Source organism: Cavia porcellus, unplaced genomic scaffold (assembly GCF_034190915.1).
Source record: "Cavia porcellus strain 051 isolate PalLab524CR breed Dunkin Hartley unplaced genomic scaffold, mCavPor4.1 scaffold_301, whole genome shotgun sequence".
In the NCBI taxonomy this organism is placed as follows: Eukaryota; Metazoa; Chordata; class Mammalia; order Rodentia; family Caviidae; genus Cavia; species Cavia porcellus.
Window position 1 is genome coordinate 33,223 of NW_026947784.1, and position 72,089 is coordinate 105,311.

At 40.6% G+C, this 72,089-nt stretch overlaps 1 long non-coding RNA gene across 4 annotated transcripts; it reads left to right on the plus strand.

The window, feature by feature from the left end:
- The first annotated feature begins 10,833 nt into the window (after positions 1-10,833).
- On the plus strand, positions 10,834-45,893 carry LOC134475163 (uncharacterized). Of its 4 annotated transcripts, none has more exons than XR_010046159.1 (3): positions 10,834-13,646; positions 14,420-16,070; positions 45,002-45,893. It is a non-coding gene; the product is annotated as an uncharacterized LOC134475163 (long non-coding RNA). The 4 variants fall into 4 exon arrangements; XR_010046158.1 differs by lacking the exon at positions 45,002-45,893 and having other exon boundaries at positions 10,834-12,073; positions 13,499-13,646; positions 14,420-18,349; XR_010046157.1 differs by lacking the exon at positions 45,002-45,893 and having other exon boundaries at positions 14,375-18,349.
- Positions 45,894-72,089: the final 26,196 nt, after the last annotated feature.

The following is a 72,089-nucleotide window of genomic DNA, read 5'->3' on the forward strand; positions in this document are numbered from 1 at the left end:
TGAGTGTGAATTACCTTAAGTATCTCCAATAAGTTTTGCATTCTTTTTCAGCTTCCTGGATATCCCCAAGTCCTCCTGAATTGTAGACATAGAAATATCAGGATTCATTAGAGTAATAAATACAAATTAATAGATTTTTTTAGATTTATGATATAAGGTGACTAGGTCTGAGCTATTTTTCAAAATATTTTTACATTCCTTTTAATGGAACAACAGTGATGAGCAACAAACATTCTAACAGCATGAGTGACAAAAAGATGTCATGCTTACCTATCACAGTCAAGTTCCTAAAGATTTCGCCCATCAAATCTCTGTAGAGGTTCTTTTGGGATGTACTCAGCAAAGTCCACTCCTCATTGCTGAAGTTCACAGCCACATCCTCAAGGGTCACCACCTCCTAAAGGATCATACATATATTCCTCAAAGAAGGTTGAGACCCCATGTTTGGGATATCTTAAATTCTCTCCTACAAATCTGAATCAAAAGCAAAATGTGGTGGTGTATATCTATAATCCCAGCACTCACAAGGCTGAGATAGGAGGTCTTTGGTGAGGTCAGGAGAATTCTAGGCTCCATACAGGGTACAAATCCAGCTGATATACATACAGAATGCTTGTCTCTATAAAACAAAACTAACCTAAACAAATAACACCAAACAGAACAGCTGAATGGAGACTCATTCATTCAAATCTTAATTCCATGTTTGGGTCATTTATTGTGTGTATATACACACTTTTGGAGACAGCAATTTTGATGTTTGATTGCAACTCACTGCTACTTTAAGAGCCAAACAGGAGCACTGATTCTTGTGCTTAGTCACTGAAAGATTCCCTGTTTACTGTCTATAAAGCAGAGCTGACAGTGAGAAGCCTGAAGGACCAGCATCCACAAAGTACAGAGGCAGATAAATATCTCATCAATCAACTGGGAAACCAAGCAAGCACATCCCCTCCCTGGTAAGTGGTGGCAGTCTGGCAGACTGCAGCCCTTCCAGGGGGAGAACCATCAGCAGCTCCTGAGATCCATATTGGAACTTAGGACACTGGGAAGCCAAGCAAGCACCTGCCATCCCTTGTAAGCAGTGGTGGTTTGGCAGACTGTGGCCCTTCAGGGGGAGAACCAACAGCAGCTCCTGAGATCCACGCCATTTTGCAACTTAGGATGCTGTGAAACCAAACAACCAGCCTGCCTCCCTGCTAAGCAATAGTGAACCTACTGATTCACAGCCTAGAATCAAATATCCCACTTCCCCTACCCCTCTTCTCCTATCATCCTCCTGTTAGCAAATGGGAACCAGAAAAATGAGCGTCTCTTGGGAAGCTGACCAAAGCAAATAAGGAGGACTTCCTTCTATTATCACTTGGAATGCAAATATGTTTATTACTGTTTTGATTTATTCTGATTAATGGTACTGCTCTATTCAATATTTTCTTTTGATAAGTTCTATAACGCTCTGTATTTCATCTCATTTGGATATATGTGATTGAAAGAACAACCATTATAAAGATAATGAAATATACTGTGATATCTATTGTTATTATCACACTAACCTGCTGTGAAGTTCTGTACCAGTTTCACTGTACAATCTTAGGTGGCCTTATTCTGTCTTGTTCTGTTGTATTTTACCACTTTCAAAATTAAAAAAAATTATCTCATCAATCCTTTTGATAGACTACAAATCATGTCTCTTCAAATCTCATTTGGGTACTTTGTTCTTAATATAATTAAGCATTATTTTGAAATATAAATTTTGTTTCAAGACAAATGATAAGCAAATTCATGCCTATCCTAAGGACTGATACTCTAAATAGTTCCATAGCCCTCTGAGGAATTCAGGAGTCACCATTCAAAGAAATGTATCCTTATCTTAAAAGCTGACATTCTAAATAGTTCCTATCATCCTGAGAAACTCAGGAGTCACCCTCCCAAACTCCTAAGGGAAGAGTCACAGCTGCCTAAGAATGCCTGCTTTCTTTGTGACTCCCTTCCCCCTTTGTTCCCAAGTTAATCAACTTTATCTGAACTTATAATCTTATTGGGTACCATAGCTCTGTCCCATCTTATGCCCATCTGCATTGTGAGTTCCTAGTTTTCCCCACCTTAAACTCATCTCCCCACATGATTTTACTCTATAAAGTCCATAGAAAGAACAGTGTTTGGCAACCTGCTCAGAAACTCTTCTCTCTCTCAAGCAGCTTTATTTCTCTCAATAAGTGTATTTTCCCCTTAATCTCTTTTGTTGCTAAAATTCATTCTTTCACCTTGGAGAACATGAACTCATATCAGACATAGTAGACTGGGAGATTCATTCCGCTATAGCAATATCAGAATAAACTTTTCTCTTTCTTGAAGTCAGAGAAATCAGTAGTAGTTTGTATCACACAATGTTGATTTCACCTTGTCAGGGATACCTGCATTGAAGGCCTTTATCCCTGCCTTTAAGTGCTGCTTCTTTTTCTGAAAGTTAACTGCTCTGTAATTTTGGTTATGGTATCGACAATGCATTAAGGAAATGACTCAAAATATTTCTTATGAATGGTTTACCACCAGCCATGGAGGAAGACAGATAGCAAAAATTCTTTGCTTTGATTTCTTCATTCAAATTGAAGGACGTACTTCAAAGAGTTTTACCCTAGAAACAATTACAGGACCTCATGGTGGTAGTTCAAAGTGCAAGATGTTGAAATCAGGGATGCTTACTCATATGGCCACTTCCTCTTTTCTCCTTGATTACAGCTTCCACTTTCTTTCCCAGGGGCCTAAAGAAAATTTCCCTCAGCTCCTTGCATAACATCAATGTCCCCTCCAAGCACCACATCCAGTCAAAAGTCACATATACCCCATAACCCCATAGTCAGTCAGAAAAAAAAAGCCAAACCCTTGGTGGCTGTGGGAACCTCTCCACATTCTTTAAATAAAAGGTCACTTTTCTATTTCTTATATTCTGCTTCTCTAATGTGCTAATTTGCCTCCTCACTAACCTCAGTAATCTAACCCACTTTATACCTATCTCACCACATGATTTTATTCTATAAAGTCCCTAGAAAAGACAGAACCCCTCCTCTTTCTCTAAAACAGAATCTTTCCAATAGGATTTTTGGTGTAGTAAAGAAGAGAAGATAAAGTCAAAAAGGCCTTTATTCTAAAATCAGGGAGAGAATCCCATGACCACTGGGGTTCTGGCTTTTTCTTCTGGAAATGTGTGGGGCACACATATAGTTTTGATTTGGGTGGTGCTTAAAGGTGGCATTGCTGTATGCAGGTGCCTGATTGAGACTCTTTTCTGGACACAGGTAAGTTGCATAGAGGAGAGGAAAGTGATCTCAAGATAAAAGTTTCCTGGCTCCTCATTTCACTGCCAAAATATCCTATTTAGTGCAAAATAATTTTACGTTCTTTCTCTAAATATATATATTCTGCTCTTCACCTCTGTTGTTCCTAAAATTCATTCTTCCATTTTAGAGAACACAAACTCATACCAGACATAGAAGGTCAGGAATTTCATTCTACTATAACACGGTATGGCTGCCTGTATTTCTACCTCAGCTGCCTGTAAATTTAAGAATTGTTTATCAATTTCACTTGGAATAATTGTGGCAAATAAAATGTTCTTAATGAATATAGGGAAATATATCATTAAATTGAAAAAATGATTATCACAGTTTTTCTACCTAGCACCAGCCCACATTTTCAACTTTCAAGTACGTGGAAAAACAAAAAATAAAACGACTCAGAAAATAGCAATCCTACAGGGGACAGTATATCATTCACTGCAATTGCCATGTAATCTGCAGATATTTCGTAGACCACAAAAGAAACATTGAGCCTATTAATTAACAAGTATCAGTCTCAATAAATGTGCTCACAGTACTGCATCGTTGACAACTATGAATTATTTTTTTTTCTATGAGGGATTGAACTCATCACCTTGTGCTCTCCAGGCAGCTCATTATATCACTGAGCTCAATACCCTGCCCCAAGTACTTTAGATACTAAATATGGCTATTAACAATGCTTAATTTGCCATTTACATATTAAGTTATAAATTTTTTAAACCTACCTTTTCATAAATGAAATTATTTTCTTTCCTTGCAGTTTAAATTACTTTTTTTTTTTTTAGGTACCAGGGATCAAAGTTACAACCTAGCTCTTTCCAGTCAGGTGTTTCTGCCTGCTGAGCTAAATCCCTGGCTTGTATTGTAAGATCACCATCGCGAAGAAGGCCCCAAGGATCCAGCTCTCATGAAAAATCAAGGGGTTTTTTATTATCCGCGCATGCAAGTGACACTCTGACCACACTCCGGTGGGAGACGGGAATGAGAGAGCGGTAAGTAGGGAAGTGCAAGGTATATAAAGCCAAAAGCCACAAAGCAAGCATCGGTTAAAGAAGCAGATGGCATTGGTTAATAGCGGTCGTTTCGTTTGCTTACTGGTGTGTTCTGACCTAGTGACAAGGCAAGAGGGGTTTCCTGAATGTTTTAACTCTTCAGTATTAATGAATATTTTTAAATGCATAAACATCAATTTATTGACTCAAATAGTATTGTGATTTTAGCAAAGGATGTCAATGTAGACAGAAATTGATATGCAATCAAAGAGGAGATTCAACCTCAAAGAGTCAATGCAAAAAACTAAATACAACAATCACTGCTACAGGTACAGCTGAAGAAAGCCAGACCTGAAGAAGAAGATGTAGTGACCATGTCTACATGTTCCTGAAGACAAAAACAACAGCTTGAAATGTACTATAGTTACCACCACCTCCTCCAGGAAGTCCTGATACTCATAAATTACCATACTCAATGACCTGAACAACTGGACTATTGTTCCCACAAAATGCCTTGGCTCTTTCCACATACATTTTCTTGCTGACTTGTTCCCCTGCTGAATAATATTAGTTAAGCAGCTTTAAGCTAATATTTTGATTGTAGTTTGAGACCCACACTGTACCCACATTGTGACTATCCTGTATAAATGACCCCTGACAATAGGTCTGTGGCCAAACACTGAAGACCACTCCTGAAAATTCAGGGCTATACTTCTCTCTTTTTTTCTAAGAAAATTTTTGAACTTCTTTTGGTTTGTGACTTCCTTTCTCAATGTTGTGAGCAATTAAACTTGGTGCATTTGACATCAAACAGGGCAGGATTGTATTTATCTTACTTCAGTTTGAATATTAAATGTCTGCTAAATGCCATGTTCCAAAGCCTGGATTTCAAGCTGCTTGTTTGCCATGGTTTTAACATTTCCATGAGCTTTTAGAAGTCCTCAGTCTAGTGAATTGCAGATGTATTGCAGGAAGGAATCACTGTTGTACTGTTTCACAATAAGTGCCATTCCTAAGTCTGTGTTTGTTACAACCTCCTGGATGCCACTACATGGATTTCTTTCCTCTGCAGCATCATTCAATAATTTCCATTTTAGAGAAGTCAACTTTCACACAGCTCTATTATTGTTTTTTTTTTTTTGAATAGTCTTTCTCTCTCCTTGGTTGTTTATTTTTTCATTTTAGTTTTTTGATTTAAAGACATAGTCTCACTTTGGAGTTCTGGCCAGCCTTGCACTCACTTGTAGGTTAGGCTGTCCTTAAGTATATGGCCATTCTCTTGCTTCAGCCTCTTCATTGCTGTGGAAAAGAGGTGGGAATTATAACACATGGCATTTGTCTTTTTTCTCCTCTCCTTTTCACTATTATTCTTTCATTTCAGTGGCACTGCCTTTTAATTGTGTTGGTTGCTTGTGTCAGTAAAGGTTTCTGCAGCTTGAGTTGAGTTTGTGAACAAGAATATAGGAAGCCAAGCAATCCAATTGATAAATGTGGAATTTCATTAGCTGCTCTCAGGATCACTTGGATACAGAACCCCTAACCCCATTTCAGGATCTAAACAAGAGGCTCTGAACTGGAAATTTACAGATGTTTTAAAAGATAGAATCACAAAATATCCTGTTGGAAATCATTTAGCTAGAATCTTATAATAATTTTTGGATGCCAACTGTATTCTGCTTCTTTGGTGAGCAACTTAATTTTTTTCATTGGGTACAGCTCATTTTGCTTTTCTCCTGGGACTTCTGCACTGAGTGATTTTCCATTTTGCTGGGTGAAATACAGGGCACCATTTAAATGCGAAGCTCAAAATGGCATCTATTATGCCAAGCTACAACATGGCTAAGTTACAAGCCTCAATATTTTCTGGGGTAAAAATAACATATCTATAATCCCTACAGTTAAGAGGCTGAAACAGGAGTGCTGCTTTGAGGTTAGGGCAATTCTGAGCTGTGTTAGGGGTTCAAATCTAGCTGATATACATACAGAAAACTTGTTTCAATAAAACAACACTAAACTAAACAAATAAATCCAAACAAAACAGCTGAATGGAGACTGATTCCATCAAATCTTAATTTCATGTCTCAGGCATTAATTTTTTGTATATACACATTTTTTGAGACAGCACATTTAATACTAGATTGGAACTCACTGCTAATGCTACAGCCAAATAGGAGCACTGATTCTTGTAGTGAGTCAGTGCAAGAGTCCCTATTCACTGTCTCTAAAGCAGAGCTTATAGTGGGAGCCTGCAGGATCAACATCCATAAAGCACAGAGACAGACAAATATCTCATCAATCACTTTGATGTACTACCAATGATATCTCTTCAAATCTCATTTAGGCCACTGAGTTCTTTGTTCTTAATATACTTAAGCAGCATTTTGATATTTAAATTTTGTTTCATAGAACAAAACATAAATAACATCAAATGTTATATAAATAATAACTCAAATGTTCATAGAAAACTGCTGTATGTAAAAAATGAATAAACAATGAAACCAGGTACAAGCTTCAAATTATAGCTCAGTGTCACCAAGTGATCACTTTACATTCAGATATAAGAAATATATCTTGGGAGTCTCATGCAGGAAAACTGCCTTGAGTTTGGGGCTAGCCTAAGTTACAAAGCGGTCTGAAATAGATAAACCCTGACTGAGACACCCCACAGACAATGTGAAACTTGAAAAGTGACTGCATAAGTCACTTTTGGTTTGCTTTAAAAAAATTAGCCATACAATATAGAAAAATTCCACAATGTTCAACATTTTCTGAGGAACAAGGTTGATATCATCCATAATATACAGAAAACACTTTCAGAGCTGGGTGTTTAGCTCAGCAGCATGAAAACCTAAATGGCAAGCTTGAGATCATGAGTTCGAATCTTGGTACAAAAAAAATTCAACTTTCATTTTCATGACACTGGGTCATAATTAGAGATAATCAAAATTGGATGTCAAGTGAAGAACACAGAATTCATGGGTTTACAGAGGTGTGGAATAATGATTGTTACCAGAGCTGGTGTTATTCACCTGAAGGAAGAAACAATAAGCCACCCTTAACTTCATGCTTGCCCTAAGAATACCTGACTTTCAGTGAAGACCCTCTCTGTTGTATGTCCTCCTATTGGCATACTGTGTCCTGCCAGTCACTTCCACATCCTTTCCATGCTCTTCTGATCCACCGTAAGCAGGAAACCCTTCATGCCTAAACTATTGATATTCCTGCACAATTTCAATTTAGGACATCTTCTTCACATTACTTAGTAAAGGCCATTGCAGAGCATTTCCATATTTAAACATTGTCTATGATCAACCAAGCTATTAAATCAGCTGTTAAATCAGAAATGATACCCATATTCCTTTCCATTCCGAACAATATCACCTGTATATGTTCATGCAAATGACTACATATAGGAATTTTTCAATGAGGATTTAACAGGCAGCCCTTTCTGGAATTTTTCCTTAGCAAGCACACTTTACTCTGCCCTTGATAACACTTTTAAATCGGTTTCATTTTTGTCAGAATTCAAACTTCTATCGCTGTTCTCACAAACATAGTCTATGAGCAAGTGGGTAACAAAAAGTATGTTCAGAAATTCTTTGCATTGTTCTATGTAATTCACAGGAGTTCACCAAGTGTTTGGGAAGCCTTCCTCCACTGAGCCACATCACTACACATCTCTGAATTATTAGGAATTTTGCCAACACCTGTCATGAGGATGGAAATGTGAGAATATAAAATAAATTTAGGCGATCCCTATGAATACAAAAAAGCACAAGTTTAAGGAGAGCCATTGTGGATTTGAGGCCCTGTATTACAGATATTTATGAACTTTAGAACCTAAAGATTGCTGCAAACTGCAATGAGAACAGAGACCAAGCTCAGTACTGCTGCTCCAGATACAAAATGCATCAGTCAGGGTCTGCCCAAGCTCCTTGCTCTGCCCCCTATAATGGAGGTGTCAGGGTAATAGAGAATTTTAAAGATGATACTCCAATTCTGTTGCTCTCCTAGTTAGCTCAGGGTTCTGGGGACACAAAATCATACTTACTCCCAGCGGGAGTAAAAAGGGACAGTGGATTACCCAAAGCCAATGCTAGAATACATCAGGAGCTGAAGCTATCTAAATACCTGTGTCTGCAGACACCAGAACTGCTTCTAAACACTTGTAACTGGATTCTCCCAATTCCACCCTATTTCTGGCCTTCCATCCAAAGCCTCACCATTCTGTGGCTAGAGGGTCTCCCAGGTTCTTTTCTCATCAGGCCCCAGGACTTTGAAACCAGGAAATGAGATGCAGCAAGTATTCTGCTCCCAGTTTTGTGCTCCAAACAGGTAAATAATGCCTAGACAATGGAAGAGACCCAAGAGACGGCCTGTCATGGCTCACCTAATTGAACATTTCATATAGCCCACCTCTTCATCACTGATTCACTGCTGCTCTCCTGCCCTCCTTCTGAGTCAAAAATAAACCCAGAAAGGAACTCCTTCCTGCAAGAGAGGATCCCAAATGATAGACTGTAATCAGAGAGTTCTGCAGCTGGCTGTCTTCTACAATGTTGATCTCAGCTACACAGAGGAATATGTGTACCAAAGCGCTTTACTTCAGGCTTTTCATTTCCACATCCATTTTATTTCAAGGATAAAAAGAAAAAAATAAACTAAAACTAAATTTCAGAACATGTGAATCAGGGGGCAGAACTGCTATATACATTGCACACAGTCATCCCGAGATTATTCACCCAGAGCACAAGACATCTGTATTCAATTTTCAGAAAAATACTGTTATAGTAAGCTGAGTTAGTTAAATATTATTGGCTGTGAGACAGGGCTAGGTCCTCCAAGGAGCCCATGCAGAAACCCAGATACCTTGCATCTATGAATAAGATGGATGTGATAGTTTGGACTCGGGAATAAAACCCAAGGAAGCAAGAAATTAAAATTTGGGAGCAAAGGCTTTATTTTAAGCCTGGCCTGGCAATGCAATCTCCAGGAGCCAATTTGGAGACTGCCAGCCTTACAGCTAAAAAGGTTGGGTTTTAAAGCCAAAAACCACAGGAATGTTGCAAACTTTTACCCAGTTTGGTAACTTCCTTGTTGTTAAACTTTTCTAAAAGACAGCACATTGTATTGCAGATAGGCTGAAGAGGGTTGGGGGGATTTCAAGAAACTGAAACTTAAAGTTTACTTAGTCTAAAAAGAATAGGGAGGGGAGGGGGATTTACAAGGAGCTGAAACGTAAGTCTTTACTGGAGATGGAATTTTAATCTCTATTGAAATGGCACATACAGAAGAGAAAGGAGGTCCATTGGTTAGAACTAGGTTACAACAATGGACAGCTCCTGCTATGGGCCAAGCCTCAAGACAAAAAAATCAACAAATTCATCCATACTCTAAGGACTGATATTCTAAATAGTTCCCTAGCACTCTGAGGAAGTCAGGAGTCACCATTCAAATAAATGTCTCCATATCCTAAGGACTGATATTGTAATTAATTCCTATCAAGAGTCACCCTCCCAACCTCCTAAGGGAAAATTCACTGCTGCCTAAGAATGCCTGCTTTCTAAGTGACTCCCTTCCCCATTTGTTTCCAATTTAATTAACTTTACCTGGACTATTTATCTTATTGACAACCATAGATCTGTCCCATCTTATGCTCATCTGCATTTTGAGTTCCTAGTTTTCTCCAAATTAAACCCATCTCACCATAAGATTTTACTCTATAAAATCCTTGGAAAAGACAGTCTTTGCCAACCCACTCAGGATGAATTCACTCTCTCCCTCAGCTGTCTTTCTCCAAATAAGTATATTATCTTTACTTTTGTTGTTCCTAAAATTCTTATTTTGACTTTAGAGAACACAAACTCATACCAGCATAGTAGACCAGGAGTTTCATTCCCCTATAGCAATACCACTATAAATTTTTCTTTTTCTTGAAGTCAAAGAAATCAGTAGATGATTGTATTCTTAAATGTTGATCTAACCTCTTAAGGGACACTTGCACTGAAGGGCTTTATCCTTGCCTGTAAGTGCTGCTTCTGTTTTCTGAAAATGAACTGATCTGTAGGTTTGTTTACTTGTACAATGCATTAAGGAAATGACTAAAAACTTTTCTTGTGAATTGTTTACCACTAACTGTGGAAGAAAACACATAGCAAAAATTCTTTTTTTCATTTTGTAATTCAAACTGCAGGATGTACTTGAAAGTGTTTTGCCCTAGAATAAATTACAGGACATCATGGTGGTAGTTCATCAGAGTTAAAGTTCAAATTGAAGAGTTAAACCATTCAGGAAACCCCTCTTGCCTTGTCACATGGTCAGAACAACCAGATATCCTGGCCTGATAGGGAAGTTGTGGTCCAACGTCCCCAAAAATAAGAGCACCGTGAACTATCGACCCTGCCAGACAGGATGAGTTTTCAAAAACATCAAGCCATCTGCTTCTGTAACCGACACTTGCTTTGTGATTTTCGCCTTTATATACTCTGCACTTCCCTACCCGGGCACTCTCTCTCTCCCCTCTCCCCACCGGAGTGTGGTTGGAGAGTCCCTTGCATGCATAGACAATAAAACCTCTTGATTTTTCATGAGAGCTGGCTCCTTGGGGTCTTCATCACAATGGTGATCTTACATTTGGAGGCCCCAGTGAGATCTGCCCCCCCCCTCGCTGAGGGCAGCCCCAACGGCCACAAAGTGTCTCTTGGGGTAAGTACAGCCATTCCTTTTAGTTTCATTTTTGTGATCGATCGTTCATCTTAACTGCCCCAAATCACTTCTGACCCGTACCTTGCGATCCTAATATAGGGCAGTTTCTTTGGGGGATGCCCCAAAAGGATTCTCTTGGGAGTCCATTTGTCCCTCAGACTCCCAGTTTTTTAGGAGGGGTCTCTTTGCCCTCTCATTGGTGGTGGATTCACCGATCTCATGTGAGTGTGACCGGCCAGAACGTGTGGTGTATTTTGTCTTGTTGGTGTTCTCTGTTGTCTCAGTCTTTGTTCTCGTCTCTTTTGTCATGGGACAAAGTGTCTCAACCCCTCTTTGTGTTACTCTAGACCGTTGGTCAAAATAAGGGAACTATAATAACCTAAGGCCCCCTAACTATCATGCCATGAAGCCTGTTCTGTATAAGCCTGCCTGCTGCTTTCCCTCCTTTTCCGCCTTCAAATCTAACTAGGTTAAGTTTTAACTTCCTAAAAGGCCATATAACAAAGGTCTGAGGTAATAGCTCCTGACAACCCCCTTCTCTACTGGGTAGTCAGTCACAAATTGTATTAATTGCATTAGATTGTAATAGCTTCATTTGTATCATAACAATACCTGTAAGGATTGATATGTTAATCAATGCTCTCCTGTGTAAAGAATTGTAAAATCTTACCTAATTGATATGTTAACCATTGTTGCCCTCTACAAATAACAGTTGTAAAAGGTGCTAAAGTAAGGTAACCAAGGTTGTTAATTGCCGTTTCAGCTTTGTAGTGCATCACACCCCCATCCCCTTCCTTACATTGTGTGACCAGCAGCTGTTTGTGGATTTACAAGATAAAAGCCCTGACTTTTAGCTGTCAGGTGTGCAGTCTCCAAATTGGCTCCTGGAGGCTGTGTCACCAGGCCTGGAAATAAAGGCTTTGCTTCCCTAATTTTAATTTCTTGCTTCCTTGAATTTCATACCGGGATCTGAGTTATCACATTTGGGGGCTCGGTCTGGGATGAGAGCAAGACCACAGACTCATTTCTGAACATCTGAAAGTAAGTACTCTGGAGGGTTTGTTTGGGCCATGGTAAATTTGTAATTTGGACGGGATGCCCTCAATTTGCCAGTGGGAACCCCCCGAGGACAGAGTCATTTGGTTCTTTTTTGGACAAATTCCATCCATCTGAGACTCTACCCCGGGTGGGGAACCGCTCCATTAGGAAGGGGACACCTTTAATTTGGGGAGTGAAACCTCCCGATGACGGAGTCAATTGTTTTTGCCATTTGTGACTCTGCCCTGGGTGGGGAACCGCTCCATTGGTTAATTTGTTAATTCCTCCAGATCCCAAAATTTGACTAATTTTTGAGCAAAGGCCATTTTGCTGCAGCTTGTCTTGTCTTATACGTCTGTTTGTATGTCCATTTGTTCTAATTTTTCTCCTTTTGGTTACTCCAAATCTAACTGAACATTCTCTCCTAGGAACCCCTTCTACGAGCCCAAAATGGACTACAGGATTTAGATAATTATGTTCAGAGTTTTTGTAATTTAGAATTGTTTGCCTGTTTAAATTTGTTGCTAACTTACGGGCGTGTTGCCCATTTCTGTTGCAGGATCCATATGGCTTATTAGATTCAAGGTTCATAGTAAGAATTATTTCCTTTAGCTCACCAAACTATGCATGAAGCAACCTTTTGTTTGTGTGTTTAATATGTAAGTCTTCACCTTGTTTAATATGTAAGTCTTCAATTGATTGCTTGCAAGCTCAGCATGCCTTTTAAAAAGAGTATTTTTCTTTCTGGTTAAAATGTAAACATATGTGCACATATACATGTATATTTATGGTTTTTAAGAATCATATCAACTTTACCAAGTAAAAACCAGGTAGTACTATGTTTGAGCCAGTTAAAAGGCTACAGTTTTAATTTTAAAAATACAGCATTATTTAAAAAATTATGTGGTAAAAACACATAAAATAATTAAGTATGTTTTAGACTACTAAAAGGTGACTTCAAGGGTTTTGTTAAGAGTTTTGATGTTGTCTGAGAAGCGAGAGGAAAGGTAATTGACTAGTAATAGTAAAAAGAGGAGACAAAATAAAAGTGTTTTGTCTTCAAGTAAAAATGTCTGGCTGTGCCAGAATGTGAAAAAAAAAAAAAAAAAGATAAAAGCTTAGCTTGGGTGGTATATTGTAAATTGTAGAAGGCTCAAAAAGATGTGAATTTTATTTGTCTTGGTTTATAGTACTACAAATAACAGGTTTGACCAGAAGAAAATGTGTTCAGAATTTGACAGTATTAGATCAGTTTTGGTAGAAGTATTCATAAGATTGTACTTTGCTGCAAAATGTTTCCATTGAAATGAGATTATAGGTAATACTAGAGATAAGATACATGTGCTATAAGTATCTGCATTGGTGTAAATATCTGGGAGATTATGCAGCACAACTTTGTTACCTATAAAAAAGTCCTTTTTTGTTAAGAATATAATTTCAGTAAAATGATGGCCTGCTTCGTGACATCCTGGGAGAAAAAGAATAAGCAATGTGCCATCCAAATGAAGCCGGCTCTCTGATCCAGAGTGCCAAAACCATGTTCTCCTTTTGTCCGACCCCGATTGGACATCCAGAGGTAAGGAGATTTCCCAGTATCACCAGTTGTTCTCTTTGCAACTCAGTGGGCCCCACATGTTAGACAAAAATTGCAAAGGTTTGAGAGGTTTCAGGGAATGCCCCTCAGCCAATTAATAGAGATAGCATAAAAGGTCTTTTAGAACTGGAAAATTTACAAAAAGCTATGAACAAAAAAATAACCAAGGTGTTAGAATTCCTCTATGAGAAAAAATTCTTAAAAAACAGATGAGAGTTTCTGGGGGCATTTGGATGCTGTATGCTAAATGTTACTGAAAAGCTCACCTCTATATGATTCCTATAAGGGAGAAACTCAAAACACTGAACTGCACTGATAAATGTGAACAGGCATTCCAGCAGCTCAAGCGGGCCTTGACAGAGGCCCCAGCCCTGGGGCTCCCTGATGTTACCAAGGCGTTCACCTTGTTCATAGACAAACTCAAGGGCATTGCCAAAGAAGTCCAAACACAAGACAAGGGCCCTTGGAAGACGCCTATAGCCTACCTCTCCAAAAGACTTGATCCAGTGATAGGAGTATGGCCCCCTTGCCTAAGAATACTAGCTACTGTGACAATGTTACTTAAGGAGACGAAGAAACTCACTTTGGGAAAGTGATTTTTGTGGTAACCTCTCACAGTTTAGAGACTCTTATCAAAACCCCTCCTGGAAAAAAAAGGGGGGGGGGGCTTTTGAATGCTAGAATTCTACACTGTCAAGCCCTGTTTCTAGACCCAGAGTCAATGATATTCAAGACTTCTTCAGCTTTAAACCCAGGCACCCTTATGCCTGATGATGACCTGGAGGAAAAAAAGACACCTCTCCATGAGTGTGCTGACATCCTTAAACTGAGCAGAACCTACGGGCTGATCTTACCAACCAGCTTTTGGGACAACTATTTTATCGATGAAAGCAGCTTCATCCCGAATGGCAAATGAATGGCCAGGGCTGCAGTGACCACCAAAAAGGAGGTACTCTGGGTTAAGCAGGTAGAACCTGGCACCTCTGCCACAAAGGCGGAGCTTGTTGCTTTGACTGAGAGGCTAAAACTAGCCATGGGAAGGAGGGTAAACCTTTTTAACTGACAGTAGATATGCTTTTGCTACTGTACATGTACATGGAGCTGTCTATCAGAGCAAGGTCTCTTAACCTCAGCTGGGACTAAGATTAAAAATGCTCCACAGATTCTAGACTTGCTGACAGATGTCTGGTTGCCTCAAGGAGATGCTATTACTCATTAGAAGACTCCCAGACAGGAGATGACACTGTCACCTTAGGTAACAGTTTGGCAGATCAAGGCGCTCAAAAAATAGCAACCACATCAGAGGGGCCAATTAAGAAAGTAACTGCTCTGATGCTAATCCCTCCAACCTTGTCAGAACCAGTCTACACAAAAAAAGGACCTACAGTTAGCAACTCAACTAGGAGTAAAGTCCCCCATCCCTGGGGGCTGATACCAGTTACCTGATAAACAAGTACTGTTACTGGAGGCACTAGGGTGGGAGCTGTTACACTGGGCTCGCCAGACTACTCGTTTAGAGAAAACTAAACTTGTGGAATTGTTCAGAACTTGGTTTTTTATTCCAAAATTCTGCAAACTGACCACCTCCTTGAGCTCCAGATGCCCACAGTGATTGTTAGTCAACTTAGCCAAGAGCTCTATGCTGGAGACCACCCGACATTAAAAAATAGTTCCAGGAGAACATTAAAAAGTAGACTTCATGGCATGGTAAAGCCTGATTTACAGGGGTACTGCTATCTCTTGGTATTAATAAACACTTTTACTGGCTGGGTGGAGGAATTCCCTACTAAGTCTGAGTCAGCCTTAGTGGTAGTTAAAAGGCTATTGTATGAGATCATACCTTGATTTGGCCTCCCACTATCAATGGGGACTGATAATGGCCTGGCTTTCATAGCCTGGGTCACCCAAAAGTTAGCCCAGGCATTAAAAATTAATTAAAACTCCAGTATGCCTATCAGCCACAAAGCTCAGGACAAGTAAAATGTATTTACCAAAGTCTCAAGGACATTTTAGCTAAGCTATCTTCAAAAACTGGTGATAATTGGGTGAGCCTTCTTCCCTTTGCACTAAGAGCTAGATGTACCCCATATGTTTCTGGAATTTCCCCCATTGAAGCCATGTTGGGAGGCCCTTGCCATTGGTTCCAAGATTGCCAGAAAATAAACTAGCTAAAATAACTAATCAAGATCTCATTAAGTCCTGACAGACTCTCCAACCCATGTTGACTTCAATCCACCAGCTGTTTAGACTAGACAAAAAAACCTGGATCTGCCTTCAGAGACACCTCTCAAGGTGCCAATCAAGCCAGGGACTCCAGTCTTGGGGCAATGTCACCACCGTGACTCTCTCAAACCCCGCTGGGAAGGACCTTTCACCATGGTGCTCAGTACCCCCACTGCCATCAAGGTAGCAGAAAAAACTGCATAGATTCACTACACTCACGTAAAGCCACTGGAAACAGTGGACAACGAAGGACTTACTCAGTAGACTACATAGCAGACTGGTAACCCCTTAAAGTTAAAATTGACTAAGATTATGCTGGTCATGAACTTTTTTAGCTTGCTTGCTTTGATTTTAATAACATTAATGCCGATGGCATCAATAACATTGATGCATGGCGGTTTTGGTCCCCCTGTAAGCAAAGAACAATTGTTAAGATCTTTATGTGGGAGCTTCTGTTATTGTGGAGGGGGCTATATTACTAAAGGTAAAGACACCAACTGGGGGGAATTATACATACAATAGGAAACAAGTATCGAGATCCTTCCCACACAAATGAGAAACTGTATACATACAGTCTTTCGGACAGATTGTGAGTGCAAGTTAACATTCCTTGTAGCTATACCCTCAGGTACAGGGGGTTTGACTAAAAGGTGGATGTAAATGATAAAGCCCCTGTGTGATACCTAACAAAGGCAGTCAGTGAGGGCCATGCCATCAGAATTGTTCTTAGTATTCAAAAATGCATTCCTACTGCTATGACTCTGTACAAGAATGTATAGCATAGATAGCAAAACTTACTTCACTGCTGAGCTTATGAGGACAAAGGCTAAAAGGGTTAAAGGTGATTGGTTGACATATTTGACAGTGATAGGAAGTTCTATGTATGCCCAAGCCTCATGTCTTAACATGGTTGATAATCAGTGAGCTGGAGCATGGTGGCCCTATACATGTGTCTGATAGGGGCAGGCCACAAGATAAGATCCAAAAAAAAAAAAAAAAAACAAACTCTGGTGGTTGAGGAACGAGTAAAGCTGCTAATAAAAATAAGCTGCATAAATCGTGGGGAGTTGGTCTGGACGCTCAAACTTATGATATTCTAGAGGTCACTCATAAAGCCTTAAATGCTTCCAACCCAAATTTGGCTGAAGAATTGCTGGTTATGCATGGCACAGGGCTCCCCCATACCCCTTGCCATCCCCAACAGTGTTTCTCTGGCTACACTGGAGAAACAAGATTACTTAAATTTTAGTGCTGGTCCCCCCTTTAGAGTACAACCAGTAGACTTCAAGGACTCTCTCTGTCTCCAAGGAGGTCTTCATAACGATACCTCCAACTTTGATGTGGAGTTCATCACATTTACTAATTTTAGTTCCATAGTTAAGCAGACTACCTCCTTTATACTGCCAAAGGACAAGTATTTATTTGTGGAGGAAATATGGCCTATAATTTCCTCCCAACTAACTGGATAGGGATATGTGTAACAGCTGTCCTGTTGCCTGATATAGAGATCCTACCCGGGGATGAGCCTGTCCCCATTCCTAGTTTAGATTACATCACAGGCCACTCAAAGAGGGCAATTCAATTTATTCCTTATTGATAGGCTTAGAGATATCAGGAGCCTTAGGTCTGGGGGCAACAGTAGTAGGGGTTTTTGTCCAACATTCCAACCAGATTGTTAGTGATATACAGAAATTATCTAGTACCATTCAGGTCATTCAAGAACATATAGACTTGTCAGCTAAAGTAGTTGTCCAAAATAAGAGGGGACTAGACCTACTCCTCCTAAAGGAGGGCAGCCTATGTGCCACTCTAAAAGAAGAGTGCTGTTTTTATGTTGACCATTCAGGCATAATAAAAGATGCCATGTCCAAACTCAGAGAAAATATCAAAACTAGAGAAAAAAAATACTCTTTGGGGACATCCTTCTCTTCCCTATGGCAAGGGCTAGTTCCTTATGCTGTCCCCCTCCTAGGCCCTTTAGCTGCTTTGCTCTTATTCCTTACCATTGGCCCTTGCGTTTTAAACAAGATTACACATCTGGTGCGATCCCAGGTCTCCCAGGTAAAGATGATGGTCTTGGGATACCAATATGATCCAATACCTACAAATAATCTCTAGGATTAGAGATCCTCACAAGAAAAGGGGGAAATGAAGTGTTAAAACATCCAGAAAACCCCTCTTGCCTTGTCACATGGTCAGAACAACTAGATATTTTGGCCTGATAGGGAAGTTGTGGTCCAACATCCTCAAAAATAAGAGCATTGTGAAATATCGACCATGCAAGACAGGATATGAGTTTTCAAAACACCAATGCCATCTGCTTCTGTAACCAATGCTTGCTTTGTGGTTTTTGGCTTTATATACTCTGCACTCCCTTACCCGGGCACTCTCCCCTCTCCCCACTGGAGTGCGGTCAGAGAGTCCCTCGCATGCGCAGACAATAAAACCGCTTGATTTTTCATGAGAGCTGGTTCCTTGGGGTCTTCTTCATGATGGTGATCTTACAAAATCAGCCATGCTTACCCATATGGCTACTTCCTCTTTTTTTCCCTGAATACAACTTCCTCATTCCTTTTCCAGAGGCCCAAAGAAAATTCCTATCAGCTCCTTGCATGACATCAATGTTAGTGCCAGGAACCACATAGAGCAAAATTTCACATATTCTCCATAATCCCATAATCAGTCAGAAAAAAAGGCAAACCCTTGGTGGCTGTAGGCTCCCCTCCACATTCTTTAAATGGAAAGGACACTTTTACTTTTTCTTATATTCTGCTTCTCTATTGGGCCACAAAATCCTAACTGATAAGATTATATAGTACATCCAAAAGATGAGAAGTATAAAACAAAAGAGGCCTTTATTCTGAGAATGCGAAGAGAGAAAACAAAAACCCCCTAACCATTGGAGTCAGGTTTCTCTCTCATGGACTCATGGCATGGGGGCATATAAGCAACCTAGGTTTGGGGTGGAACCTGAGGGGGCATTAGGGATGCACACGTAGTCCATTGGTCTTTGTTTGGCACCATAGGTAAATTCCTAGGTGCAGGGAAGTTGGAGTCACAGGTAATTTCCTAGGGGTGGGGGAGATAGGAGCTCCTTGGTTCTGCCTCACTGGCTACAGTGTCCTGTCTCAGCCAAAACTCTTTCAGTAACAGTACTGATTCTTGTGTATCTATGAAGCTAATTTATCTCTTCAATAATTCTCATGTTAAATGCCACGAGGACCCAATGGAAATTAATGCAGTGGGCTGTTGCTTCACTCTATCAGTGTCAATGCAGGAAGTTTAATCCTAAGATAAAAATAAATCTTCATATAAATTTCAAAACACAAATATGCATCAAAATACAGCCAACGTCCTAGAGACCTACAGACAGCTTTCAATAATATAATAGATGCTTTCTAGAAACTGACAAAATACACAGTTTTTCTAATGAAAAATTGTGTAGAAACTTTTCTGAACAATTATAGGTGAATCTTCTCTTTAATAAGATATAACCTACTGCAATGGCAATGTCTAGTTCTTGCTAAATAATACACTCAAACCAATTATTTAACATTTATAATGACTGATGTATACAATTTTAGATATTGCCAGGACTACAATCACTGTGATTTGTATTAATCACTTAAAACTGCAGGAGAAGGAGCAAATTTCAGACATTATATAGTATAGTCATGTTAATTTGGTTCAGGTTAATGGTATAGGGTAATGAAACTCCTTACCTACTATATGTCCGGTATGCGTTTGTGTTCTCTAAATTTAAAGAATGGATTTTAGGAATGATGGAGTTTAAGAATGGAACAAATTTACTGGGAGAAGGAAAGCTTCTGAGAGACAGAAGGTGTCCTGAGTGGGTTGCCAATGACTCTGTCTTTTTGAGGAGCTTGTACAGAGTTAAACCATGAGGTCAGATGGGTCACAGTAGGGAAAAAATAGGAATTTTGAACATTAGCATAAGGCGGGATAAGACTGTGGTCAACCAATAAGGTTAATTTCACAGGTAAAATTGATTAAATTGGGAGCAAATGGGAGAGCAAGTCACATACTAATTGGGCCTGTTTAAGAGCAGGGACACTTCCTGTAGGGGGTTGAGATGGGGACTCTTGAGTTCCTCTGGGTGCTCAGAGAACTATTTGAAGTGTTGGTTCTTAGCACTTGGTTGTATTTCCTTTCCTGTTCTTTTGAGATTTGGCCCACAGCAGGAGGTTATTGTCTCTTCAAATGCTAGAAGCCATCTGAACTTATTTTCTGGCTCCATTGAGGGCCCAGCCCTGTTGTCACAGCCAGCTGAGTTAGTTAGAAATATACAGCCAGGGAGACAGGATCAGGTCCTAGAAGTGGCCAGCACAGCAGCCCAGACACCTTGCAACTATGGGGGAGCAGATACCTCTTGTTATAGGCCAGGCCTCAAGACAAAATATGTCTTTAAAAATGCAGATCAAGCAAGTAGCTTCATGCAAAGGTTTTGGAACATTTAGCAGATGTTTGATATTCAAATGGAAATAGGACAAGTATAATCTTGCCCTGTTTGATGTCAAATGCACAAAGTTTGTTGGCTCACAACATTAAGGAATGAAGTCACAAACCAAAAGAAGTTCAAAAAGCTTTCTGGGAAAAAAGAGAGAAGAATAGCCCTGGATTTTCAGGAGTGCTCTTCAGTGTTTAAGTCACAGACCTATTGTTAGGGGTCATTTATGCAACAAAGTCACAATGTGACTAGAGTGTGAGTCTCAAACTACAATCAACCTATAAGCTTGAGTGTGAGTCCCAAACTACAATCAACCTATAAGCTTGTAGTTAGTGGCTCAACTAATATTATTTAACCTGGGAAGAAGTCACCCAGAAAAAGGATGTTGAAAGAGCAAAGGCATTTTGTGGGAAAAATAGTCCAGTTGTTCTGGTCATTGAGTATGGTAATTGATGCCTATTTGGACTTCATGGAGGAAGTAGTGATAACTGTAGTACATTTCAAGCTATTGTTTTCTCTTCAAGAGGCATGTAGACATGGTCACTGCATCTTCACTTTTGTGTCTGGCTTTCTTCAGCTGAGCCTGTAGAGGGATTGTTGTGTTAGTATTTTATGTTGACACCTTTCAGGTTTCAATTCCTCTCTGACTGTATATCAATTTTTCTCTACGTTGACCTCCTGTAGTAAAATCACAATACCATTTGACTGGATAATGTGATGCTTATACATTTAATAAAATATTATTCAATAGAGGTCAGGGGTTTAGCTCAGCATGCAGAAGCACCTGCCTGGGAAGTGCTAAGTTGTTAGTTTGATCCCCCGTACTTAAAAAAAACAGTGTTTTAAACTGCAGAGAAAGAAAATAATTTCATTTGTGAAGATGTAGATTAATAAGAGTTTTAATTAAATATGTCAATGGTAAATTAAACATTGGTAATAGTCATATATAGAAGCTGAAAATGTTGGGCTGGGTTTTGAGCTTAGTGGTCAAAGAAATCTTTGAAAGCCTTTGCATGAAGCTACGTGCTTGCTCTGAGTTTAAGATTTCAATGAGTTTTTGGACCTCTTCATTCGAGCAAATTGCAGATTTATTGGAGGAAGGAGTTCACTGTTGTGCTATAGCACAATAGGTACCATTCCTAACTCTGTATTTATCACAGCTGCCAGGAAGCCACTACATGGCCAGCTGTCTGCTGCAACATCATTCCATAATTGCCAATTTAGATCAGCTTTCATTCAGCTCTATTATTTTTGTTTTCCTTTAATAGTCTTTCTCTTTCCCTTGGTTTTTTTACTTTTTTCATTTTTATTTTTTTGTTTTTAAAGATGTAGTCTCACTTTGTAGTTCTGGCTGGCCTTTCACTAACTTTGTAGGTTAGACTGTCCTTGAATACATGGCCATTCTCCTGTTTCAGCCTCTTTAATGCTGTGGAAAAGAGGTGGGCATCATAACACATGGGGTTTGTCATTTTCTTCCCTCCTTTTCAGCATTACTCTTTCATTTCAGGGGCACTGACATTTAATCCAGAGGTTTGCTTCTGTCAGTAATCTTTCTGCATGTTGAAGTGAGTTTGTGAACAACAGTACAGGAATCCAAGCATCCAGAGAATAAATTTGGAATTTAAATATTTGAGCTCAAAACCACTTTTATACAGACCCCCTTCCCCATTTCAGAATCTAAACAATTGACTCTGAACTGGAAAGTTTGGCATTTTTAAAAGAGAGAATCACAGAAGACATCCTGTTGGAAACAATTTAGCTAGAATCTTAAATTAATTTTTGGTTGACACCTGTATCCTGCTTTTTTTCTTAGCATGTTACTTTTTTTTACTTGGGTACAGCTCCTTTTGCTTTTCTCATGGAACTTATATCGTGAGTGATTTTTCATTTTCTTGGATCTAATACAGGGCACTAGATAAAAGCAGGGTGCAAGATGGCATCTGTTATGCCAGGCTACAATACAGCTGAGCTACAGTGTCAGGCCTCAATATTTTCTAGGGTCAAATGCACATAATGTTTGAATATTTCACTGTTTATGATGTTCATCCTTATAGTAAAGCATGATCTATAGTCAGGACAAGTGAAGCTCCCCAGGACTCTCATTGCTTTTCACTGGTCTTTTTCTCATCATCCTTAAATACAATACTCTCTGAATTCTTAATACTAATGCTCACATTTCATTCATATTCCTATCTGTGACATTTCCTGTTTCTGCAGTAGTGTATCCTGGCATCCAGGGCTCATAAGAGATAGAAACGCATCTTCTGATTCCCTACACTCCAAGGATGTTTTGTGTTATATTGGACACTTTTCCTTCAAGGGAATGGCAGTTAATGAATACATGTGTATCTCATGACTGTTTATTCAGGTTTCAAATAACACCAGGAATTCTTTCAAGTTTTATGTGCACACCTGTAATCCCAGAACTTGGGAGGCTGAAGTAGGATAATCAGTGTGAATTGACTGGACTAAGACGTGAGTCCGCAGTCAACCTGAACTGCATGGGGAAAACATGTCTCAAAGAAACAGAAAAAATATCCTATTATTGTGGATATCCTTGGGAAGAAGAACTCAAAAGTTTGAAACTCTTAAGATCATACCTATTATGTTTCATGTGGTGAGTATAAGAGACCAGTAAAACTACCTTCAAGGATATGGAGAAAACTCAAAAAAATCTTATTGCAAACTGTCATATAGATGTAATGCATTGCCCACCAAAATACCACTAGGATAGCTCACAAACGTAGAGAGAACATTTCTAAAATTCATCTGGAAACAGAAATGCTCTAGATCATCAAAGACATTGCTGGGCAAGAAAGGCAAGTCAGGAAGTATCACAATTCCTGACTTGCTATAATACTAGAAAGCTACTATTAGAAAATCAGCATAGTTATGGCAGAAAAACAGACCTGAGAATGAACCAAAAAGACTAGAAGATGCAAATAGAACTCCAAACACACTCTGCTACTTTGTGTTTGACAAAGGAGCCAAACATGTTCACTGGAAGAGAGATAGCCTCTTCAATAAATGGTGCTGAAGAAAATGACTTTTCTCATACTGAAGAGTTAAACTGGAGACATGTCTATCACTATGAAAAAAACAAAAGTCAAGCTAGATTAGATCTAAATATTAAAACAGAAACACTAATGAGGCTTCATGAACAAAATACAAATTTTAAAGAATCAGCCACTGGGACCCCATCTTATTAAAAATATTTCTACATGAAAAGATATAACTAACAGAGTGAAAAGACAATGCACAGAATGGGCAAGGAATATCTTTCTTTTTATGATAATCTCTTCAATATCTTTTTCCAAAGTACTATAATTTTCAATATGTAAGTCCTTTACTTTCTTCATTAGGTTCTTTCCATGTATTTTGTTTTCTGGGAGACTATTGTAAAGGCTGTGGTTTCTGTAATTTCTCTCTTGGTGAGTTTGTTGATTGTGTACAGGAATGATATTGATTTTTGATTGTCAACTACATCCCCTGCTACATTATTGAATTTGGATATTTAATTCTAGGACTGTTTTGGTGGAGTCTTTGGTATCTTCTATTTACAATATCATATCATCTGTGAATAATGATAGTTTAATTACTTTCTATTATATATTTATTCTTATTTCTCTCTTTTGTCTAATTGGACTGCCTAATGTTTACAGAGCTATATTGAATGGGAATGGTCATAGTAGTGATCCATGTCCTTTTCATAACTGTAAAATCAAATTTGTCAGTTATTCCCTATTTAGTATGATGCTGGAATTTTTTTCTCATTGTTTGATTTTTTTGTCTTTTTTTAAAATCAGTACTGATGACCAAACTCATGACCACACAATTGCAAGGCAGGTGCTTATGCTAGTGAGCTAAATCTCCAGCCATGTCATTGTTTGATTTTATCAGCTTGAGGTAAAGGTCATCTGTCATTATTTACTGTAGGCTTTTTATCACAAATCAGTGCTTGCTTTTATAAGAATCTTATTGTGCATTTATTGAGATGATCACCATGTGACTTTTGTTTTTGACTGTGTTGATATGACATTTAAATTTGTTGATTTGCATGTACTGAAACATCCCTGACTTCTTAGGATGAATCCAAGTTGATCAGGTTTTAAAATCTTCTTGATGATTTGCTACATTCACTTTGCTAGTATATTGTTAAGGATTTTTGCATCTTGTTCATTAGGAAAACTGTTCTATAGTTTATTTTTTCTGGTTGGGTCTTTCTCTGGTGTTAGTATCAGGGTAATACTTGCTTCCAGGAATGAGTTAGGGAGAACAGCTTCTCTTTCAATGTCATTAAACAGCAGTGGCCTTAAATTTTTTTCTACATTTATTGTAGAATTCAGCAGTAAATCCATCAGGACCTAGACTTTTTTATGTTGGTCATTTGCTTTTCTGTTGTCATTGTTTTTCTTTTTTTTAATTTTCTCATGAGATAGGCTCTCATTATTCAGTTCAGGTTGGCCTTGAGCTCACTTTGTAGCGTTGTTTATTCTTGAACTCACAACAATCCTTGTACCTCAGCCTACCAATTTCTGCACCACCATGCCCACCATCTGATAAATTTTTAATTAGATCTTCATTCTCATTGATAATCTGATAATATATTTTCTAGAATTTTTATATCTTATTGGATCAGATTTGGCATTTCATATGTTTCTAGGAATCAGTGCATTTCTATATTTTCTAACCTATGAAAGTATAAGCTTTGCAAGTAGATATTGATGATCTTCTGAATTTTCACAGCATCTGTAATTATTTTATTCTTCTGATTCCTCAGTGCATGGTTTTCAGTCTTTATTTTTTCTTTTATGATATTGTTGTCCAAGGGTTTATCCATTTTGTTTATTCTTTCAGTGAACCACCTCTTTGATTCATTAATTATTTGTATTGTTTTCTTGTTCTGCATTGCATGAATTTCTTGTCTGGTCTTATAATTTCCTCCCTTGTATGGGATTTGTGTTTGTCTTGCCATTCATCTGGAAGAATGAGATACAACACTGTGTTCTTTCTATTCCCTGATGTGAAATTTGACTACTATAAATTTAACTATTTGGATTTCTTTCATTGAGTCCCATAAGATACAGGATTTTGCATCTATGTTCTTGTTAGGTTGTAGATATTTTTAAGTTTCTTCCTTTATTTAATCTGCCACCCGTTGGATGTCTAGAAGAGTAATATTTAATTTCCATAAAGATATGCAGTTTTTGGAACTTCTTTTACCATCATTTCCCAATTTAAATACATGCTTAAGAATACTAGCCTTAGGCTGCAAAGCCAATCAAGTAATACAAAGATTAAGTTTTATTATAGCTCCATTGCTATCAACTCAGTATGTGCTCTAAACCAGTCAGACTGTTGGTGGTGGGAGGAGGTGACTGTGGTGCTCATCTCCCTGCCAATGCAATGGCTAGCTCACAGGAAGTGCAAGTTACTGTCTTGTTTTTCTTCAGAGAACCAGAATAGCTTCCAGAGAATCACAACATGGGCACATTGGCTAGGTTCCCCTATCATTCCCCATATGACATCCACCAGCTCACAGCAAGGCCATATTAGCTTTCTATTTCTCTTCTCAGGCATGGGATGGCTCTGGATTTTTTATTTTTTCTTCAGGATGACTTGGTGGAGACATATCATAAAACCTGCATATCTGTGTGTGTGTCCTACAGAAAATAATTCATATGTAGGTCATTGATTGGAGTGGAAATAATTGTCTTGAGGAAAGTTGTGTCATGTAAGAGGATTTGGCATTGGTGAACCAAAAAAAAATACAGTGGAATATAACAGCTTTTGCATTCATGAATTGTCTTAAACAGGTTTGATACTTTTTCTTTTTCCTCTCATCATAAAACAATACCAGATTTCAGTGCTGAGTCTTAAAACAGATACATTTTATGTTTCATGTTGAAGTCTTTTCCTAGAAAACAAGATGCCAAAAAGGTGTACCAAAAAGACTCTAAGAAATGAGAAACACAGCATGGTCTTCAGGGCTGCTGGAGGAGAGAGATCCTTGGCAGAGCTCATCACTCTTCTAGCCAGCTGGCCAACCTCATGCAGGCAGGAGTTGAGTGGAAAATGGAGGAAACCTGAACAGGATCTTGGGAGAGGTTCAAGACCCACTCCAAGCAACAGACGATGGTAACTGCAGAGAACTATCCCACAGAAAGTGTCTAGGTGGCCTCAATGTGGCCTATCTTGCCACTTGAGGCATCTCTTGATTCTCAGTTCAATCATGCCTGTGCCACATCACAGCCCTGCATGAGTATTCAGCTTCAATGGCTCCAACATGTCCCCCCTTCTTGTTTGGTTGATACACAGATGGGTGTCCTGCTGAAGATGTAGAAGTTGTGTTAGAGCTCCGACCACTGCACAGTCCATCCATCCATAATGGTTGTCAGTTACCAGCATAGATAGCAATTGTTAGATGATGTTAGTGATATGAGATTCACCTACAAACAATATTTTAGACAATATTTTAGAATATTTTAGAATTGCACTGTACCTCCCAAGTCCAGACTTTTCTGCAGAAGGTTCAAGATCAAGCTAACATAAGGATTACACTAAGGACAATGGGTTCGTTACTTCCTATCAAGGCCAGCTCTTATAACCATGCATAGCTCCTCATATCTCTTCTATCAGTGTCTGCCACCTGGAAGAGTCATGGCCATTGCTTGACCATGTTGATTTCTGTGAAAACTTAGGAGATTTTTCTGGTGACTCGTGACTCTCCTTAAGCACACCTTGCATCAAAGGTCACTTTCCTTTTTGGTCTCATCATCTTTCTGATCAGAATACTAGGTACTTACTGGTTATCTTCTGATGATGAAAGCAGGATTTCTTTTACATCCTGAGTCTCCTCCAAGCTTGAAGTGCTGTGGACAAAACATTGGCTATCCATTTAGCCCATTTGTGTCTCTCATTTTTGGTCCTAAACCTTAGCTGTTGGACATCCAGAAGAAAAGATTGATCACAATACAATACATTAGAGGCAGTAAGCTTAACATTACTGTTTTATCTAAACATGAAACACCTTAGAACATTAAGTGAAATGTATTTTCTACTATCCATGGATATTTTAACATTTGAATACCTACAGTGTTAACAGTGACATATTTTACATAGCAAATCGAAATCAGAACCGTACATGTTATTGTATTATGACATCCTTGCAATAATCTGAATTTCTCTTTTGACATAAAATATCCATTTTAGTCAAGCACCCTTATCAAATACCCAAGAAGTCTCTTATGTATCATTGACCAATTTATTGACCTTTAGTGGAATGTGAACCTCACAAGTCTTTGGGATTAGGAGAGGTATGAACATGGAAAAAAAGTCTGCTCCCATAAGCAATCCCCATTTTACAATCTTGGAGGCCTATGCCTTCAGAAATATGAATATATCAAATACATCATCAATTTGACAACAATAAACTGTCATGGGCCCATTTCATAATAAAATATATCATTTACTAAAAAGAGTACACCGATGAGTATTTGTTGTTCATCATTGGCATTTGGTGGTGATGGAGCAGTGCTTGCTGCAGCTCTCCACAGAAAAGTGACTATTGCTGCAGTAAACAGGAATATGCATGAATCACAGCAATGGGTCCTTAGATCTTTGAGTATGAGACCCACTAAAGGAAGCACTGCACTTAGTGGACTTACTATGTTTAATCATTTGAATACTTTGAACACTGACTTCAGTAGTGGTTGAAATACTTGCTTACATTTCCACCAACAAAGTTAAATAGTTTCCTGATGTCTCATGAGTGTTCTTTTGATCTTGTGGTGATTTGTCTCTGCAATGAGATGGTGTACTGATTTGCATATCTCTATTGTGCATAAATGTTCAATAGTTCTTCAGCTATTTCTTGACAATTTGTACCTGTTCTGAAAAGTGTGTATTCATTTCAAATTTCTATTGGATTTACATGTTAGCTGTCAAGGAGTAACATGCAATCTTCTCCTATCCTGTAGATTGTCTCTTCGTCTTTTTTTCTTTGACTTTTTGTTTGTTTGTTTGTTTTTTGGCTTCTTCATTTGTGCACGAGTTTTAAATTATTATAGAATCATTTATCATGCTTTATTGCCCTATCTTATTTCCTATAAAAAGCACCAGCAATAGCATTGTAAAAAAGTTTTGATAATGCCTCCACTTTCAGAACCTAGAATGCCTGGCTCATTCACGTTTCACTATGTTTTACTCAAATACGGGCATATTTAAGACTGCTGCACAAATTACCCTGAAATGCACATTTCCTGGTCCAAAAAAAATGAAATCATAATTTTCATGATTCAGCTATCCTATTTACATTTATATTCTTGACCTAAACTTACCTGTTTCCTTAAACTTCAAATGCAGGTATAAAAACACCTACCACACATTCTGCTAAATCACCTAGCAAAATTGCTTCACAAAGTCAGCTTCAAAGCTGTGATTGTTCCATCTCATCCTCTGCTGATGCTGTGATTAAAAGAATCACACTTAGCCTAAGGCTTTATACATAAGTCCTTACCAGAGCAATTATTTAAATAAAAGACCTAAGAGATCGCTTGCTGTGGCCCACTTGCTTGGACAGTTCATATAGCTCACCTCTTCATCAGTGATTCAGTCTTGCTCTACTGCTCTCCTTCTGAATCAAGAATAAACAGGGAAAGGAACCCCTCCCTGCAAGAGTGGATCCCAAATGATGGACTGTAGTGCAGACTTCTGGAGCTGAATGTCTTCTACAGTGCGGATATCCACCGAGGAGTGCTTGTACCAAAGAGATTTACCTCAGGCTTTTTATTTCTAATTTCATTTGATTTCAAGGATAAAAATAAACTAAAACTAAATTTCAAAACATGTTAATCAGGGGACAGCAATGGTAAATACTTTGTACACTGTAATCCCCAGATCATTCAGCCAGAGCACAAGACATTTGTATTCAATTCTCCAAACAATACTGTAATGGGCAGCTGAGTTAGTCAAATAATGTTGGCAGTGAGACAGGGCTAGGTTCTCCAAGGATCCCATGCAGAAGCCCAGATACCTTGAACTATAGGGAAGGCAGACACTTCCTGCTAAGTGTCAGACTTCAGGACAAAGGATTAAGCAAATGTATTCACATTGTAAGGATTGATATTTGAAATGGTTCTCTAGCACTCTGAGGAAGTCAGCAGTTACCATTCAACTAAAGCCTGATATTCCAAATAATTCCTATCATCCTGGTGAAGTCGAGTCACCTTCTGAAACCCTTAATTGAAGAGTCACTACTGCATAAAAATGCCTACTTTCTGTGTGACAGGCTTCCCCATTTGATCCCAATTTAAACACTTTTACCTGAACTATTAATTTTATTGGCTCCCATATTTCTGTCCCATCTTATGTTTATCAGCCTTGTGAGCTCCCAGTATTCCCACCTTAAATCCATTCCACAAAATGATTTTACTCTATAGAAGTCCCTAGAAAAGTCAGTCTTTGGCAACCCACTCAGGACCCCTTCTCTCTCTCAGACAGCTTTCTTTCTCCCAATAAATATATTCTACTCTTAAATTCTGTTGTTCCTAAAATTTATGCTTTAATTTTGAGAGCACAAACTCACACCAGACATAGTAGATCAGGAGTTTCTTTCCCCTGTAGCAACACCATTATAAATTTTTCTCTTTAGTGAACTCAGATAAATGAGTAGTAGTTTTTGTTCTATAATGTTGATCTCACCTCTTCAGGGTACTCTCATTGAAGGCCTTTATGCCTGCATTTAAGTGCTGCTTCTGTTTTCTGAAAGTGAACTGATCTGTAATTTTGGTTATGGTATCTACAATTTATTAAGGATATGACTCAAAATATTTCTTGTGAATGGTTACCACCAGCATTGGAGGAAGACAGATAACAAAACTTTATTTTCATTTTGTCATTGAAACTGAGGGATGTACTTGAAAGAGTTTTGCACTAGAATAACAGGTATGTGTAATACTGAATATTGACAGAGTTGGTGTTATTCATCTCAAGTAAGAAATCAGAAGCCAAATTTAACTTCATGCTTACCCTAAGAACTACTCAATTTTCAGTGAAGATCTTCTGACTTGTAAATCCTATTGGCACCTTGTATCATGCCAATCACTTGCACAATCTTTCCATTCTCCTCTGATCAACACCACACAGAAAATCCTTCATGCCTAATTATGGATATTCCTGCAGCACAACTTCTATTTAGGGATTCTATTTTACTCCACTTAGTAAAGTCCATTGCAGAGAATTTCTATAGATAAACAATGTATATTATCAGCCAAGCTGTTAAATCAGCTGTTAATTCAGAGATGACACGCCTATTCCTTTCCATTCAGAAGGATATCATGTGTATAGATCCATGCAAGTGCATAAATTTTGGCATTTTTCAATGAGGGTTTCAGAGGCAGGTGATTCTGGAATTTGTCCTTAGCAAGCTCACTTTACACTGCCCTTGATAACACTTTCATATCTGCTTCATTTTTCTCAGAATTCAAAAATCCATCTCACAAACAGTCTGTGAGCAGAGGTGTCACATAAATAATTATGTTCAAAATTATTTTGCATTGTTCTCTGTGATGCACAGGAGTTCAGCAAGTGTTTGAGAAGCCTTCCTCCATTGAGGCACATCACTACACATCTTCAAATACTCAGTACCTTTGCCAACACCTGTCATGAAGATGGAAATAAAAGAACATACTATAAATTTAGGAGATCACTCTAAATACAAAAAAAAAAAAAAACAAGTTTAAGGAGAGCAGTTGCGGCTATGAGACCCTGTATCGCAGACATTTGTAAATATCAGACCCTCCAGGTCTGCTTCTCACAGCAATGAGATCAGAGACCTTCCTCAGTACTTTTGCAGCAGCTACAAAATGCATCAGAGTCAGGGTGTCCCCAAGCTCCTTCCCTCACTGAGCTTGTGTAGGTGCCAAGGCAGCAGAGAATTTCAAAGATGATACTGGAATCTGCTGCTGTCAAACTGAAGATAGAGTCACTCTTGCAACCAGAAAGAGGCAACGTGCACAATTGATGACCCACAGCCAATGCTGGAGGACCTCAGGATCTGAAGCTAACTAAATACCTGAGGATCGAGAAACAAGTGCTTCTAACCACTTGTAACAGGTTTAGGCCATTTGCACACTATTTCTGGGCTCCCATCCACAACATCAGCATTATATGGCTCAAAGATCTCCTAACCAGGCCACATGACATTGAAACCACTAAATGAGATCCAGCAAACATTCTGCTCCAGTACTGTGCTCACAACAGGTCAATAATGCCCAGATAGGAAGACCTAAGAGACCGCCTGCTGTGGCCCACCTGCTTGGACAGTTCATATAGTCCACCTCTTCATCAGTGATTCAGTCTTATTTAAATTGCTGTGGTCCACTATCATTTGTTAAGTCCTCTTTTATTTTAGTCTCTTTGAAATCAAAATGAAATTTTTAAAAAGTTCCCAGGTGGCCACTTTCTTATTTATCAATTGGAAAACGGTCTAATGTTGCCTCACCCCAAGGGATTTTGTTTAACCAATTTTAGCATCATTTTGACCAGCTGGCAACTTAGGTGGAAGCATGTCTTTTAAATCTGTTACCCAAATAAACCTTTATTACATGATCTGAAAATATAAATGTTGAGGAAAACATTGTTGAGCTCAATTAAAAAGAAAAAGCTGCTAACAGAGCAGACAATTGGACAAATGGACAACAGATATATAAACTGACAATCATCTTATAAAATTAGAATGCACTCAAATATATTTGGCCAACTTCAACTATGGTAAATAGAGTAGAGTGAACCTTCTTATAGATCAATTAATAGAGATCTCTTGAAATAAGAATACCAGAAAAGGAACCAAATTGATGGTTAACCTGAGGTAGCTCAGAAAATTAAAAAGAAGGAACACAAATAATAGTTAATCTTTTAGGTCCAGCCTGTTCCCAAAGCAGCAGTAGAGATGAGCCCAGCAGGTGCATGTTGGTAATCAACATGGCTGCTGGCATCCATGTGGCCTGCCAAAAGGCTGCAATGCCTGAGACTGAGTATGGTGGGCAGGCAGAGAAAATGATGATGCAGGGGAAGGAGGAAAAGAACTGTCAGATGGGACAGAGGGCTAGAGCAGGGGGATTGAGAAGTCAGAGCCTTGTGAGAGATGCTAGGGGAAGGATTAGAGACCCTAGGGGAAAGATTGTAGAACCTAGAGGGGGGATTGGAGACCCTGGGGAGTGAAGCAGGAGGAGGGGGTGATGCAGGGGGTATAGAAACCTTTGGCTGAGAAAGCAGTGGGATTTGGTATGAGAGATATGGGGAGAAGCTGTAAAGACAGGAGCCGCATCATAAGTGAGGGGAAGGGAGAAATCCTGGGGGAGCAGAGTGAGCCAGGAGTACTTGGGCCATCACAGAAGACAGAGTCAGAGAAAACCACGTCCTTAAAGTGAAGAAGGCCTAAAGATGAAGGGTTTTGGCCAACTTACCACCACTGTGACAAAAGCATAAAAAAAGATCAGCTTTTTGGTTGTTGTAGCCTTTTAGAGGCCAAAAGCACCAAGGTTATGAACAGGCCCCAAGAGGTGTGTTTTCTTAAGGGCAGGAAGTGGTCCCCATGACTGAATTATAAGGGAGCTGAGAGAACAATTTCACCTCAGGAACTAAGAGCTGTAGCTCCCCCAAGGAATGTGGAAGCTGTGCTTGGTCACACACAACATAAGAGATCATAATGTATTTTGAAAGGGTGTTAGGCAGAGTCCCAACACCCATTCTTCTTGACAGGTAACCAAAGAGAGCACAGGGCGGGGTCCCAGCACATAAAAATCTCCATGTTACCTCCAGCTGTGTGGCCTAAGGAATGTGGAAACTAGTAAACGTGTTTGGGGACTGCAAGATGTGCTTTCTGTCACAAGCTTGCTAAGGAACAGAAACAAACAAAAAACAAAAAACAAAAAAAACCCCCAAAAAACAGAAGGTATCTCACCCATGTTCAGTGAGTAAGGCTGCTGTTGCATGCATATTAGCAGTGGCAAGTAAACCATCCAGGAGGAAGAAACTGGTGGTTTTAAAGCAAAGGGACCCAAAACGGGAGGGATTCCCAGGAGACACTCAATCTTCCTTAGGGAACCAAATGATAGGATTTTTGGCATGGTAAAAGAGAAAATACACAATAAAAATGTCATGTATGGGCATACATATAGTTTTCCATTTGGGGTGGTGCTTAAAGGTGGCATTACTGATGTGCAAGTAGCTGATTGGGAGTCTTTTCATGCCACAGGTAAGTTGCAAAGGAGAGGGGAAAGTGACCTCAAGGTAAATGTCCACTGGTCCCACCTCCCAGTGCTGAAATGTCCCATCTAGATCAAAATCCTGTCAGTTTATTTCTCTCAAAAAATATATTCTGCTCTTACCTCCATTGTTCCTAATTATTCATTCTTCAGTTTTAGAGAACCTAAATTCTTACCCAACATAGTAGGTCAGGAGTTGCATTCCCCTATGTCACTGTCTGACTGCTTATATTTCTAACTAACTCAGCTGCCCATGACATTACGAATCAGTTATCAACTTCTCTTATCATAATTGTAGCAAATAAAATGTACTTAATGGATATAGTGAAATATATGAGTAAAATGAAAAAATAATTATCACAGTTTATCTAGCATCACCAAATATTTTCATGTTTCAAGTATGTGAAAAAATAAAAACTAAAAACAACTCTCAGCAAATACCCATAGTATAGGGGACAGTATAACATTCACTGTATTAACCATGTTATCTGTAGATATTTTGTAGTACACAGAAGAAAAAATTGAGCCACTGAATGAACAACTGTCAATTTCAATAATTGTGCTCATAGCACTACATGGCTGCCAACTGTAGAAGTTTTATTTTTTGTACCAGGGATTGAACTCATGACCTTGTGCTTGCCTGGCTGGTCCTTGTACAACTGAGCTCAATCCCCAGCCTGAACAACCTTAGATTCTAAATACGACTATTACAACTCTTTAATTTGCCATTGACAGATTTAATTGAAAATTTTGTTCATCTACATCTTCACAAATGAAATTATTTCCTTTCCTTGCATTTTAAATCATTTTTTTTAGGTACTGGGGATCAAACACACAACCCAGCTCTTGCCAGGCAGGTACTTTTGCCTGCTGAACTAAAACCCAGGTCCCTATTAAACAATATTTTCTTAAATGTATAAATATTACTTTATCCATTCAAATAGTATTGTGATTTTACTTCAGGAGGCCAAGGTAGACAGAAACTGATATACAGTAAGCGAGGAAATGGAACCTCAGAGGAATCAATGTAAAAAACGAAATACAACAATCCCTGCTAGAGGCACAGATGAAGAAAGCCAGACCTGAAGGTGAAGATGCAGTGACCATTTCTACATGCCTCTTAAAGAGAAAAACAATAGCTTGAAATGTACTACAGTTACCACCACCTTCCCCAGGAAGTCCAGGTAGGCATCTATTACCATCATAATCAATAGAACACCTGGGCTATGGTTCCCACAAAATTCCTTGGCTCTTTCTACATACCTTTTCTGGGTGACTTGCTGCCCTTCTGAATAATATTAGTTAAGCACCTATACACTTACAGGTAGTTTGTAGTTTGAGACCCACACTGTACTCACATTCTGACTTTGCAGTATAAATGACCCCTGACAATATATCTGTGAGCTAAACACTGAAGACCCCTCCTGCAAAGGCAGGGCTATTCTGTCTTTTTTTCCAAGAAAACTTTTTGAACTTCTTTTGATTTGTGACTTCATCCTTCAATGCTGTGAGCCAACCAACTTCCTGAATTTGCCATCAAACCAGGTAGGATTATATTTCTCCTATTTCAACTTGAATATCAAACATCTGCTAAAGCCCATGATTCAAAGCCTTGATTTCAAGCTGCTTATTTGCTCTGAGTTTGACATTTCCGTGAACTTTTGGACCTCCTGTCTAGTAGACTGCAGATTTATTGAAGGAAGGAGGTCACTATTGTGATGTAGCACAATAGGTCCCATTCATAACTGTATTTTTCACTGCCTCCTGGGTGCCACTTCAGGACCAGCTTTCCTCTGCAACATCATTCCATAATTCCCATTTTAGTTAAGTCAACTTTCATTCAGCTCTAATATTTTTGTTTACTTTTAATAGTCTTTCTCTGTTCCTCGGTTTTTATAGTTTTTCTTTCTTTTTTTTTTTTTTGGTTTTTGTTTTTTTGTTTTTAAAGACATAGCCCCACTTTGTAGTTCTGGCTGACCTTGCACTCACTATGTAGTCTGTCCCTGAATACATGGCCTTTCTCCTGTTTCAGCCTCTTTAATGCTGGGTAAAGAGGTGGGTATCATAACACATGTTGTTTGTCTTTTTTCTTCCCTCCTTTTCACTATTATTCTTTCATTAAAGTGACACTGTATTTAATCTAGGTTCTTGCTTGTGTCAGTAAACCTTTCTGGAGCTTGAAGCCAGTTTGTGAACAACAATATAGGAATCCACACAGACAAAGGATAAAATTGGAATTTAAATAGCTGTGCTCAGAACCACTTCTCCCATTTCAAAACCTCCCTCATTTCAAAATCTAAAGAAGTTATCCTGGACTGGAATGTTAAGAGTTTTTAAAAGAGAGAATCACAAAGAACATCCTATTGGAAACAATGTAGTTAGAATCTAATGTTAATTTTTTGACACCTGTATCCTGTTTTTTTTTGTTGTTGTTGTTGTTGTTGTTTTTTGTTGTTGTTGTTGTTGTTGAGCAGGTTAAAGTTTTTTTCTTTGGGTACAGCTCATTTTGCTTTTCTCATTGTACTTATATGCTTAGTCATTTTCCATCTTCCTGGCCCAAATACAAGGCACTAGTTAAATGTAGGGCTCAAACTTGTATGATTTATGCCAAGCTAGTACACAGCTAGAATACAGTGCCAAGCCTTAATATTTTCTACGTAAAAACACACATAATATTTGACTATTTCAATATTTGTGATGTTCAGCATTATAATAAAGCCTGATCTAGAGTCATGAAATGCTAAAGTCACCAGGTCTCCCATTATTTTGCACTGGTCTTTTTGCTCATCTTCCATAAATACTCTCTTAATTCATAATACTGGTGTTCAAGTTTGACACATATTCCTAGCTGTGATGTCTCCCGTTTTTGCAGTAGTATAGTCTGTTATCCTCAGACCATAAGAGATAGAAACACGTCTTATGATTCCCTACACTCCAGTGGTATTATGTGTTAATTTGAACAATTTTCCTTTAAGGAAATGACAGTTAATGAATACATGTGTATCTCATGACTGTTTTCTCATCTTTCGATAACACCAGGAATTCTTTCATGTGTCAGGTGCACACTTGTAATCCCAGGATTTGGAATGCTGAGGTAGGATTACCAGGGTGAATTTACTGGACTAAGATGTGAGTCCACAGTCAGCCTAAACTGCATAGGGAAACCCTGTCTCAAACAAATAGGAAAAACAGTATCTATTATTACTGATATCCTTGAGAAGAACTACTCAATAGTTTGAAACTCTTGGGATCATACCTTTTAGGATACATCAGGTGAGTATAAAAACCAGGAAGACTATGTTTAAGGATATGGAAAACTAAAAAATATCATATTGCAAACTCTTATACAGATTTAATGCAATGCCCATCCAAATACAATTAGTATAGCTCCCAAATATAGAGAAAACTTTTCTAAAATTCATTTGGAAACTGAAAATATCTAGAATACCAAATATATTCCTGTGCAACAGAGGCAAGTCAGGAGGCATCACAATTCTTCACTTGCTATAATACTAGGAAGCTACTGTCACAAAATCACCAGAGTCCTTTCAGAAAAACAGACCCAGTAATCTATCAAACAGACTGGAGATGGAGACACAACTACAAACACACTCTGCTACCTTGTCTTTGATGAAGGAGCCAAATATGTTCACTGGAAGAGAAATAGCCTCTTCAACAATGCTGAAGAAAATGACTTTCCCCATACTGAAGACTTAAACTGGGTCTATGCCTGTCACCATGAAATAGACTAAAGACAAACTAGCTTGGAGATCTAAATATTACAACAGAAACACTAATGAGGCTTCATGAACAAAACACAACATTTGAAGAATCAACTTCAAAGAATCAATCACTGGGACTCCATCTTATTAAAAATATTTGTACATCAAAAGAAATCACTAACACAGTGAAAAGACAATGCACAGTTTGGGCAAGGGATATCTTTCCATTTTCTGATAATCTCTTCAGTATCCTTTTACAAAGTACTGTAATTTTCAATGTGTGTAAGTCCTTGACTTTCTTTGTTAGGTTCATTCCAAGTATTTCATTTTCTTGGAGGGTATTTTTAAGGGTGTGATTTCTGTAACTTTTCTCTTAGTGAGTTTATTGTGTACAAGAATGCTCTTAATTTTTGATTGTCAACTTTGTCTCCAGCTATATTATTGAATTTGGTTAAGTCTAGAATTCTTTTGGTGGAGTAATTGACATCTTCTACATAGAATATCATGTCATCTGTGAATAATGATAGTTTACCTACTTTCTGTTATGTGATTATTCTTATTTGAATCATGTCTTATTGATCTGCCTGTTTCCAGATTGTATTGAATAGGAGTGGTGATAGTAATCATGCTTTTGTTGTTCTTAATTGTAGTGTGAAAGTTTTTAGTTTTTCACCATTTAGTACGATGCTGGGTGTATTTTTGTCCTTGCTTGTTTTATCAGGTTGAGGTAAAGGCTCTCTATTGTTACATACTGCAGAATTTTATTACAAATCAGTTCTTGATTTCATCAAAAGCTTATCATGCATTTATTGAGATGATCACCATCTGACTTTTGTTTTTACCTGTGTTGATATAACATTTAAATTTGTTGATTTGTATGTACTGAAACATCCCTGACTTCTTAGGATGAATTCAAGTTGTTAGGTTTTAAAATCTTGATGATTTGCTACATTCACTTTGCTAGGATCTTATTAAGGATTTTTGCAACTATGTTCATTAGGAAAACTTTCCTGTAATTTTCTTTTTCTGGTTGTGTTTTTCTCTGGTATTAGTATCAGTGTCAGTGTAATGCTGGCCTCCAGGAAAGAGATAGGGAGAACTGCTTCTCTTTCAATTTCATTAAAGAGTAGGGGCCTTCAATTTTCTATACATTTTTATAAAATTGAGCAGTAAATCTCTGAAGACTTAGACTTCTATATGTTGGTCAGTTGCCTTTTTGTTGTCATTGTTTGCTTCATTTTAATGTATTTTGCAGAGGGTCTTATTGGGCACTGGAGTGGCCTTGAGTTCACATTGTAGCCCTGGTTAATTTCAAACTCACAACAATCTTTCTACCTCAGCCTCCCAAGTTCTAGGGTTACAGGCATGTACCACAGGGCCAGTACCCAATAAAATTTAATTAGATCTTCAGTCTCATTGACAGATACTGCATTATCTAGAACTTTTATATCTTCTTGAGTCAGCTTTGGCAATTCATATGAATCTAGGAATTGATTCATTTCTATGTTTTGCAACCTAGGGAAGCATGGGTTTTTGAAGTAGATACTGATGATAATTTTCACACAAACTGTAGTTATCTTACTGTTTTCATTCCTCACTGAATGGTTTTGAATGGTTCTTTCCTTCTTCTGTTATGGTTGGCTAAATGTTTATCAATTTTATTTTTTCTTTCAATGAACCAAGTCTTTGATTCATTAAATCTTTTTGTCGTTTTTATGTTCTGCACTGCATTACTTTCTTCTCTGATCACTATAGTTTCCGCCTTTTATTGGCTTTGGGGTTTTCATGCATTTTTTTTTCTGGAAGTGTGAGGCACAACAGTATATCTTTATTTATGCTCTTTCTATTCCCTGAAGTGAAATTTGAGTACTATTAATGTCCCACTTTGAACTGCTTTCATTGAATCCCATGAGAACCAAGGTTTGCATCTATATTTTTTGTTGTGTTGTAGATACTTTCAGGTTTCTTCCTTTATTTCATCTGTGACCTATTGATTGTTTGACTCAGTGTTACTTAATTTCCATATAGTTATGAAGTTTTTGTACCTTCTTTTACAATTATTTCCCAATTGTATTGCACTATGCTCAGGTAAAATGCATGGGGTAACTTCAGTTTCTTTGCATTCACTTCAGCATGTTCTGTGGACTAGTTTATATGGCATGTTTTAGAGAACCTCCCCTGCACAGCTGAGAAGAATGTTTATTCTGAATATGTTGAGTCACATACTTGGTAAACATCTATTCAGTTCATTTGTTCACAGATTCAGTTCTAATTTCTTATTTGTTTGCTAATTATTAGTCTAGTTCATCTATTTGTGATAGAGGGATATTGAAGTCTCTTGGGTCCATTATGTTATTTTTTGTTTGCATTATTTTCATGTCTTTTAACAATTGCCTTATATTGTTGGGTGCTCTTGTATTAGATGCACACATATTTATGATTGTTATCTTACCTTTTTCAAACTTTCCATTAAGATGTATACAGTGAGGCTCTTTGTCTTTTTGGTCATTCTTGGTTTGAAGTTCATATTGTCTGCAAAGAGAATAGCTACTCATGCTTTTTGCTGGGCCTCTGTTGCATGGAAGATTGTTTTCTGTCTTTTGACTTTCAGTCTCTGAATTTCTTTTTGAATTAAACATTTTTTTCTGTATACAGAATATTTTTGTATCTTGTTTCTTGATACATTTCCCCCATCTATTTCTTTTGGTTGATGAGGTGTGACCATTAACAATGATGTGTATTGGTTTGTCTTTGTGGTAATATTGTTCTGCTGTTGATTCTCTGCTTTTCTCCTCTGTTTAATTACTTGTCCTGCCTGGGTGTTTCTGTGTTTTTCTTGGAATTTGGGCCATTTTTACCTCTCTCTAGTATAACGTTCATTACTTTTTCTATGGTCAGTTTTGCTGTCATCTATTTCTTCAGTTTTTCTTTGTCATGGAAGTATCTTATGTTTCCATTAATCTTGAAAGTTTTGCAGGATACATCAATCTGGATTGAATGTTCTTTCCTTTCAGGCCTTGTACTTCTGTCCAACTTCAGGACTTGTTCTTCTGTTTCAACTACAGCTTTCTTCTTTACTTGGATATTTGTGTTGAGAAGACTGAGGTAGGTTCAGGAACAAAAATAAAGGAATCAAAGCATACAAATTGATAAATTTGGAATTTGATTAATAGAGTTCAGGACTGCTCATATAGATTACCTGCCAATTTCAGTTTCCAAACAAGTGGCTGAACTGGAGACTTACAAAGCTTTTAAACAGAGAATCACAAAGTGACATCCTATTGGAAACAATTGAGCTAGAATCTTACATTAATTTTTAGTTGACACCTGTATCATGTTTCTTTTGTTGAGCAGGGTAATTTTTCTCCAGGAGATGCTGCTCATTCTGCTTTTCTCAAAGGACTTGTACTCTAAGTCACTTTCCATTCTCTTGCATTAAATATAGGCCACCAGTTAAAAGCAGGGCTCAAGATGATGTCAGTTATGCCAATCTACAACAAAGACTGCTAAGAATTTTATGTGCTTTCAATTATAAGTGATCTTTGACTTTTCCTTAACAGCATTTTATACTGTGTTCTTTGCTGTATTTCTGGAATCTTGAGTATTATATATCTTGGTGTAGTTTTATTTTGGTTATGTCTGTTTGCAGTTCTATATGCTTCACTTATTTGTATGGCAAGTTCTTTAATCATGCTTATTAAGTTGTATTCCATTATTTTGGTGAAGTTTTTTTATGGTATTTGTGTTGTCTCTGGCTTTCTAATTGACCCCAATTAGTATCATGCAATTCTTCTTTGATGCATTTTGTACCTGTTGGATTGATCTCTCATAGTCCCTTGCTACATTTAAGACAGCATTGCTTTCATGACAACTAGCTACAATTTTATCTTCAAGATCTGAAATTCTAAAGCTAACTTTTGCTCAGTCTGTGCATATAATTTTAATCTCTTATAGGTTTTATATATCTTTCATATAGCATTGAACTTGTTGAACTCTTGTTTGGATCTCTTTCATGTATTCCATTTCTTCACTATGTTGGGCAACCTTTGTTTTTCATTGTTTTCCTATGTTCATCTATTCTTTTATTTGTGTGTTCTCTAATATATTTCACTTAAAGTATGTTTTTGTATCTGAAAGTTTTTCTCTGTAAACTTTTCCACATTTTTTCAATTCTGGGTGATCCATGCAAACAATTTTGAGAACAGTCTCTAGTTGATGGGTTGCACTGTCATTCATCACATAGGATCTAATATGAATTCTGCATAATAAAAAACCACATGCCTATCATCAGTGTAATTAATATACACAGCAAAGAAGTGTATATTGCATCAGGCAAGGGTCCTTCAGGCAAATGCAGGCTCAAGAACAAAGTATCAACTGTCCTTAAGTTAAGACCTCGCTAATGTAGTTTCTGGGACCAATCTTTCCATCATAGGAATATGCACATTTATTCTTTGCTGTATACACAACCTAACAAAGACACATGGAGATCTCACTGTGTGCTGACTGCCACAGATCCTCAGAAGCAGCCCACTCTTTTGGAGACAAGTGAATCCACACCACCAATATCTGGTGATGACTGAGTCATGGAACAGAAAGCGAAAATGAAAAGCAGGCAAATCTTCTGGAGGAGCCCTCAGTCTGGCTCCAATGTCTTGCCTTTGTAGCTCTGTTCAGATCACTGATTCTAGCAAAGTGTTCAAAACTGATGTCTCCTCTCTGACCACAGGCTATGGGCTCAGATGTGGATATAACAGTGACCGCTGAAGGTGCCCCCTATCCTTCTGTAGCTGCTGTCTTGGAGGACACAGCCACTTGTCCTCCTTCACCTCCCTCCCCACCTCTCCCACCCAGCTTTGAAGGCTGAGCTGCTACCAGACACTCTGGGTGGAGACGCTTAGCAGGGCCTTGAACATATATTTATCTGGCACACAGCTTCTGAGTAACTTATCATGGGAAGGAAAGTTATAGTAAAAAGTGACATCTGAGTGGCAGGAATCTTGCTCTGTACATCATGACTCCAGCAACGATGTGGTGGGGATCAAAACACATAGGGTTCTTGCCACAATCCACAGCTTTTCACAACAGAGAATCCCTATTGCTGGTGGCACAGGTGCTTGCCTCACACCAGCACACTGGCCTACAACCTCACAATGCAGCTGGACTTGGGAAATCAATTCTGCTGTAATTCAGGTGAGAACACAATGGAAGCCTGGCAACTAGGTAACCAAAACAAAATAAGAATTGATGGTAGCCATACCCTGAGGCTGGTCACTGAGACAAAGTCACATTGTACACAAGTGAGCCTTCCACCTGTCTCCTGTCCAGGTGCTGTTCAGCTCCTGAGGGGCCCAGAGCCATGCCATTAGAAGGCTGACCACACTGCCACACCTTATAATACCTTCCATTGCTCTTAGGACAGGACCAAAATGCATGAGCCCAGGTGCAGGAATTTGCACGCAGACACATTTGGGCTGGGGCACACTTATTTGCCTTTATTCCAAAGTGTATCACATATCTAAGGGTCCTGCTTCACGGTCTGGTGCATCCAGCCTTTATTCCCTGAGCAGATACAATTCTGCCCATATCATATGAGCCACTTCAAAGATACTGTTTCTACCTGGATTCTGCCAGACAGGAGCACCTGTATTTGTCTCCCCACACATCCAGGAACACATGCATCACACAGGGACCCAAACCTTAGGTCAGGTCCTGGGTTGCTCCACTATCAGATTGATCTTGATCCCCCAGTTCTGATCACCTTGTCCTGAGGAGAACTCTAGAGCTTAGAGCCAAGAATAGAATTCCTGGTAGCCTCAGTCCCACGTTGTGAATCAAGGACAACACATTTTGGTTCTAGTTTGTTGTGGGTGACAACAAATCAGCCATACCTGTGGGTACTGGATTCTCTCTTCTGGAGGAGTGCAGAGCAGCTCCCATTCCAGCCAGGGCTAGCACAAGCCCAGATGTGTGCTCTTGAGAGAAGGGTGTATAAGAGGAGGATGGAGGGATGCCTGGGGAAAGAGAGAATGGAAGCTGGAAGAAGAAGGCTAAGAAGTCCATGAGCTGCACAATGGTTGGCACTTCATTTTGTCACCCATCATACCTTTTGGCTGATAGAACCAAACTGCACCAGCTATATTTTGGGCAGCTACACATGCAGTGTCTCCTGTTGTGGCTCCACTGAAAGGTTCAGAGAAGACTGGGGTGGACAAGGAAGGGCCTGGGTAGAAAATGTCAAGCAGTCATAAAATCTGTGTTGTGCAAATTCACTGAAAGACAGAGCCAATGTCCACTGCCACCCTGACCCAGAAATAGCAGGCCAGGAACTCCCTTGTTCAATGCAAGAGGCCCATCCTGATGCCCTAACAGGCACTGGGGTCCACACATCAGAGAAGGGCTGCCCACCTCTGCTGTTTCCAGAGAACCTGCTCCTGCCCTTGTTTTGTGCCCTCCCTCATGGTGCTCAGCTCCCACATGGTGCCACACAGAGGGGCCTGGATTTTTCCATGCTACCTGGCACTGATCCTGTGCTTCAGCTTGCTGTGCACAATACCAGTTCAAGTGACTCCCCTCAGGCTCAGGGAGTAAGGGAGGCCACACTCCCAGTTATATTGCTGCCATGTGTGAAAGTGGGGCCAAGAGATGCTACTGCCCTGGACTTTCAGCCCGGGAATGATGCCCATCAGAAGGTGGTCAGAGCAGCAAGCAGGGGAACGGCACATCTGCTGCTTGGAGAACCATGATCCAGTCCAGGTCAGGACAGCTGAGACGCTCAGTAACCTGTGTGGCACAGGGGCCGGATGGAAGTGAGGCAAATGTCATCACAGGGTTTAGGAAATGATGCCAGGGAAGAAGAATGAAACTTAGTTGTTGGGAGCCACCACATTGCCGAGCCGCCGCATATAGCGATCATGCAGCCTGTGGTAAAAAGTAAAGCCTGAGTTAGATTACCCCTCCCATCGAGCACGTTAGTTTCCTGCTTACCGCGTAAACAACCCGCTCAATAATATGTTAGCCAATCAGCTTGCCTTGCTTACTTTAACATGATTGGACACTGTATCCGTATATATACTGGTGCCACCCCTGGGGGGAAGTAGAAGCCCGGAAGGAGCCGCGGAGAGCGGACCGGTAGAGGCTTCGGAGCAAAGCACGGAAAGAGCCGTGGGGAGCGGACCAGAGGAGGCTTCGGCTGGGAGCGATCCCAGGGCAGGCTATACAGAGAGAAAATTAAAAAAAAGGTTGTCCACTGCCAGACTTTGTCGTGTGTCCTTCCTGCCGGCCGGGAGCGACATCGACATTTAGTCTCCTCTCAAAAGGTGTACTCACCAGGGATTTTGGCTTTAGTTAGTCATCAATGCCATGGATCAGGGCACAGAGTGTTTGGATTTGTTCACTGTGTCTGAGGTATGACAGTCCTTGCAGGCACTTAGTAACAATGACCAAAGAGGATGAAGTTACCTCAATGGACAATTTAGTCAAGAACAACCTCCAGCCCTCCCAGTTTACTGCTGGCCCAGGAGGAGACATTCCCAAAGCAGTTAGCTGCTATGCAGCAGGGGATAGAGTTAAGCATTCATTCTTTGGGAAGGTGAGGGTTAAGGAAAATACTACTAGTAACTGCAAACACCCCTTTAAATTGTTTATTTATTTCAGATGACATCCTCAAGGCAATGAGAACCACAGAAGACATTGCTTTATGCTGAGGACTTCGCTCAGCAGCTTCAGCACCTGCTTAGAAAATGCAACATTGCGAGTTTGATCCATGCTACTGAAAAAACCAAAACAAAATATGAGAAGTTACTCTAAAGCAACGAAAAGAGCACACACACAACACACACACTCTTGTAAGTCATCTAGAGTAAACAGTGTTTGTTACAATCACCCTATGAAACTGGCATAGCTGTGCACAACTGCAATTCCCATACTGTAGGAATCTGAGACAGGAACATCAGAAGTTCAAGCCTAGGCTGAAGAATATGGAAAATCAAAAAAATAAAATGGAGAGAGAGTGAGACAGAGACAGAGACAGAGTTAGAAAGAGCAAGAAAGGAAGCAAGACTCATAAGGCCATGAGTTCAATCCCCAGTGAGTGAGTGAGAGAGAGAGAGAGAGAGAGAGAGAGAAAGAGAGAGAAAGAGAAAGAGAGAGAAGTTAAACAGAAAAAAGCTATGCACACATTATAATATCCATACCTCTGCTCAGAAGTGTTCTAATCCACCATTTGTTTAGTTTAATTTTGTCTTTTTCAAACAAGGTCTCACTTTGCAGTTCAGGCTAGACTTGAGCTCACTGTGTAACCTAGGTTGGTCTCAAACTTTCAAGAATCCTGACTCAGCCTCTTGAGTGCTGGGATTACAGGTCTGCACCACCATGCCCAGCTTCCACTATTTTTTAAAACACAGGCTTCAGAAAGGTTTGCTAGAGGGAGACACAAAATGCACTCAAGCAAGGAATCTGGGTGCTCAAAGAGATGAGTCACCTAATCCACCAGTTTTGATGCACAGTGAACAATGCAGCATGATCTATAATGTGATTCCAGGAGAACAAGAAAGTATTTCCCTCTAGAGGTGAGGACCTGTTCTCCCCAAATGGGTGTGATAGGTCTCTCCAGTACAATCCAGCTGCCCTTGTGTTGGGGAGGCAGTTTTGACAGTTACCCCAGCAGCTCTCTTCAATTGCCAGTAGTCACGAATCTGTCTTCACTCTGCTGTTCTCTGGCAGTGTACGCTTTTGGCATTGAACACTGCAGGGTGCACCCCCAACGCTGGTCCTTTGGTAGTTAGGAAACAGTGTCAGCAAAACAAACGGGCCAGAGATATGGAGTACTGAACATTTATCATGATTGTCAAGACTGTTTTGAGGGATGAACCTTCCATAATCCTGCCTCATGGGCGAGGAACAATGAACCAACCAGGTTGATGGCTGGGTGTAAGGAAGGCAACTGGCAGCCTGAATTTCTGAAGATGCAGGCAGATGCCAACCAATGATGATTCTGCTCTCAGTCAAATACTTACCAGTCATGAGGTCATTTAGCCACTAGTCCATGAAATTAGTGCCCTCTGGAAGAGCATGGGGTGGGATGAAGCTGCCTCCCTTGTCTGTGGCCTGAGGCTCACAGAACAGAAAGGGAGGTTCCCTGGCATCTGCCAGGTCTCTCTGCCTGTCCATGGGAGCCTGGCAGGAAGTGAAAGGGTGCAGAGTAACCTCCCTGGGCACACACTCTACCTCCCTCCCAAACCTTGACCACATACTGGAATCCACAGTATCTTGTGCCTGGGACCCACCACACCCTGCCTGACATGGGGTTCATGCTCCAGGGTACAGTTTATGGTCCCCTAGGGTATGGTTGCCACTGAGCACAGCTTCCATAGATGCCTCTGCCTTTTGGGGCCTAGGTTCACCCCTCCCCTGGTGGAACCTTCATTAAGTGCTGCTCTGTTATTCTGAGACGGTGAGGCAGCTTCAACACAGACAGTCATGGCCTTGGCCATGACCAAGTGCTAGGTCACAGGTTTGAGCAGCCATAGAGAGCATGTGTTGAGAGGATCACACACTGTGTCTGGGTCACTGACCCCAACACTCTATTCTGTGCACCCAGGAGGAGGGCAGCTTCTTTCCTGTGTAGACAGAGCCTTGTGTTGGGGAAGAAGCCACTGCCCAGCTTCTGGCTGTAGACCGCATCATAGTGTTCTCTTTTGCTCTGCATAGCTCTCATGGAGCATGAAGTTCACTCTTGAAATGGACTTTTCCTACTAATAATCAACCCCAAACACATCAGGAGTCTGACTTTGACAGAAGCTTACTCTTTGGAGCTGAGCAGCCTGAGCCTGGATTTTTTGGTGTGGGTTTTTGTCAGTCCAGGTTCACCACGATCTCACAGGTCAAAGGCCTGGTCTCAGATGGCACAAGGCTTGAAAGGTGGCCTGTTAGACACAAGGTCAAGTGCAGGTCTCTAATTACACAGGGCCAGCACTGCCACATTTGGGTATCAGATGCGTGGTCTATATGGGAAATGGGTTACACTCAGTTGAATTCAGCAATGTGAGCAAGAATTCCTGAGGCTGAGAGCATGGGAACACATAGCAGGCTGGGTCTCTTGTGTGCTGTCTTAGTTACTTTTCTCTTGCTGGTGAGGCAAAATAACAGACGCCCAAATTTAAAAAGGGGAGGGTGTTTTAGTTCACAGTTTGGAGAGGTTTCAGTCCATTACCTTCTGGCTTCAAGGTAGGGTGGGACATGGCAGAGGGCAACAGTCCATGGCAGTGGAAAACAGTAAAAACAACAGGTGAGGAGGGCAGAGGAAGTCTCCTTCCATCCCTTACAATGTAAGCAGGTACCAACCCTAAGGCAGGTGTGCCACAAACACCCTTAATCACAGCATTAGACCATGAATCCATCACAAACTTAGTTTCAGCAACTTTTGAAAAAACCATTCTCCTGTGACTACATGAGGCTTTGGGGGTAAAACCAGACACAAAATGTAATGTGTGCAATATGTACTACCAGTGAGAGATGTTTCAGCCTTCTAACCTGGCTCTAATGCAGAAACTTCAATACAGAAGCTAGGGACTCACTGCTTAATTTCTAAAGAACCTTCCTGTGTACATAAGAAGATCTGTTACCCAAGTGCTCAGTCAGGTGGCCATGAGTCCCCAGCAGGAAACAGGAATAGAGGTGGGGTTTTTTCAGGCCTCAGGTGCAAAGCAGAGGCCAGGCAACACAGGTAGAGGGAGATTCACTAGGGCTCTGAGGAAGGCCACCTGGGGGCTGATAAGTGAGCCTGAGCTGGTCCACGGTTTGGGGAAAAAGAGGGTGAGAATAAATTCTAGATGGGGAGAGGAAGGTGGGTGAGATCAGCTTCCAGAAGGACCCAACCTGCCTTCCCCACCAGGCCAGCAAGCCCAAGGTGCTGTCTGAAAGGCTGCCTTGGGGAACTGTACTAAAGACGTGGTTCATCACATGGCTGGTGGCATCTGTGCTGTCACTAGAAAGGTGAATCCTTTCCCACTTAGGCAATCCCAAAACAGACAAAGTGAGACCTCCTGGTTTTCTGTCCTGGCTGGCTGGTGGCTTTGAGGGCTTCCTGGATCATAAACACTGGTGAACACACTTCAGTGACTATCTGCTCTGTGGGCCTGGGTGTCCCTATCATCCCTACCATGGGGGAGCAGGGTTATAAAACAGGGCATGGCCCCTCCCAGCTCACTGTGCAGGGCAGACCCTGCAGCTCTATGTGCAGCCTGTGCTTCCAGAAGCTGCCATGTCTATCTGTGCTATGCTCAGAACTCAGGGAGGCTTTAGGGGAGTCCTGATGGCCCCATTCTATGCTTTTCTGAGATCTCAGAATCTTCTTGCATACTACTAGTCACTGCACCCACAGTGCTGCCCCAGACATCAGCCTGGAGCAGGTCCCTGCAGGGCTGCAATCCACATACCTGTACCACAGTGGGGCCTCGCAATAACAACAGATGCCAGCAGAGGGAGAGAGTAATCTAAGGGGATTCTGTAATGAGGCCCAAAGAGGACAGGGAATATTCAAGGTCAGATTACATTTTCAGCACTGCCCTCAAGGGAGTGTAAACAGCAGGCCTGTGGTCCTGCCCCCAAAGCAAACTGGGGTCTAATTCTTCAACTATCACCTCCTCTCTGCTCAGCCAACTCGGCCAGGTGCCAGGTCACTGTCCACACATTAGTGGGAGCATCAGAATAGGGACATGGACACTAAGTCACTTCACCTCCTGTCATGATTTACTTCTGCTGTTTTAGTCCACTGTAACTCCTGGGTCCATTTATCCCTTTGGCACTGGTGTCACTGTGTTTCTACCGTGTCCCCAGCTCTGACACATCATCACATCAGCAGGGCTGCCCTCACCCAAATCCTAGGCCCTTGCTACTTTGTCCATGTCTCAGGGAAATTATCCAGGCCCCTCAGGTCAGAGGTTGAGGCCCCACTAGGCTAAATGACATTGTACCAGGAGAGAGTGAACACAGCCCCTCAGCCTTTCATGGCTAAGGAAACTGGACCCAATTTCTTCAGAAGCACCACAGGGAAGTACCCTGTGTGTCATCACATACAGGTCCCCACTCCCCCACCCAGGACAATCCTGTTTTCTCATCTCTAGAATGTGTGGTTGTCACAGGCCACATGGGATGATACTCGTCATGTGGGGAGCTAATAACTTATTTTCCCACAACTGATCTGAAAATGCTATTATTTCTAACTGCTCCTTATGAAATTTAACCTTTGGGTATCACTACAGCTTCCAGCACTCACGGTGGGGCATGGCTTGGCCAGTAACTTCAGGCTTCCCACTGTCTCATCACAGACTGGAAATCAGTCAGTGGAGAACCTGGCAGTGGTCTGTACAGTGAGGGTGACACAGGCAAAATGGCTGCACAGCCTGATGGAACCCCTGGAGCGGGACTTTCTGCACAGCTGCCCTATCCACAGCTCTTCCTTCCCAGGTCCCTCAAGGGCCAACATTTCCACCCCACAGGTGGCAAGGTGAGTTTGCTCTCAGGTGCACAGGTGCCACCTAGAGCTGAGTCTTTGAAATGTGCTTATATCTCTCAGCCTCAGTTCACTGAGAAAGGAGAATTGCACCCAGTAACAGTGCAATTCTCAGAACAGTGAATTGCACCTAAGGCCAATATTACAGTGTCCATATGGAACAAAATGGGGTTTCCAGGCAATTTCTGACCCCAGCTAAGGCTCTGTGGAAGGCCTGCTTGAGTAGCCATATTTATTCTCCATTGAGCTGCCCTCTCCATGGGAAAGGTTTGTTTGTCCCTCACTGATCCCTACACTGAGTAAACATTCTCTCTTCATTGTAGAGGAGATTGGAGAGTTGCTCTATGGTCTTCAGGATGTATTATTCAGACCCAGATTCTCTGTGGACTGGCAGATGCATTAGGCCCTTTTAGACATCAGGGCAGGAACCAGTTGGTACCATGATTATATGAATATACATAGAGCTACACCATGCACAGACACTTTTCCAGGCACTGACCATGATCCAATGACCAGGAAATAGGTATCTCCTCCCCTCTTGACCCTCCACACTAGTGGGGGCTACCCTGAATGGCAGATCATGTACCACTGACATTATGGTACATGAGACCCCCTCTTGGCTTCCCTAGACAAGGATGCACAACAGTGGAAGAGGAGCCCAGAGGAAGCACAGAGTACTGGGTGGCAAGTCACTGCGCCATCTAACAAATGAGGAAAGGTGGAACAGGACACATCCCTCTGTCCCCTCACTTCTCACATATTTATGAAGACAACCTCTGTTCCACAGCAGACATTTTCCATCCCCCATATAGGTAGATGCCACTGGGGAGCACTAGACAGATGTGTGTACAGCTTCCCTGAAGAAGGGAGAGATTGTCACCCTAGTGTCCACAGACTCTCCCATGGAGTCATCTGTCAGTCTCTCAGGGCTGTCTGGGCCAGCACTGCTTCACTGGGGGTGGAGATAGAGTGAACTCTGCTCTCCACTGCTGGAGCAGCAGGCAGGTGTTGAACTCAGCAGGTTGCCTTGGGTGAGCAGTTTGGGAGGGAGGACCAGACCTCACACTCAGCTCCCCACACCTGTCTCCTCCAGAACCACAGCCATGCTTCTTAGCTCTAAGCAGCAGCTGCAAACCCACATGGACCCTCCAATGCAACTTCACTTTGCTGAGCTGGAGCACTGTGAACCCACTGAGGCAGAAACAAGGGTGAGAAGGACTGGGTATAGGCTTGAGGGTATGTGAGGAGGACAAAGCTAAGGAACCACCCTGCAACTCTGAGACACAGCAGGCAGTGGGTGGATGCAGTGTGGGAAACTTCCTGATAGTGGATTTTTGCACAGAGCTATCTCTGACATGCACTGGGAAGTTTGTTTGCTCTGCAAGGAACATGGGAAATTGATGATCTTTCCTCCTTTTGCTTTTGAAGGGTCGGCTGGACACCAGGCTCAAGGACCAGCTGAAGAGCTTGTACCTGATTCATCTCCAGTGACTTCAATAGCTCTGGGACCACGGGAAGAGGCAGCACCAGGAAGCTCATCTCTGTCAGCTCAGATGTATGATTAACAGTGGCTCTACAACCAGTGTCAGCTCCTCAACTCCAATGAGGCCAGCTCCTGCTGAAAACCTGACTTTCCCATCTCCTCCACTATTTTTTTTCCATTTTCTTGCACTTGCCTCTATACTCTTTTTAAATATTATGGCATGGATTAATTTTAAACAAATTATAGGATTCCATTCATTTTAACTAAAATCCTCAGGGAAGTGACACTATCCCATTCTCAATGTGTAGAGCCTTCATTTTTGCCCAGTTCCATAATGTTTCCCCCAACTTCATTCCCATTTGGGCACCATTCCCTCTCTTCCCTGCCATCCCAGCCACCACTGATCTTTCTGCCTCTGTGATTTATTACCCCAAGTTTTCACATCAGTGCATCACAGCTCTGTTTGGCCAAGCAGTACTGCAAGAGATTAACTGACATTTGTCTTTGATAAAGGGGACTATCCTAGATAGACTATAGGATATACGTAAAAATTCAATACATTCTTTGAGGTTGGAATTACCTTTCCATTTGTTTTGTGAGATATGAGATGAACTCTTACAATTCAAAAGGGGATCTGCTAATATGGCGAACAAGTGTATAAAATACACAGTATCCCACTGCAGATACATTCAGGGACACGTCACTGAGATGTGCTGTGTCCCCATTTGACTTCAGGTTTTAAGGCAAGTGGGGAAGTGCAGTGGGGAGAAAATGGAGGGGCAGAGCAGAGCCCTTTCCCTCAGCTCCCATCAGACCTCTACACAGGTCCCTGGACCTCGTTTAGCTAAGCATAGAGGTTTCTTCCACACAGACAGCTACACAACAACAACATAAAAAAATAATAAAGAAAAAGCTGCATAACTTCTTAACTTTCCTTTCAGGATTGTTGTTCACAGCACTGTTAGAAGCAGAAAGGAACTGGGATCCTCCCTACCCTGCAGGTAGATGGTGTGGGCACCAGTGTGGGCCATGGGAACCAGGGGAAGCTGCAGGGATGCTGAGCTCAGTCTCTCTGTGCCCACAGGGAAAGAGGCCAAGGAATCTGGTCATGAGATAACCATGGATGCAAGATGGATGTGTGTGAGGAAGGTCTCAGTTTTTACAATGAAATACCTCTGACATCAATGTGCATACACACAGAGCTGTGTGTGAGGCAGAGTGACAGATGAGAGTGAGGCAGAGCCTGGGAGACTTGCCCATCAATTAATGAAGTGGAGCTGCAGAGGACAGAAAATGTGAACATTCTTCTTGGTTTTACTCTCAAAGCTCTGTGTTGTACAATGACATCTTTGGGTGGTGAAGTGGCACAGGGGAGTAACAGGAACCTGGAGATTTAGATAAATATACCAAGATTTTCTTTTTTCTTTTTCTCAATATGGCATTTACAATTAGAGAGAATATATTAATGACATACAGATAGTTCTCCACTAGCAGAGTCATCCATGGGCTTGTCATTAGCAGACTCAGAAGACAGAAGGGTGAGGGAAGGGAGGTCCATATAAAGGGGGAAATGAGCATTAACCTTAGTTGAAAGGAATGTCACCTCAGACTGCTTACTTAAATCAAAGAGAGATGCCACCACTTCCCAGTGTGTAGGGGGGAGGGCGGAGACACAGCACAGAGTACAAGGCTGGGTTGGAAGAAGACCAGGGCTCAGCTGTGGGAGAGGGGATCACAGTATCCCTACAGGGCCACTATGTCTCTGCTTTTATTCTGCAGTTAAAAACTAACAAGAAAACAACACAAGTACCAGGTGAGAAGAGTTTCTGAAAAAGGAGCCACCAGAGACATGAACATTAGAACCATGTTAAATTTTTAAAAAGTATTTACATGTCAGCTGTTTGGACATTGGCTAGTTCTATAGGAAAGGTGGGAAGCTGTGTACCACTCAGCTGCTCCACAGATATGAATGGTCTTACTGTAGGTTCCCCTCATTAAAAATCCTTCAGTGTAGAAATATGAGGACTTAAGCTGAATATAGTCACTGAGATAATGGCGTTGACACAGGGGAGAGACAATGTCTCCTCTTCTCCTGGAAAGGAAGGGAACTTGAAGATCGTGTCATTAGCAGCTCTGGGAATGTCTACCAGCCTCAGTACTCCTACAATGAGGTGTCAGGGTGGTCCCTCCCACAAGTCACAGACCACGGGTAAGGTGGAAGTAAGAGAGTGTGTGGAGCATGCTGTGCACATTTGCTGGAGAGAACCCTGCCCTGGAACCATGGTCTCAGACTATGGATTGCACTATCTGTTTACATAAAATCCCATCATGATTTCAGGATGGGTGGCAGCCTCTTGTCTACTGGAAATTATTTTTTCATGTTTGGGCATAAAAAACCTTAGACAAGGTGCTTAGCCAGTTGAGCAGAAATGACATTACTTGGAAAAATCTAGGAAACACATTTTGCAGTGGCAGATTCAAGCTACTGAATCTCCTGAAGCCCATATTTTGGGGATAAAAAGACATGAGTCAGGGTTTGCTGTACAAGATGCTGGGAGGCACAGAAATGTGCCAAAGTTCACTTTCTGCTTTGCTTCATTCATTCTACCAAGCTGCAGAGTAGATTCTGAGCATCCAAGAACTTAAGGTTTGAACTGCAGTAGAAATCTGTAAAAACTCAGGCAAGTGGAGAGTAAAAACAAGAGAAAAATTTTTTTGGCAAAATGCAGTTTAAAATATATGGTTAAATAAATAACACAAAACCCCAAAATGAAAAAGAACAAAGAAGAAGAAAAGGTAATGTTAATGCTGTGTTTTGTTCCAATGCTGCAGCCATAGTCAGAAAGGAGAGGAGTGAAATTTGCAGACTGGAAGGGTCACTGTGCTAAAGGCACTTGGCCTAGGAGGCTGAGGGTGTGTAGACCCACTATGCGAGCAACACCCAGGCAGTATCAGGCACCTGGTGGAGGCGGACATAGGAATGATGTGGCAGAGTCTTGGCTGCATCCTGGCAGCTCTGCCTTGCTGTGCCTGCAGGGCTGCAGCATGGATGTGGTGGGGGAGAGGAGTGTAAAGCAAGCGGTGCTGGGCTCCTCTGCACACTGCACACTCCGTGTTCAGCCTGGCAGCAGGAAGATTCAGGTCCTCCTCACTGGTAAAAGAGACTCTGAAGAAAAACTCTTGTTGTCCTCTGAGAGTTATTGGCACAGGTGAACCGGTGCTTTCTAGGGTAGGAGGGCAATGGCACCCCGCCATGGAAGGGCTCTGCATGTGTTAAGGTTTTAAAAATTAGTCATAAATGATGTGTTGTTTTTCTGAATAACAAAACTCCTTATTTTATATATTTATAAGGTGACGTTTGAAGTTTCTGTACTGTGCATATCCTTCATTTTACATTAATGAAAATTAAGTCATCCGTGTTCACTCATCTGTTTGAGAAATTAAATACTATTTTTTTCTTAACTAGATTGGGTACAAGAGAAGAAATAGTGAGTTGGACAATAGCAATAATGCAATGGAAGTAAAAATTGAAAAACCACAAAAGCATCCCTCTGAGGATGAGTGGTCTGCCACTGACCAGCTCCTCTCTCCTGTCCTTGCCTGCTGTGCTGGCCTGTGTCTCTTCATGCTGGGTGGAGAGAGGGCCAGGCCACAAGCTTTCTGTCATCTCAACTAAGACTGGGGACATGGCCTAGGACATGGCCTTCTTTCAGCATTTTCAGTGCCTGTAAGTTTATAATTCACTCAGCAGCTTTGCTGTCATAGGTTCATGGCTTCTAACTTTTCACACCTTAACTGAGTAAGAATAGAATATGGGAAACTTTAAATCTCACTTTTTGTTATGAAGACTTAGCAGTGGATGTTCCAGGAAAAATGTATACATGTTGAATTTCATAGTGACAGATTTCACACCTGAAGTCTCCACATTGAGTTGGAGCCTGGAAGAGCAAGTCTAGGGGGTGCTCAGATCAATGTGGAGATCTGATGTCAGTGTAAAATGGTACAGGCAGATGTAGAGGACACTGTTGCATCAGGGGCAAGAAAGGCCCAGGTCCAGGCCTCCTGATACACAAGTCAGCTTCCAGCAAAACAGCATACACTGCACACTGGACAGAAGAGGGCTGGTGTGGCCCTGCTCCCAGAACTCCTTCCTGAAGGCCCTAGGCCCCTTGGCTGACTCAGGGAAGCACTGTACAAGAAGGTCAGCCTGTTACAGAGCCACCTTGACTGAATTTCTTCCACCCAGGTGCAGATTTCAACTGTCGCATGTGGACTCACCACAGCTATGGAGCAGGACAGGTGTTTACAGGGAGCAAATCAGGAGATGGGGACACTGCAGGCAGGCCAGAGTATGAAGCCTGAAATAAGATACGGGCACCTGACCAGCTCAGTTTCCTTCAACAGTAAACTCCCGACAAGAACAGTGTGCATTAAAGACTAAGTAACTGAAAGGAGTTACTGACAAAAATATATAAAATACAAAAGTAAATGGCTGCATCCTTAAGTAAAATGAGATGTGACCCTTAATGGGAATGTGGTCTCATTTGGTATCACTGACCCACACCCATAAGGAACAAACACACTGATGAACAGAGCAAAAATTAATATAGGCAATGGGCCAACAATCAAAACTCATTAATAACAACAACAAAACCAGGATAAGGCAAATGACCCAGTGAATTTTTTCAAGTGTATAATAAAAAAATAAATAATAATCATTTTTGGATTCTTCCAGGAAATTGAAGGGAAAAATCCAACACCAACTTCTTTTAGATGACAAAGTCACCCTGAGAATGAAGCCAGATAATAATGTACTGAAAAATAAAATAAAATAAATGAAAGCACCCTACTGACCAATATTCCTAATGAACATAAGCAAAATTATTCAGCTAAATACTTGTCAGCTAAATTTGCCAGTACATGCAAAAGTTAAGCACCACGATCAACACTCGGCTCAATCTCAATGATGCAAGAACTGTCCCATTGTAAAAACCATTCAGTGTCACTTGTCACTCTCACAGAATGAGACAGAAGTAACCTCTCAACAGATTTGGAAAAATAGCTTTGAAAAATACTGAGTTTCAACATTTTCTCTTTGTAAGAACTATCCACACACCATGTATTGGAAGAATGGACCTCAGCACATCAAAGATCATGCATGAGAAGCCCATCCCAGACATTGTGCTCAGAGGCAGGCAATCTGCCAAATTTTCTTCTCAGATCAGGAACCAGACAGGGCTTGCAATGTCTTTCAAGACAGTACTCCGAGTTCTATCCCTAGAATTTACTCAAGAATAAGAAATCAAAGGCTTCCATACCAGAAAGGAAGAATTAAGCATGATCTCTGTTTCCTGATGACACAACCTTTCATATAAGATACTCATATCTCACTGAAAACCTTTTAGAACAAATTCACAAATCATATAGGGTGCAGGGTGCAGTGTACAAGATCCACATGTCTTAAACAATTCATATCTATGTGCTTCAAACAAACTGTGGCCTCAAATACAAAGAACACAATTCACTTCATAATTCATCAAATAGAATTACCACTTAGGATAAATTTAATGAAACTCACCTGTTGTGTAAAATTTCTAGAAATTGATGCAATCAATCAGTGAAATAGCACTAACAGAAGAAAACACATAGCATGATGGTGGATAGGAAGAATTTATGTTGTTATAATATATGTGCATCCCAGAGTAAACAGCCATTTCAAAGCATTCCTGTCAAAATACCACTGATATTTTCCTACAAATCAAAAAATTCAATATGAAAATTCACAAAGAAGTACAACATCCTCTGGCCATGTAAAGAACATTAAACGTAGAATTACCAAAATCCCTGGTGTCAAGGTATATTTTAAAGTGACAGCAGTCCAAAAGGTCTTATACTGCAATAGGACCGCAGATTAAAATGACTAGCCCAGATACAAAAGAACTCATAGAATCACCGGGAATTTGCTATTGTATCTTTCTTCCATTCCTGTCCTTTCCTGTATTTTCCTTTTCGTTTTCTGGTCAGGGACTCCCTCTGTCACTCTGGCCTGAGCTGAAATCAGAGTGTTGCAGGCTTGTCTGGAACTCCCAGGAATCCTGCTGCCTCAGTGGCCTAAATGCTGACATGACAGGCATTTTCACCATTCCCTGTGAGGCCAATGAGATTTTAAGAACACCATGATGAAACCACATCTGGTGGTGTGGCTTGTAAGCTTACCACTCTGGAAGACTAAAACAGGAACATCATAAATTCAAGGAGAGACTCACCAACTTAGCAACTTATTAAGAAACTCCTCATAAAAGGAAGACTTTTAAAAGTGGAAGGTAATGGAACTAAATACAAAACCTCTGTATTCAATTCTAGAAACTAAGTGTAAAACCAAAACCATAACCAAAACAAAAATTTTGGAAAGTAGGAAGGAAAGGCAAACATGTTTTACCCTGGCCTGACCTTCTGGAGGGCAGTGGGCCCCAAGTAGCTTTAGTGTTCACATCTTTCTGGGGATTTGACATCAGTCATCAATTGCCATGAGTGATCAGAGAAAAAGAGACTGTGCTTCAAGGATACCAAGCCTCAGTTCCCCAGCAGAAGGCATTTGGAGTGATCTCCTGAATCACAGGCTGACCACTGTTACAGTTAAAAAGCAGTGACTCTACTAATATTGTTAATGGGATTTTGAGTCTTACTCACTATGAAAGAAACTGTGGATTAGGAAGGTAGGAGATAGCTTAACTAGATGAATTCTTTCTACAAAGAGTCTAAGGATAAAAGCCAAGTATTTTATTCCATGAATACATAAAATTACTGCCAATTGTCAACTGAGGATAATGTACACCTCTAATTCCAGCCCTCTGGGAGTGAGAGGAAGGATGAGCAAGGGTTTAACTCTAGCCTGGGAAACTCAGAGAACTGGTAAGACCATGTCTTAAAATCTTTTTTAAAAACTTACAAATGTATGAAATTATTGATCATTAAGAAATCCTGGAAATCACTGTGCAATGTGCACTAACCACTGTTATTCTACAATTATTTTTATCTTTCCATATACATAAAAAGAGTATCTTTTATATGGTCCTTATTTTTATTTTAAAAAGTAGCAATCCCCTGATCAACTTCTGATTCTACACATAAATTTAGGAGATGATAAAAAACAATGATCATATTCTCTTCATACTGAGCTACGCAAATCCTAAGAAGGTATATTCAGTAGCATATCTAGAGTCTCAGTAAAACTTTCAAAACAATTGAAACAATGCAAACCTTGTAAAACATCAATGTCTACATGATGTTAAACCTTATTATACGTGTGCTAACTAAAGCACACTTGCTAGAAAAACTCACATATGTTTTTATTCTGTATACACAGGCAATATTTAACTGTATATTTTTAATTGTTTTTTTCTTCTTCTTCCTTTCTCTCTTTTTTTCTATCATTCTTTGTTTGAGACAGGGTTCTGCTATGCAGCTGAGGCTGGCCTTGATCTTTGCTTGTAGCCCAGGATGACCTCAAACTTACAACAATCCCCCTGCCTCAACCCCTGAGTACTGGAATGACAGTGTGTACCAACATCGCTGACTGTGTCTTCCTTTTTAAATTTTCTACAAAAAATACTTACTCAGAGTTATGTGATATTCTTATACTTTCTCAGGTTGATTATACAAAATCAAATCAGAAACCACAGAAAATACAGTTTCAAAATCCTCACCAACTTATAACATAATGTAAAATAACATAGCATAGCACAGTATACCATAATAAAACAAATCAAAATAAAATGAAAAGCAACCGCCTAACTCTGCTTTAAACAACTTCTTCCAATGATACTTTAAGAATTTCTAAGTTAGCCATAAACCAGCAATATGATCCAGTAATTTCACAGTTAAGTAGTTTTTATTTAAAAGTTTGCATTGACTCAAGCCCATGTATAAGATGGCTATGGCAGCTCATTTTCACGGGTTGACACAGAAACAGAAGAAATAGCCATCAGCAGATGGGTGAGGGTGCATGAACAAGTCACAGCTGGTTTCATTCAGCCCCCCAATGGCATGTGGTGGCAGCACACTGGGAGCCCAGCATGGAGACACTGCTTGAAGGAGACCAACCAAAGAGCATTGTGCCTGATCAGCCTCAGGGCTATCACCTCTAGGAAAGGTAAACTGCCTAGCAGGGACACAAAGCCAGTGGTCTATTTGGGATGGGAGGACAGGAAGTCATACCAGTTGCTATGAGACAAGTTCGCCAGGAGGCATGTGCATGTGTCTTTCCTCAGCATGGGGTGATGATGTCCATGGCCTTGGAAAGCCACCCCTTGCAATCACCACCTGCTGACCCCTCCACAGAATGTCAGAGTGCAGAGCACTACAGTGTGTGGCTGAGTTAAGCATCTAATGATAAGTAATCATTCATATGCATGTGAGAGTAAAACTTGCTAGGAATCCTCCCCTGGACATATGGGGGTTATAACATGAAATGTTCACATCCTTTGGGAAAATTATTATGGGTATTCTGGGAACTTATCCATACTCTCTAATGGAATTGAAATGAAACTAACATGAAGCCAGGAGAGAATCTCATCCTAAAATTTGACAGATCTCTAAGTGAATTCTAATTCTCAATGAAAAGAACTTTTGGATGGAAATGTGCACTTGGCACCCAACCTGCCACATCTGAGGCATCTACATGTTTGTTGTATTAAAAATTTCAAAGTGAAGAAAAGTGTAAACCACAGTCAATTTTCTAGTTTTTCACTTGCTGTTTCTAAGGAACACAATAAAATTAAAGGGGGCATCAGAGGGGGCAGGGCAGCTATGGACCCCAGCACATGACACAACTTCCTTGGCAACAGGTCTATACAGAACTCTGAAGTCTCTGGTCACCAGGCACCTTGTTCTGGCAACAGTTGACCTTCACAGGCACTTGGTTCAAGAGAGTGACCAGTGAATATACTGTGCTGCTTTCCAAGGCCTTGAAGCACCAGCCTCAAGATCCCACATGGGAAAACAACATGTGAGTGAAGGAAAGGATGGTTCACCAGGCCAAGATGCTACAGGATGCTTACCAGGAACTGCTGAAATATCAAGGACAACATAGGCTTTCCAAGAGACCAGAGACAAGAGGGAGCCCAGGACAGATGTCTCTAGGCTCGGCCACGTGCCACTCAGAGACACCAAGTACAGGACAGGTACATTAAGGCCTGGCCACCTCTGTGAGTTCTCCTAAACATTTCCCATTCTAAATCATCAGTGAAAGGGCTCTGAGGACAGACACCAAGGGCAGATGCTCTGCAGAAGGGCAGGTGCTGGGATGCTGTCAAGTTCCCACCCAGGACAGGGCAGCCTCAAGGAGAAGGGCAGAGCTCATGTTTATCCATAGGCTCCAGAGTCATCTCTTATTCTCCTGGGTAGATGTCTGGTACAGATTTGTCTGTCTTTAAGGAACATAGGTTATCTGGGTTCACAAAGTGAAACCTGTGGTGTCTGAGTCTCAGGCTTCCTATTGGCAGCTGGGCACTGCCCCACCCAAGCTGCATACAGGACATCAGCATGGAGATGGACCCTGGAACCTGTGTGCCACATCCCTGATCCAGACATGGTACCCACAGTAACAACATATATTGGCTCCGGTGCAGGGTGTGTGAGCAGAAGGGACTGTATGGAGACCCACAGATGACTGAGAGGAACTTTGTGTCAGATCACTCCTTCAAGCACCTCCCTCGAGGGCTTTTCAAACACTGGGCCCATGGTCCTGCTCCAAAGGAATCTTGACTCCAAGTGCTCAACTACCATATACTCTCAACTCTGTCTCTACCTTGTCACAGGCAAGGTCACTGTACACATATCAGTGGGAGCAGGAGAAAGGGGACAGACGAAAGTCATTTCATTTCTTGTCATGATGGAATTCTGCCATTGCACCTTATTGTCAGTTGTGGGCCTGGTGTCCGAGGACAATTAGTGAGCTGTCTTTCCCCCACTGTCTCCAGCTCTTACACAGCATCATCTCGCTAGAGATGTGCTCACCTCAAATGTCATCCACTCTGTCCATTTCTCTGGCACTTGTCTCATGGGAGTTTTCACGCTCTGCAATTACTATTGCAGGAGCCTCTGAGCAAAATGAGCACAAGAATAGATCAGTGAACACAGCTGTTCACCCTCCCATGGCAATGGAAGAGGAACTTAATTCCTTCCTGGGAACTTTTCATCAGAAAACTGAGAATATTCTGTGGTGTCTCATTAATGGACCTGGACATCCAGAATGAACCTCCTTTTCTCATCTCTAAAATGGGGGCTTGTCTTAGGACTCATAGCTTTTGTTCATGCATAGACTTCTTTTCAACCTCTCTATTGAGGTGATCTGAGCATACTAGTATTCCTAAGTGTCCCTTGTGAAATGTAACTTTTAATATGAGGATTCCTTTTCTGCAAGAACCATCCTGTAAGCCCATTACCAAGAGCCTCTGTGGACCAATTGGACTGTGGGCTTTGCTTCATCCCCAAACCCTCCTGAGAAGCCACATGAAGGACACCAATTCCATATCCACCCACAGTCTCACCACATTCTCAGAAGTCAGGCAGCAGAGAGCCTGGCAGAGGTTTGTACAGGAACCGTGGTGCAGGCAGATTGGCCTCACAGCCTGAAGGAGCATATGGAGGTGGCCTTCTGGATAGATCCTCCAGATCTCTCCAGATCCCTGGACTCCTCCAAGGATCACATCTCTACCCCACAAGCACCAAGGCTGAGAAGGGGAGTTCTCACCTTAGCAGCCCAGTGGGACTTGGCCATCTTTGGATTCAGGTCCTGGCCTTATGTAAGAGCCTCAATCAACCCTAGTTTACAATGTTGAATGGGTGGGGTCTGAGTGGATTCAGACCTTAGGGTCATGAATGATGAAATGGGGGCTCCATGCCAAGTGTGACCTAGGCCCCATGAAGACCTACTGTGGAGGCTGTGATGATTCTGATGGATGATCTTCCATCTGATTCACTGACCAATACTTGGTGGTTGCAGTTCTGTTCATTGGAAAGGAGATTGGAGAGTAACTTTGTGGACTTCAGGGTTTGTTCAACACAGGAAATCTTAAGAACAGCAAATTTTCCATGGCTGTCGGATGTCATGGAAGAGCAGATAGATGTCATCAACCCACAAATGTACATGAAGACACACTGTGTGCAGACACTTTTCTGGGCATTGACCATGATCCTATAAGCAGAGCCAATGCAACCACTGTCCTTTTGAGTTTTGACATTCTTTGGAGGTCACAGAGTCACCCTTGGCAGCAGAACAGATATTGCTCACCTCAAGGCCATTGTTCTGGTCCCCAGGCTTCCCTAGATGTGGGGACAGACCATAAACAAGGAGGTATAGAGGCTAAGATAACTGGGCAATGCATCACTGCCTGAGCTAGAGACGGCAGTGACACAGGACAGACACTGATTGATGCTTCACTTCTCAGATATTTATGGAGAGGCAGCCCTGAGCACTTGAGTGCAAAGACAGGGAAGATTCCACTCTCTGTGTTCACCACACTGAATTGCACTGGGGATGTGCAGAGAGAAATTGTGTCACGATTCCCTGTACAAAGCAGAGGTATGATTCAATTGAGCCAGAACTCCCACCCACTGAGACTTCTGTCAGCCTCTAAGAGCTCCTTGGGCTGTAACTGCCCAATTATGGCTGGGTGAGGATGGGGATTAATGTTGTACTGGAAGGAGGCCCATACACCTCTCTGTACAAGTGAGCTGTGTGACATTGTGGCAGGAAAGGCCAGCCCTCTCACTCTGCTAGCTCCCTGTCTCCCCAGGTCTCCTGTGCTTGATGCCCCATTGAAAATGTATACCCATGCGGATCCCCAGGCTGAGCTTCTCCCGGAACATCTGGAGCCTCCTGAACCACCAGAAACTGAGCCCTAACATAAGTTGCCCTGGAGTGTGGGATGTGGGCTTTTGGGAGGTGATGGCCTAGGAACTCAACAAAGTGCCCATATGCTTGGTGACCCAGGAGCGTGACACACTCAGCAGTCAATGTATGAATACAGTCAGGGAGGCTTTTCTGGGGCTGTATTGGTTCACATGGCTGCCCCTGACAGGCAGTGGAACGTTTTGCTCAGGAATCCCATGGACAGTTGGCGATCTTTTCACTTCCTGCAACTACAGAGCCAGGTTAAGCCCATGCAGAAGTTGCACCTCCAGATCTTGTGCCAGCTCCACCTGCAACTCCCTCACCAGCTGTGATACCAGAGCAAGAGCCATCACCTGGATTCCTTTATCCAGCAGCTGGAGATCTAAGCTTCCTGGTGCCTCCACTCAGGAGTCATGTCTTGAGGTCTACCTGCGGGCAGCTATTGACCCACACCTTCCATTCCCCTCTTTTCCAAATTTACTTATTACTGTATTCACTGCTACACTTATTTACCAGAGATATGTTAGTGATAGAACAAACATGGATAAAATTTAAGATTTTAATGTTGTTTAAAATAATCAGCTTGCTGGCATTCAGGGCATTCTCAATTTGGAGCTAATTTCCCCAAGGTCCACTTCCAGAATATAATCTTCAAATGTTTACACAATGGTGTTTTCTATTCTTTCCCCTCTTGCACCATCCCAGCCACCTCAGATTGTATATTCTCATAATTACCCTATACTACATTTCCCACACCAGTGCCATAAAGTTCAATTTGGCCAGAGAATGCTGGTAATGACTTTCTAGGGTTAGAGTTAGGTTTAGGGTTTGGCTAGACTTTTAAGGTTAGGGTTGGGCTAAGCTCCCAAATATTGTATCATTACCCACTGTATTGGTCAGAAAGAAAGGACAATCAAGACAAAGCAGCACCTTGTGTTGCCAATGTCTTAGTCCTGAGATGTGTGTTCAATGCACAAACTTTGAGAACAGTCACTGGTTGTTGGGTTGTACCACTGTGCACAAGATGGGGCCTAATTTCCATTCTATGCATCACATTTGCAATGGACCTATCACCCATGTAATCAGCATACTCGGTATTTAGGTACTAATAAAATATACAATAATCTGTAAACAAAACACAAAGCAAGAAAATCTATTCAGACATGTGAGATAAAAAAGAGCAACTGATGAAATACCTCACACAGGAAGGGCACGATCTAACTGGCCAGCAGTGGGTCCTTCATGCGGATGCCAACCTGTAGAGCAAAGCATCAGCTGTCCTCAATCTACATCCTCACTAATGGAATTTCTGGGGATAATCTTCCTATCATAGGAATATGGACTTTTATACTTTTGTCTATGCACTACCTAACAGAGACACATAGATGACTAACTGCACTGAGTACCAGAGATCTACAAAAGCAGCTCAATCTTGGGGAGACAAGTGAACCCACACTGCCAACAGCTGGTCTTGACTGAGTCATGGAACAGAAAGTGAAAAGCAAACACAGGAAAGTCTTCTGTAGGAGCCCTCAGTCTGGCTCACAAGTCCTGCCTTTGTAACTCTGTTCAGACCCCTGACTTCTAGCAAAGTGGCCAAACTGCTATCTCCTTTCTAGCCTCAGGATACAGGCTGAAAAGTGGGTCTTAACAGTGACAGCTGGAGGTGACCCTTGCCCCTCTGTAACTGCTGTCTTCGAGGAGAAAGCCCCTTGTCTTCCTCCTCCTTCCTCCCCTGTCTCTCCCACTAAGTTTTGAAGGCTGAGCTGCTGCCCAGTGGTCTGGGAAGAGATGCTCAGCAGGGCCTTCAACACACTTTTATCAACATACTTTTGTATGTGACATACTGTGTCACATACAGACAGTTTTCCAGTAAATTATCATGACATGGAGAGATGTAGTAAAAAGTGACAGTTAATTGGAAGGAACCCTGCTTTATACACCAAGATACCCACATCAATGTGGTGGGGAAGGAAATGTTTGTGATTCTTGCCCCACTCCATGGCCACTCAAAACTCAGCTGCCCCATTACTGACCACACCCCACCACACGTGACTAAATTCTCATGTACACCAGGACTTGAACACTAGGTATTTCCCTCATGATCCAATGAGGAGGAAAGTGAGAACACAGCAGTGCCTTGCAACTAGCTGTCCAGACAAATAAAAGAGATGACAATGGCCATGACCACCTTACATGAGGGTCGGTCACTGAGAGGTACGTTATGCACATTTGAGCCTTGGGCCATCTCCTTTACAGGTGCTGTCCACTCCTGAGTGGCCCAGAGATATACCAATAACAGATGACAATTCCAGGCCTTATAACATGGTCATTTGGTCTTGGGACAGAACAGAGATGTACTGTAACATTTGGGAAGAATTTGTCCCCAGACACAGTTGGGCTTGGGCACCCTTATTTCCCTTCCTTCCAATGTGTGGTCCAGATCTCAGAGTCCTGCTTCAAGGACTGGTGCACACAGCTTTTGTTCCCTGGCCAGATCCAATACTGCTCATCCTACAGGAGCTATTTCAAAGTTACTGTTTCTACTTGGATTGTGCCAGACAGGAGCATCTGCATTTGTCTCCCCACATATCCAGATACACATGCATCACATGGCAACTCATAGTTTAGATCAGCTTCTTAGATGCTCCACAGATTGGAGTTTCCAGACTGACCTTGAGATGTCTATTCTAAGCACCATATTCTGAGAACTTCTAGTGCTGTGAGCCAACATTAAGGGCTTCTAGGAACTTCAATCCTAGGCCTTGGGCCAAGTGCAACACAGGTTGGATTAAGCTTGTTCTAGGTGATAATCAATAATTGTGGGAACAGGATTCTCTCTGGGACAAAAAAGGATGGAAGGGGCATACAGTAGCTCCTAGGCCAGCCAGGGCTAGCACAAGCCCAGCTGTGTTATCTTAGACAGAGAACAGAGTATAGAAGGAGGAGGGAGGGATGCCTGAGGAATGAGGGAATGGAAGAAGGAAGATTAGAAAAAGGCCCCAAATTACTCAGTGATGGACACCACTCAGTGATTTTGTTACCCACCATAACTTTTGGGTGACAGCAGACACCAGTGACACTGGATTTTGGGCAGCTACATGTGCATTGCCTCCTCTTGTGACTCCATTCAAAGGTCCAGTGAAAATTGGAATGGAAAAGGGGGGCCCTGGGTATACAAAATCTGGTAGGTAATGACAAAAGAATGACCTTGTGGGAGGATGTCCTTGGCATGGGGCAGTGGTACACACTCTTGCCCCATGTTGCCCCACGTGTTGCCCAACGTGGCTGCCAGACATAGCCAGTGTCTACTGCCACCTTGAATCATCACCCCCAGGCAGGGATATCCCTAGCTATTCAAGAGGGCCATCCCTATATCCTGACAGACCCTGGGGTCCACACATATCTGAGAAGGGCTGCCCAACTCTATGGGTTCCATAGCACCCGATCCTGCCCTTGCTTTGTGCTCTCCCTCAGAGCACTCAGCTACAATGTGGTGCCACATATTAAGAACAGATGGCTTGCAGAGTACATGGGGAGCTGCCTTCAGGAGGGTTTGTGCTGGACATGGGTTCTCCCTACCATGTGTTAATGCTGTGCCTGATTTCAGCACACTATGATACACAGGAAAAATGAGTCTCCATGTGTTCAGGGATCAAGGGAGGCTAAGATATGCTGGCAATTAGCTCTACCCATGTGAGAAAGGGGCCAATGGACCCTATTGTCCTGGCCTACAGCCTGGGACTGACTAACCTCAGACCATGATCTGACCAAGCTGCTCGAGAACTGCACATCTGCTGCTAGGGGAGCTGTGTTCCACTTCCAGGTCAGAATATTTGGGAATATTAATGCCCTTTGGGGTACAGAGGAGGGATGGAAGTGGGGCAAATGTCCATCACAGGGCTTAGAAAGTGATCACCAAGACACAAGCATAAAACTCGGTCTAAATTCTTAAGCTGTATCCCAACAGAAGTTTGGGCTTTTGGATGTGATGATTGTCTTGGAACAGGGCACAGGGAGTTTAGTTTTGTGGGGTATTAAAGTGCCCTGTGTCTGTGGTATGATATTTTCTCAGAGTTAGGGATGTGAGTGGGTCTTTTAGTGGGTAAGATCCCCAGGGAGAAGAAAACCAGTCAGAACCAACATTAGCAACAGTAGTAAGCAAGCATTTTTATTATCCAGCCTGTATATATCAGTCATTCTCAGTCATTATTTCTTGCATACTGTCACAAGCCTGAGCACATTCATGGCTGTATATGTTAACTCATGCTTATAGAACTGTGTCCATGGTGTGCACATGCCAGTCGGTTGGGTGAGGTCCATACAGGGCCTCATACCCTTTGATATTGAAACAATATGCAGTGGTTTTTCTCATTCCACCAACTCAAAAATCAGAGAAAATGTGCTTATTGTAAGTGACTCATAGGGTGGACTCACATATGCAAAGAACATGACAACAGTAAATGTACTGCATAATACCACTAATCCCACCGCAGTGCAGGTTAAGGCCATGCAAAGCTAGGTGGATCCCAAGGATTCCCATCACTGCATGAGCAGGTCCTGCTTCAGGGAATCAAACGCACAAAACTCCAGGCAGGCCCATTACTTTTTTTTTTCATTTTTTTATTTAAAGAAAGAAAACAAAATTAAAAGAAACAAAATACAAAAAAGCAAAAAGGTAAAGAATATATAATTCCAAAAAATTAACATCATAACATCACTAGTTGATACATTACTTATTGTTGTCTTAAAAATAGTTGTTAAAGTTACAAAAACAAAGCATAAAAAGTCGCTGAACACTGAAACATTGACAGTGCAAACCCTCCTGTTCAGTGATCTAACAGAAATTTAGTAATATGGTCATCTATCTTACATACTATACATACCATTATATCCTTTAGAGCACTTTTCTTCCCTTTCTTTTTTATAATATCTATTATACTTTTTTGGGAACCATTACTTTGTCAGTTTTTATTATTTTTTACACTAGAGAGACAATGTGACATTTTCTAATGTGAGTCTTATTTATTTTACTAATGAGAATATTCTTATTACCTTCATTTACCTATAAAGGCCCCAGGATCTTCCTTTTCTATAACTGAGTAGTATTCCATTGTGTAAAAATACAATTTTTTCATCCACTTGTGGTTGATGGGCAGTTTGGTTGTTTCCAAGATTTAACTATCACAACTGTGCTCCACATATGGGTGCACATATATCACTGTGACATGATATTTTCAATTTTTCCGGGAAAATACCCAGGAATGGAATAGCTGGATTAAATGAAACTTCCATCCTAGTTTTTTGAGGAATTTCCACACTGATTTTGATAGTGCTTTCACGAGTCTGCATTCCCACTAACAGTGGAAAAGTTCCTTTTTCCCTTCATGTTCATCAACATTTGTTTCAGTTTATTTTTGATGGCAGCCATTCTTCCCAGAGTAAGATGAAACCTCAGTGCTGTATTAATTTGCATTCATCAAATCACCAGTTATGGTGAACATTTCTTCATATATTTGTTTGCCATTTGTATATCTTCATCTTAGAACTGTGTGCTCATCTCTGATGTTCATTTTTGGAAAGGGTCTTTGATGTTTTTCAATTCTTTATATGTTCTGCATTTAAGTCCTGTGTCTTATATCCAGATGCTTTCTCAATATGATAGGGTTTTTTTTTTCTCCCTTGTCTGATTTCTTTTGAAGTATAAAAACTTTTAGTAATATGACATCTTAGTTGTTGATTCTTTGAAATATTTCCTATGCACTTTGTGTTTTATTCATGAATTCTCAGTCTACACCTATATCTCCAAGATTTCTACCTACCTTGTCCTCCAGTAGATTTTTGTTTCTTTTTAAATATTTAGATCCTTTATCCACTTGGACTTAAGTTTAGTGTATGGTGATAGTTATGGGTCTAGTTTCAGTCTTTGGCATGTAAACTCAATGTTTCCAACAGCATTTATATATGAGGCTAACTTTTTCCAGTGAACATGTTTAGCCCCTTTGACAAATGTAAGGTGGCTCTGTGTCTTTGTAGCAGTGTTCACATCTTCTAATCTGTTCCATTGATCCTCAGGTCTATTTCTTTGCCAATACCATGCTAATTTTATTACTGTGGCTTTGTAGTATAGTTTCAAGTCAGGAATTGAGATGCCTCCTGTCTTTCTTTTGTTGCTAAGAATTGTCTTTGTTATTCTAGTTTTCTTCTGTTATCAGATGAGTTTTAGAAATATTTTCTCTGGATCTGTAAATATATTAATGATGATTTGATTGGGATTGCATTGAATCTGTGTAAGAGTTTTGGAAGTATGTCCATTTTCTCAATGTTGGTTCTTCCTAACCAACAGGAAGAAATATCCTTTCATTTTCTAAAATTCTCTTGAATCTCCATTTTCAGAGTAGTATAATTTTCAGCATATAGTTCTTTCACATTCTTAGTTGATTCCTAAGTATTTCATTTTTTCAGATGCTACTATGAAACGCTATATTTCCATAACTTTTCTCTCATGGAGTTTTTTGTTTGTGTGTAGGAATGCTATTGATTTTTGAGTGTTGACTTTGTATCCAACTATGCTGCTGAATTTATTACCTCTAGTAGTCTTTCAATGGAGTTTTTGGTGTCTTCTATGTAGAGTATCATGTTGTCTTCAAATAATGATAACTTCCTCTTTTCCTACTTTTTACTCGTTTTATTTCTCACTCTTGTCTGATTGCTCTGGCTATTATTTCCAGAAGTATATTAAATAGGAGTGGTGATAGTGGACATCCTTGTCTTGTTCCTGATTTTAGTGTGAAGCCTTTCAGTTTTGTTCATTTAGTATAAAATTGGCTGTAGGTTTGTCATAAATTGTCTTTATGAAATTGAGGTACATAATGTCTATTCTGAATTACTGTAGGGCATTATCATGAACAGGTGTTTATTTATTTATTTTATGTATTTATTTTCCATTTTTATATCTTCATCTGAGAACTAGTGCTCACCTCTGATGCCCACTTTTGGAAAGGGTCTTTGAATTTGGGGGCTTGAAATTTTTCAATTCTTTATATGTTCTGCATAGAAGTCCTTTGTCTTATATCCAGATTCTTTCTGACTCTGTGGGGTTTTTTTTTTCACTTTGTTTGATATATGTTTAAGTACAAAAACTTTTTAGTAATATGAGATCCTAGTTGTTGATTCTTTGAAGTATTTCTTGTGTAGTTGTGTTTTATTCATGAATTCTCTGCCTACTCCTATGACTTCAAGATTTCTACCTACCATGTCATCCAGTAAAATTTTGTTTCTTTTTTAGTATCAAGATCCTTGATCCATTTTGACTTTAGTTTAGTATATGGTGATAAATATGGGTCTAGTTTCAGTCTTTGGCATGTAAACTTAAATTGAGTTTCCAACAGCATTTATATATGTGGCTATCTTTTTCCAGTGAACATGTTTAGCCCCTTTGACAAATGTAAGGTGGCTCTGTGTCTTTGTAGTAGTGTTTGCATCTTCTAATCTGTTCCTTTGATCCTCATGTCTATTTCCTTGACAATACCATGCTGATTTTATTACTGTGGCTTTGTAGTATAGTTTCAAGTCAGGAATTGAGATGCCTCCTGTTTTTCCATTGTTGCCCAGAAATGCTTTTGTTATTCTAGGTTTCTTCCATTACCAGATGAATTTCAGAAATAATTTCTCTAGATCTGAAAGTAATGATATTTTGATTGGGATTGCATTGAATATGTATAACAGTTTTGGAAGTATGGCCATTTTCACAAAATTGACTCTTCCTAACCAAGAGCAAGAAATATCCTTCCATTTTCCAATATCCTCTTGAATCTCCATTATCCGAGTAGTATAATTTTCAGCATACAGGACTTTTACATTCTTAGTTAGGTTGATTTCTAAGTATTTCATTTTTTTAGATGCTGTTGTGAAAGGCTACATTTCCGTAATTTCTCTCTCATGGAGTTTTTTGTGTACAGGGATGTTATTGTTTTGTGAATGTTGACTTTGTATCCAGCTATTCTGCTTAATTTGTTTAAATTGTTTGTTACCCCTGTAGTCTTTCAATTGAGATTTTGGGGTCTTCTATGTAGAGTATCATGTCATCTGCAAATAATGATAATTTAACTTCTTCTTTCCCTATTTTTATTCCTTTTATTTCTCCCTCTTGTCTGATTGCTCTGGCTCATATTTCCAGAACTATATTGACTAGGAGTGGTGGTAATGGACATCATTGTCTTGTTCCTGATTTTAGTGTGAAGCCTTTCAGTTTTTGTCCATTTAGTATAACATTGGATGTAGGTTTGTAATAAATGGTGTTTATGACATTGAGGAATATAGCATCTATTCTGAGTTACTGTAGTTTTTTTTTATCATGAACAGGTGTTGTATGTTATCAGAAGCCTTTTCTGCATGCATTGCGATGATTACATGATTTTTATTTTTGGCTCTGTTGATGTGATGTATTACATTCACTGATTTGTGTATGTGGAATAAATCCCTGCATTCCTGGAATAAATCCTACTTGGTTATGTTGTATAATCTTCTTGATGATTTGCTTTATTATATTTGGCTATATTTTATTGAGAATCTTTGCATCAATGTTTATTAGTGAGATAAGTCTATATTTTGCTATTTGGTTGGATCTCTCTCTGGTTTTGATATCAGAGTGAAACTTGCTTCCAAGAATGAGTTAGGGAGAACTGCTTCTCTTTCAATTTCATCTAAGAGTTGAAGGAGTATTGGAGTCAGATCTTCTCTGAATTTCTTATGGAATTGAGCCCTGAATCCAGCAGGATCTGGGCTTTTCTTTGTTGGTAAGTTTTTAATCATCGTTTTGATTAAAGAAGCTGATATTGGGTTATTCAAA